Source organism: Stenella coeruleoalba (assembly GCF_951394435.1).
Source record: "Stenella coeruleoalba genome assembly, chromosome: 11".
Lineage (NCBI taxonomy): Eukaryota > Metazoa > Chordata > Mammalia > Artiodactyla > Delphinidae > Stenella > Stenella coeruleoalba.
In genome coordinates this window covers 92,049,340-92,121,255 of record NC_137157.1, presented here as the reverse complement: position 1 = coordinate 92,121,255, position 71,916 = coordinate 92,049,340, and the positions used below count along the sequence as shown (strand labels likewise).

The 71,916-nt window shown below is 45.3% G+C and overlaps 2 protein-coding genes across 2 annotated transcripts; both read right to left on the bottom strand.

The window, feature by feature from the left end:
* Positions 1–23,283: 23,283 nt before the first annotated feature.
* Positions 23,284–24,427, bottom strand: GPRC5D (G protein-coupled receptor class C group 5 member D; the record flags this gene model as incomplete). Its single annotated transcript, XM_079937522.1, is given in 7 exon segments — positions 23,284–23,376; positions 23,378–23,425; positions 23,429–23,482; positions 23,486–23,573; positions 23,575–24,142; positions 24,145–24,177; positions 24,180–24,427. Coding segments are annotated over 7 exon segments (963 nt in total). The 5' UTR covers positions 24,259–24,427.
* Positions 24,428–43,276: 18,849 nt separating this feature from the next.
* On the bottom strand, positions 43,277–71,623 carry HEBP1 (heme binding protein 1). Its single transcript, XM_079937443.1, has 4 exons — positions 71,484–71,623; positions 62,361–62,499; positions 60,431–60,611; positions 43,277–46,786 (listed from the first exon to the last, which is right to left on the bottom strand). Exons 1-4 carry the CDS (start codon positions 71,559–71,561, stop codon positions 46,609–46,611), a joined length of 576 nt encoding a protein of 191 aa, XP_079793569.1. The 5' UTR covers positions 71,562–71,623; the 3' UTR covers positions 43,277–46,608.
* Positions 71,624–71,916: the final 293 nt, after the last annotated feature.

Below are 71,916 nucleotides of genomic sequence, written 5' to 3'. Positions count from 1 at the left end.
AGCCCTCATTTTACAGAGGAGGGAATTCAGTCCTGAAGGACTTAATGCAACTGGGCTCAGAATTCTGGTACTGCGCTCCTTCTACTGTCAACACTTGTGTGGTCTGTTTTAGATACTTTTTTTCCCAAAGGGGGTGTTTGAGGAAAGAATCAGAAAAAATGACTGTGGTCAGCATATATTTTAAGCTCTCCTCTCATCTTCCTTTGCCTCCCCAGATGCCTTTCCTGACCCCCCCCCCCATTTCTCCTCCAGGCATCCCTCCCCCGGGGCATGGAAGCTGTGGGGAGAGGGTCCGGATGAGGACTGACATTTTCTGGGTCACCCCAGGTCACTCCTCTGCAACCTCCAAGCCACACGAGCCTCCTTCTGTCAAAGGAGGGGCTGCAAGGGAAGGCAAGAGTTCATCTTCCCAGTTGCTGTAATAATCCTTCCACTTCCTTGAGTCCCAGCCTGTGTCAAAAACCCATACCCAGCCCCTGTTCTTTTCCTTTGCCTGGAGCTATAGATCCCCTTGGCAATCTCTCACTCCCTATGCGATTTCTTTTTCTGTTTTTCAGATGGAAGTATAATTGACTTACAATATATTCGTCTCAGGCGTGCGACCTAGTGATTCCATATTTATATTCATTACAAAATGATCACTACCCTATGCGGTTTCTGATGGCAGATTTCAGAGGCAGTCCTTAGGAAAACTTTGCAAGGAGCTGTTGTATGTGTAGTGGATCTCAAGCACCAGATCCAACCACGATCTTCAGCAGAAAAGAAGATGAAACTTGAATGAAATTTGGTTACCAGCTGCTTTGAGTCAGATCCCCTTCCACAATATGATCTACCAAACCTGCTGGATTTTTATCAACTCAATTTAAAAAGCTCTGAGGAACCCATGTAGCTATGCCCTGAGCTCTGGGACATGGTGGTAGAAGTTCGCACCATACCCTGTGATTATGTAAAGCTACTTCCTTTCTCTTAAGGAGGAATAATTCCAGATCAACTGTTTTTTTACCCACAAGAAATTGAAATAGTAAAAGCATACATTGTTTTAGCAGGTATCTTTAAACATTTTTTTTTTAATTGGAGTATAGTTGATTTACAATGCTGTGTTAATTTCTGCTGCACAGCAACATGATTCAATTATACATCTATATATTCATCTTCATACTCTTTTCCATTATGGTTTACCACAGGATACTGAATGTGGTTCCCGGTGCTATACAGTAGGACCTTGTTGTTTATATATTATTCTATATATAATAGTTTGCGTCTAGCATGATATCTTTATGAACAAGCTATCTTCATGATCATGATCATAGGTCTAATGATCATAGAGTTAGGTTGAGTCATAAGTCAAACATCCAAGAAAAGGTCATTTATTAGCTTGAGGTCTCCAGTGGTGTCCCACAGGGCTCTGTTTTTGGGTCTGTTTGGGTAACATGTTTATTGACCCCTTGGATAAAAATAAAGCATATTTCTCAAATTGTGCACATGACACAACATTAGGAAAGACTGAATAATGAAACCAGAATACAAATGTATTGCAGTAGACTGGAATAAAGATCCCAGACCAAGCATTTAGTTTAATACATGTAAATGTATTCATGCCTCCGGAATAAATGACATAAGTATAGGTTGGAAAGGCTTGGTTCGACCGCAATTTTTATGAAAAAAGCCTGGTAGTTTTAGGTGTTTATAAGACTGATAAGGACGAAGCAGACAAAAAGGCAACTCAATCGAAGGCAGCCCTGATACCACCGTGAAATCTGGGTCAAGGCAGGTGCTCTTCCCACTGAACTCGGGGCAGGTTATACCACATCAGAATATTAAATCCATACCTGTGCATCTCACCGTAATGGAGGAGCTTCTAACGGAGGAGCTATTTTTAGAAAGACATGAGATACAGCCTGGTTGATGGTATTGGAGATATTTCATCTGGAAAGGAGAAGGCTTTGCAGGGTGTATGACCATCATCACAGCTAACATTCATCGTGTGCTTCCCCTATGCCAGGCTCCATTTAAGTGCTTTACTTGTTTCATATAATTTAATACTTATAAAAAACATACGAGTTATGAGGATCATCATCTCTCTTTATTGAACAGCTGCAGAAATGGAAGCATTAAGAGGTTAACTAGTGTCCAAGGTGACACGGTTGCCAAGTGGGAGGGCTGGGAGTCAAAGCTGGAGGGCCATCTCTGGATCTCCTATGCACAGCTCCAGCCCGCCTCACCTACCTGTAATCACGACAGCACAGCAGACAGCTCCAGGGTTAGAAATTCGAGGGAGATGGATCCCAGAAGAGCTGCCTGCAAAGGGGTGGGTTACCTCTTGCTGGAAGTGTTCAAGGTCAAGGGTGCTCTGCTGAGGGTGATGTGGGGAATTGTGTGTTAGGAATGAGGCCGGACTAGATAACCTCTTGTGACCCTCTGGGCTCTGGACTTTTACTTGCCGCGTTGTTGTTCCTGGTGCCCTCACCTTTTAGTAAGTGTTATTATTGGGTGTCTTAATCCATCTTACAGAACCCTTCTTCAGAGCCTTGCTTTAGAATGGAAGGTGCCTTGTGGATAGAGTCTGTGCTATGTTTAATTTTGCATTACTGTGGACGTGATGATGACGATGTAGAATCCTCTGCAACGATACCTGAACTTTATAAAAACCAGTGTGCCCCTACCCCTTGCCTCGGGTACATGCACTCCATGCCCGAAATATTGCCTGATTTAGTTCTTTACTCAAAAGCTACCATGTCTTAAGTTCAAAAACTACTAGTCCATATTGTTCTTCAAGGGGGATTCATGGCCTGAGAGCGCTATGATTCGTATTGCTCAGCAAAATCAAAGAGGCTCGTGGGTTGCGCCTGTACAGCATGAGCATAGTCCTCTGAGTCATGAGCCCATGAAGTCTGTGAACACTTGGGAACCAGGATGAGGGTCAGAGGGAGCATCTGATTGTACTCAGCTAGTCGAGACAGAGAGACGGAGACAGAGACGGAGACAGAGACAGAGAGACAGGGAGAGAGAGAAGAAGAAGAAGAAGAAGAAGGGGAAGGGGAAGGGGAAGGGGAAGGGGAAGGGCAAGGGGAAGGAGAAGGAGAAGGAGAAGGAGAAGGAGAAGAAGAAGAAGAAGAAGAAGAAGAAGAAGAAGAGGAAGGGGGAGGAGAGGGGAGGGGGAGGATCAGGGCTGTGTTGGGGAGAAAGTGTGGGAGTGGGGTGAGGAGATGGGGAGAGAGGGTTGAAAGGCAGGAGGAAGGGTTGTAACATCAACCAAATAATGGCAAAATAATGAAGAAAAAAGCATTGTAAGGTGAAAAATGAAAGTTAAGGGCTTAAGAATCAGAAATTCAGGAAAACATTAAGTTCCAGTTCCCAGAGTGTCATGAGCTGTCTGTGATATTGGGCAGATGGGTTTGACCTCATCACAGAACCGCCTATGAAGAATGGCTACTTTTCCCTCTAAGTTCCCAGAAGTTCCCTGAATCATGAAAGAGGGGGACGGTGTGAGGTGAAGCAGCCTCTGAAGGCACAGACCCCGGCATGTGGTTCTTCCGATTGCACTGACCCTCCCTCCCCCCTCCCCTCCGCACCCCCTTCAAAGGCACTGGCTGGGGCCTCTGTCCCCTCGTTTTCCTGACACACCACACCTGGAGGCAGTGACACACCAAACCGGAACCCGTTTATTTTCCCCAGGTCACTGGGGTGTGTGCATGCGTATGTGTGTGTGTGTTGCATTTAATTTTAGGAGAAAACAAGAGGATGGGGGAAAAAGTGTTCTTGGGAATACCCTGGCGGTCCAGTGGTTAGGATGGTTAGCACTTTCACCAAGGCCTGGGTTTGATCCCTGGTCGGGGAAATAAGATCCCGCAAGCCACACGGCACGACCAAAAAAAAAAAAAAATGGCCTTGGTTTAAAAAGAAAAAAAATTGTTCTTTATCAAGTCCACATAAGGGATAAATGGAAGAGTTTTCATGCTCTCCAAATATATTTTCCAGCAGCCTATGGGAGTCTCTGAAACCCCAGTACATGTGTGAGGTGTCCGCCTGCGTAAGCACATGTGCACACCACCCCCCAGCCCTCCCCCCGGCAATACACATATCTACCCTTGCCTATAGCCACAGATCAGACGGAACTGTAAGGTACGGAGAGCCGTGCTCACAAGTGTGACGAAACGATTATCCTTGATCCCAGTCGCTGCCTGTATGCATACATATTATCACGCCAAAGAAAACATATTTCCATTCAAATCAGTAGCAGATCAGAAGGTTGCTGAGTGCGTAGCTGAGAAGGGATGCATGCCAACCGCTGTCCCTTACTCAGGGTGCATGACCCATCCCTGTGACCTTGGTCTCCACAATCTCACGTACCCTAAGGATTGGGTCACAGCCAGACGGCATTACCCCACTTCCTCCAGCTTCCCAGACCCCTGCTTTTCTCAGAGTGTCCCATCAGCCGGAAATGCATTCCAGTCTGAAAAAACCTTTCCATAGACAGTGAAGCAATTTGAGCATATAACCTAAATACCTAGTCAAGGTTAATCCCAAGTAGGTTTTCACGAGATGGTTCGGTTTGGGCCTAAAGCCTTAATTAAGTAGGGCCTTCAAATCAGTTCACCTATTGGGACACTTAGAAGTGGTACAAATAATTTAAGGCTCACAGGGGTAAATGGACACTGCTATACACTGTCCCACATAGCCAGTCTGGGTCTCTGGTCTCCCCAAACCCTGCCTGCTGCCCCAGTGCCCAGGGAATCAACATTTTGCCACCCTTGTCATCCGTTCCACTCAATGCCTCTCTCCTATCTGGTTCTGACCCTTCCGGGTAGAGTTCTTAATGTTCCCCCACCCCCACCCCCGGCCGTGCCGCGCAGCATGCGGGATCTTAGTTCCCCAACCAGGGATCGAACCCGTGTACCCTGCAGTGGAAGCGTGGAGTCTTAACCACTGGACCGCCTGGGAAGTCCCCGAGTTCCTAACGTTTCAGTCACTCATTTCTGAGACAAGTTTCTCCATCAGTTCTTCCCTCGAGGGGGCCCAGCTCTACACGCCTCTCACTGGAGTCTCCCTGCCCCCACCGCTGCAGCTCCTCCCCTTCACATTTGCATCTCAGCTCAAATGTCCTTCCTTAGTGAGGCCTCCCACCTCCATTCTATTAAATGCTGGTCTCCCCTAGCAGCTGGTCTTCTGAGTCATCAGTCTGTTTGCTTCAGAACGCTTATAATTTGCAATTATATTTCTGTGTTTTTACTTGTGTTTCTCCCACTATTCTGAATGTTTTAGAAGGACAGAAAATTGTTTTGTTTCCTCATGTAGCCCCAGGGCCTAGCACAGTGCCTGCACACATAGGAGAATTTGTTGTAGGAACCAATAAATTTTGGGGGAGAAAGGTAATTTTTTTGTTTGTCACAGGCCTATTAGGATTATGACCCCTCCCTCAGAGAGCACCGCTGTCAGATTCCCTCTAGTTTGCTCTGGTGTCTTCGGTGTCATTTATCTTTAAATAATTGTGATGAATTTCAGCTGATCAACCAGCCGATTTTTTTGTTTGTTTCTGTACAAGAACACTTAACTCCAATGTGATAAAAGCTATTCACAAGCCTGAGGCTTGGAGGAAAGAAAGGAAATTCTTTACTTTTTGGGCTGAGTGCATTTCATCACGTCCAAGTTTTATTTCCCTGAGGCTTTTCTTTGTCAAGCTTGGGAAAGCTGTTTCCTAGGAGAACTACTAAGAACAAACTTCAAATATGAGAAAAGAGAAAAGCAGCCCCCGAGGCAAAAATCAAAGAAGCATTTTAGATTGATTCCCCCTCTCCAGCCCCGCCAGGATCGATGGCAACCGTTGTTTTTTCAAGTGCATTCCTTTTCTAAACTGACTTGAACCCAATGGATGAACAAGGACCTTTCAGACTGTATAGACCCAGCTGGAAATAGATGAGAGTGTCAGCAAAGAGGCTCCGAAGGGATTTGTCTTCTTAAATTTCAAGGGAGTAAGGTGCTTCTGGCAACATTTTCTCTTAGGAAAACTGGGTGAGTGTGTCCTGGGTGGGGACTGGATGGGAGTAGGCGAGGGTCAGCAGGGATGCAGCAGGCGTGGGGTCGGCGTGAGCTGAACATTACACGGGACAAGGGGAGAGAAGAAGGTGCAAACTGGAAGCTGAATGTTCCTAGGGACAGGACTGACTCATAAAATCTTTCCATTGATTATGCCATATCAGGCCAATCACTTTCTGCCTTCTCGGGCCAAACTGGAAAAGCCCAGGCAGTCTTTGCTCCAAACCAGAGCAAAGAGGAAGCCTTCTCTCGTCAACGGAGCAGCACTTCCCAAACTCATACTATCTTAAGAGTCCCATGGGAACTTGTTAAAAAGGCAGAGTCCCAGGGCCCTCTCTGGAGGTTCTGATTTAGTAGGTCCGGATCCAGGTATGAGAAGTTATATTTGTAACAAGTATCCCGGATGATTCTTCTGATTGGGCAGGTTTGGGGAAAGGCGTTGGAGAGTTAGCCACATTTGTCCTCATTTTCTAATTCACCAATCTTCCAGGCAAGCCCCAGCAGCTGCCTTCCCCACCTTTGAACTCAAACCCAGAGGAAGACTCTCAGTCTGCTCTCTTGTTTTGGAGCTATAGTGTGATTCTGCAAACAGGACTCCGGTTCCGTCTCTGGAGGGATCTTGGTGGAGACCTCCCAGTGTTAAAGGTGGAAGTGGCTATGAAAGCAACGGCATCAGGAGAGAATCCACTTAGGGATGGAGCAAGTTTCTCCACCACTAAGCATTCTGGGGCCCTTTCCTCATGCTCCCCATAAAAGCACATCTCCTCTCACAACACCAACCTCCACCTCTAAGCTCATTCCCGAAACTCTCTCTCTGTTTCTGGTGGAACTCCACGGCCTTGTATTCATCTGCGCATTTCCACTTCCAGCTCAGCTGGTTCAAAACAACACATCTGCTGTCCTCTCCGTTTCCAGATCTGTTTCTCCTCCTGGACCCTCCAGCTGGGGTCACCTCTTTTACAAAGTGGAAGCATCATCCTCCGAGTTACCCAGGTCAGGATCCTGGCACCTTCCTCTTCCTCATTCTGTACCTTGAAGCCTAAATATCTGTTTAACTGCAGTGGTTTGCAAGCCTGGCTGCAAAACAGAATCATCTGGAAAGATTTAAACACATACCCATGCCTGGGCTCCACTCCCAGAAATTCTGATTTAAATTGGTCTGTGGTGAGTTCAGGCCGTGGAGAGCTCTTAAAACTTCCTAAGTAATTCTAACATCAGCCAGGGTTCCCTCTCCAGCCGCCGTCCCACCCTTTCCCACCAGGCAGATCTGATCCATCGGCAGGGCTGGGGCCAGGGTGGGGAGAGCGAAGCTCTTGCCTCCGGCACAAAATTCAAGGGAGCGCCAAAACCCTCAGTCATCAAGATAAATTACAATATTCTGAAAAACCAAAATTAGTGCAAAAAGTCCATGATCAACAACACAGAGACATTTTATAAAAAACAGGCTGTCACGGTTTGTTTGTTTCACGACCCTGCGTTATTTCGCAACAGGAACAATTTTTTCCGATCAGGCTGTGGTTCCCGGGGTTGGTGTGCCTGTCAGGTCCCTCCCAGGGGTTTTTGAGGGTTGACAAAGGCGTGTAAACAGATTGTGCTATGAAGGGCTCTAGATTTTTTTTTGACTGGAGAGCTTTTGTTAACTTTTTCCATTAGGTTCAAAATGTGGGAGGATTTGTTGATAAGTGTGCTCAGGGGTACACATGCCTCGGCCCCAGCTTCCAGGCTGATCGGCCGCTCCTTTCACGTCCTTCACACCCACATCCAGATTCCTGCTTTCGGGATATAAGCCCGGTGTGAGCCGAGGAAACCCAGTTCTCCAGCCTCATCTCTTACTGCTTTCCACTTTGTGTGTTTCTGCTCTGGCAATAATGAATGCCTTGCAGTTCTCCAATACGCCTTGGTTTTCTTTGCAGCTACGCCTTTGCACTGGCATGTTTTCTGCCCTGCAAATCTGGGTCATTGCAGTCAGTTGCATAGTCGTTGCTGCTTTCTGCACTGCGCCAAGACACCTGGCTGAGATGGTGAGTGGGGTTGGAATTCAGCCTTGCTCCGCTTACCAAGCTCCGTGCCCCTAGCATAGGCTGCATCCCTGGGGGCTGCGGGCATGTTTTCTGACTCATCCACCCAGAGGGGGCATGTGTTTCTAACTTAAACAAAGACGCCCTGTTAGCGGCTGCTCCAACTATCATTCCCTACGTTATCTGCCCCATGAATTCCTGCCTACCTCCCATGTAAGACAGAGCTCAAGCTTTGACCTCTACTGGGAAGTCTTTCTTGCCCTCGGTCTCTGAGACAGAGTGACTCTAAGTTACCACCTCGCCCTCTGCGTGCTTTTATGACGGCAGCTGTCCCAGTGAAGTGTAATTATGTGAACAGCTGTAAAGCCACACGCCTGGCAGAGAGGTCCGGCATATATCAGTTAACTTCAGGATGGTTTTTCTTTAATCTAAGGATGCCTTTGTAGAACACTGGAAGAACAAGCGGTAAAGTAAAACATTCAGACAAGTACCTCCTTGTTTTACGTTAAGGTACCAGACAATTTGTTCAGTGGCTACGACAGTCAGTCAGGCTGGGCTGGGCAGGCGGAGGTAACAACCCCGAATCTGGGCAGCTTACAATAGGAAAGTTCTATTTCTTGCTCACACCGTTATGTTCATCATGGACCCCAGATGGGTGCAGCAGCCACTGTTTGAAGCTCTGCTTGCCACACGGTGGAGGAAAAAAGTTCTTGACCTTGTTGGACCAAAAATTAGTTGCTTCTGCCTGGAATCAGCTTTGGAAATGACATCATTTCTGCTCCGACTTATTGGCCAGAATCAATGCGTGGTCCCACCCAACCTCAAGAGGGACAGAAAGTGTCATCCTATCATGGGCCTGGACGGCAGGAGAGTTTGGAAACATTTGACAACCAGCACTGCTGACGCCCGGAATTGACAGTTTCCATAAAATTGACTGACTTTTCTTATTTCCTAAATAAGCCATTTCTACCAGTTGCTTTGGCCTTCAGAAAAATGCATTGTCAACAGCAGGACATGGCAATAACAGCTATAGCTAAAGCACAGTCTGTTTTGGAAACCTTTCAGGGACATCTCTGTCCATAAATAAGGATTCTTTGGACGTATGTGTCTATTTTATTTTATAGTTCAGATTGTCTTGTACAAAACAGCCGAGTGATGGTGGCCCAAGGGCAGTTTTAGATTCTTAGTATCTTAAGAATAAATCAATAAATAAATGGTTGAATCCATCCAGTAGATCACATGAGATAGACAGTGGATGTGAAAACCATTTGCAAATTGTAAGATGCTAAACACTAAGTTCTATTTAAAAATGCATGATTATTAGTCCACTGCACCAGGCAACCCAAATCTTTATGTTCTAAGATCTCCTCCTGCTATAGGTATCTTCTCATTTCTTTTCCATAGATTTTCCTTTGCTTTTAAAACAAACCCCTAATAAGAACAGAACCACAGAAAACATTCTTTCAGTCTGAATCAGCTATATATTCCAAACAAAAGTTGGAAAGCTCAGTTTTTCCAGAAACAAATTGCCCTGGGAATGAGGCCACTGAATTAGACAGTCAGGAATTTAAAAATGAGCTGAAGATGAAGTCTATACAAGTTTCTTCCGCGTGCAAATAAAGTCCAGGTGGAAACTACAGCCAAACGTTCCCTTTGTGGCATATATTTTAAAAAGCCCAGCCCCCCTCCTATACGCAGGTGGAAGACTTACAAAGCCTTCGACTCTTAATAACAAAAATTAAGGGGTGAATTTCAAAAAGGAATTTTAAAAGCGCAACGTGCTCCCTTAGTGCATTTATATCATATAAAGAACATGTTACAGTTAAGAAGCGTCAGTTCTACAAATTGAAATATATATGCAATGCCCTAATTTGTATCTTTTCTTTGTCTGTGTTTTACACCTTTTAAAATGGATAGCTTCTTCTCTATCTGCTTCACAGCATAGACTCCATTATCCTACAGTTAGTGGACAGTAATGGATGGCAACTGAAATTCCTACCAGTTTAGTTTATCTTGAATCCTGTGATGACACAGAACTTGTGGCTCCACAATTTGTGACAGTAATCATGTGAAAATCCTGTTGAAATGAAAAATTACGTTAATCTCCAATTAAAGAATTCATGTGTAAAAATGTGAATAAATCTCAGATCAAATATCAAACGTTTAGATGGGAATGGGTTTCTCTAAGAACATAGAAAAGTCAATATAATCCTCTAAATTTTCACATTAAAAAAAAGTCTGCCCAGAGGATTCTTTTCCAAACCCAGACTTGATTTAACCACATCCTAAATATGGTTCAAGTTCTAATAGCGCCACTATCTTTAGAAAAATCCAGGGACTTCCCTGGCGGTCCAGTGATTAAGACTCCACGCTCCCAGTGCAGGGGGCCCGGGTTTGATCCCTGGTTGAGGAACTAGATCCCACATGCTGCGTGGCGTGGCCAGAATTGGGTTCTTACTATCTAAAACCTTGGTCAAGTGGCTTAATCTCCTTGATCCTCAATTTCTTCATCTGCAAAATAACAACATGCCTTGCAAGTGTGTACCTTGCCTGCACATAAGGATTAAACAAAAAAATCCAGAAAGATAGCAGATGGTATTTCCAAAGTGTATTTGGTAGTTCTTTGAGTGATTGATGAGATCAGCAGTAGGAATTCATTCCTGAACTCACCTCTCTGATCTGACAGTTTGGCCATTCTAGCAACCCAATCCCTCTGATTTTAATGAGACATTCTTTTTTTTTTTTTAATGAATTTATTTATTTAGTATTTATTTATTGGCTGCGTTGGGTCTTCGTTGGTGCACGCCGGCTTTCTCTAGTTGTGGCGAGCGGGGGCTACTCTTCGTTGCGGTGCGCGGGCTTCTCACTGTGGTGGCTTCTCTTGTTGCGGAGCACGGGCTCTAGGCGCACGGGCTTCAGTAATTGTGACTCACGGGCTCAGTAGTTGTGGCTCACGGGCTCTGGAGTCCAGGCTCAGTAGTTGTGGCGCACCGGCTTAGTTGCTCCGCAGCATGTGGGATCTTCCCGGACCAGGGCTCGAACCCATGTCCCCTGCATTGGCAGGTGGATTCTTAATCACTGCGCCAGCAGGGAAGCCCCCTGAGACATTCTTGAAGGCTGTCCAGGAAAGGCATTCTAATAATGCTTTAAGTAATGGTGATCTTTATGCCTCCTGAGGTAGTCACTTTGAAGTCCTTTGAATAAATAAGTTCTGATATAGGTTAAAATGCAAACATAATTCTAACTAATCTATCTTTGAAGAGTAGCAAACATGATCTCTCACTGGAGACCAGCAGCTCAAAACTGGTCTGAGCCATTAAGACATTTTAAACAACTCCGGGGACTTCCCTGGTGGTCCAGTGGTTGAGAATCTGTCTTGCAATGCAGGGGACGCTGGTCTGATCTCTGGTTGGGAAACTAGGATCCCGCATGCCACGGGGCAACTAAGCCTGAGTGCCACAAGTTGAAGCTTCTGTATCACAACAACGTGAAGAGCCCTCGCGCCACAACGAAAGATCCCGCGTGCTGCAACTAAGACCCAACACAGCCAAAAAAAGTAAATAAATAAATATCTTTTAAAAAAAGACATTTTAAACAACTCCAAGAAAAAGTCTTTCTTTACTCAGGTGTCAAGCTTGACTTCTCAGAAGTTAAGGATGTTCACTCCCATTTAATGTTAACTGAGAAGCCCTTCTTTCAGATGCAAAATACAGAGGCTTTTGTACCAAGGAAGAAAAAACAAGATTTTCTAGTTTATTTCTCATGAATTGTGTACTTTTGAAATAGATGATTAGGCTTATTCAGAGAAAGATGCTACAGAAGTATCTTGTTTACCATCTGAGCTTGAAGAAAAAAAGAGACTTTTATTCTGCCATAAGTTAAGTAAGGCTTGGTGTGTGACAGCCCTGTGTCTCCATGTCATCAGAGAAAGTTTCTGGGAAAAGGTAGATTCGGAGCTGATTGTGGAAGGAGGAAAAGAATGATAAGAAGGCATGAATCTGGCCAATATGAAGTAGATATAATCCTAGGAAAAGGGAGCATTTGTTTAAAAGAAGAAAGAAGAAGGAATAATGGGTAGAGAGAATGAGGAAACTTTAACCTGACCAGACCACAGGTTGAAATAAGGCATAAGTAAAAGACGCTTTAAGCTTATGGAGAGATCATGAAATTTAATGTAGAGAGAAACAAATCTTTGATGCTCTGGATAAGGAAAAAATTCATCAAGATGAAGGATATATTAATTCTACCTGGGCAGGTATTTCATTAGCACCATGTTCTACTGAGCAAACCAGCCATGCTCTACCAGGAAGGTGTTTTATTTTATTTTATCTTATTTTATTTATTTATTGAATTTATTTATTTTGGCCACGCCGCGTGGCATGCAGGATCTTAGTTCCCTGACCAGAGATTGAACCCGGGCCCCCTGCAGTGGAAGCGTGGACTCCTAACTACTGGACCACCAGGGAATTCCCTCCAGCAGGAAGGTATTTTGTAATGAATTTTTTCATTGATACCCTTTCTTTTGGTAAATGAATAAAATCAGAAAGGTAAAATCGGAAGAGGATGATCTAAAATATTTAAGTGAATAAACAGCTTTTGCATTCAGTAAATGATAGATCTTCAGATACTCCATGTTGAATTGAGTAATTGAGTATAATATGCATATCATAAATAGTTTTTTAAAAATTTATTTATTTTATTTACTTATTTTTGGCTGCGTTTGGTCTTCACCGCTGTGCGCGGGCTCTCTCCAGTTGCGGCGAGCGGGGGCTACTCTCTGTTGCAGTGTGCAGGCTTCTCATTGCGGTGGCTTCTCTTGTTGCGAGCACGGGCCCCAGGCGCATGGGCTTCAGTAGTTGTGCCTCGCGGGCTCAGTAGTTGCGGCTTACGGGCTCCAGAGCGCAGGCTCAGCAGCCGTGGCACACGGGTTTAGTTGCTCCGTGGCATGTGGGATCTTCCCAGACCAGGGCTCGAACCAGTGCCCCCCGCATTGACAGGTGGATTAGCAACCACTGTGCCACCAGGGAAGCCCCATAACTAGTTTTATCTACTCTTTTAAGTGGTTCCTCATGGATCCCAACTTAGAAGACTATTGAGGTTTTTAGCTTTACGTGAATTGCTGCATAAACTCAAAAGAAATGAAATGGTATTTTCACTAAAATATTCTATAATTTCATAAAATTATATTTTCCTGGATTAATCTCTCCGGAGTAGGTCACTCATCGTGCATGCTATACCTTCCCTAGCTGCCCAGAGGATAATTCCCTGCCCACAGCATCTCACTGACGGAGCAGACATATACAATCAAGTCTGCACCACAAGACCAAGCCACACATAGCTGAATGGACCAATGGTGGGTACGGGATCCAAGGGCATCCAATCCACAGGCTGAATGTAAATGAAGAGGCTGGCCAAGGCAAAGGAGTACCCAATCAGAGACAATGATGATCAGCTGGCCCAAGCAGACTCCCTCTCAGGAATCTGAATTATGACATATGGGGAGAGAATAAGTCAGCGGCTAGTGGGTGGATGGACATGTGAAGATACCACAAAAGGAAATAGTGAGGAAAGTATCAAAGTGGCTGAGGGGGATTGTGGGGCTGGGGCAGGAGTCAACAGGGTCCACCCAACACCTGACAGTATTCCATCTCCATGAAGCCGGCGGCTGTAGTGGGTTCCCGGAGAGAGTTTTCGCTCCCTCCTCCCACATGTAACCTTACAACTCCATTCCTGAAACAGCCTGAAGGAGATACTTTGCAACCTTACAACCCCCCAAATCTAACTAATATTAATGCACCGTCCAAAATTTGATAAAATTGTGCTATAAACCTCGGAGGCAATTTGGTACAAAGAGGTTCAATTTTACCTTTACTGATTTTAGGGAAAACATTTTGGGAAACAATATTAGCCATCCTTTGTGACCTTAATAGGTTGATGGACATTTGTCAGCTGACTTAAACACCTCTCACCTACAAAACCAAACCAAACAAAATTATGTTGAAGGGGTCATTGTCATCATTTGGGGGATAAAATCTAGGAGGATCAGCGATGAGAGTTTTCCTCCAGAGCAGATGTAAGCTTGCACGGCTTGCTGTTCTGTCTCAAATTAGGTTTCTTATGTGGTTTGTTGAATAGTATGCCACCGGTCAGAGTCTTAATGTTTAGACGTTTTCTATTCTTTTATTACCAATAAGGGCAGAAGGTCAAACTCTTTGGTCGTTCACCTAGGTGCTGGCTTGTGCCGAGAACATTGCTCAGGGCACAGATTTTTAAAAGGAGCAGGTAATCTGAGTGCAGCAGAAAAATATATGAAATCGCTGGAACACTGTGTAGAGGGTGAGCCCTCGAACAGCAGCTGGGAACCTGGATTCTAGTCGGTTCTGCCCCTAGCAAGCCATATTATCCTGGGCAAGTCCCTTTCCTTTTCTGTAAAAGGAGGTGTCACAGAGGAAGAACAGAACTAACGCCATGTTGAAACTGCCTCTCTCATTCTTCAGCCTGTGTATTCCATCACTTTAGCCTCGCACATCAAGAGTTAAACATTAGAGAAATGTCGCTTGTACCCAAATAGTTCATTAAGCTCGTGAAGAAAGTTTCTATACCACGGACTGGATCTGAATTAATTATAGCTATTACTTATAGATAAGTTCTCTTTCAGCCTAGAAACCTTGCAACTAAGCAGAGGGAAGAACGGTAAAGTAAAAATAACGGCTAGCAACATGAAGTTTTGCAGAAGCCTCGTGATCCAGCCTACGTGAGCAAGCAGAACAAAGTTATGCTTCCCTTGAAGGCCAGGCGGCCCCAAGAAGCCCGCAATCCACCTTTATCCTTTAATCTTGAACCCTCCTGCTTCCCCTTTTCCCTCAGCATAAAAGAGGCCTGAATTCTATTCTGAGTTAAGATGGTCTTTAGGACATTAGCCCTCCATCTTCTCGGTGTTTTGACTTTCCGAATAAAGTTGCCGTTCTTTGCCCCAACACTTTGTCTCTGGACTGATTGGCCTGTTGTGCTGTGAGCAGTATGTGTTTGGACTTGATAACAGAGGAAGTGGTGCTCCTGAAATTCTCTGCATTGTGTTATCTTCCCCCACGAAAAACGTAAGCCCCATCAGAGCAGCGCTGTGTGCTTTGTCTGCCTAGGACTGAGTCCGAGAACAATTCCTGGTACCTTGCAGGTGCTCGGGAAATACTCATCCGTGCTGTGCACTGGTCATTAGAAGGGCTTTTTTTTCCCAATCTATGGAGTCTTAGTTTCTTTTCAAAGTGTTTTCACATAGCAGGCGCTCAACAGTCACTGGTCTGGAATATCACATTTGATTCTCAAGGGTGCACGCCTTCCTTGTTAATACAGAAATAAGGCATGGAGAAGCCTGTAGAGTGAGAGAGGAGTGGCCTGAGAGTCAGAAGACCTGGCCCAATACAAACTACCGCGTGACTTTGGACAAGTCATTCCATTTCTCCGAGGCTCTGTTTTCTCATCTGCGAGGTGGGAGGCTGAATTAGACTCTAAAAACCCTTAGGGCAACACGCCTCTGACTCTGGTTCTGTTATACCTGTTATAGCTAACAAATGGGTCTTAAGGATGTATATATCCACTGGGAAGGATGTGAAGCTGCATGAGGGATGAAGGAAAAGTAATTAGGGCAGAGGCATCGGTGCATTAGAAACATCAAGACAGGTGGACTCTCCTTTTCATGTACACCTGAAATCCTTTATGAGCCTCAACTCGGGTGGCTCTTCCTTTGCTGTTTTTAGTTCATCAAAGCAGGTCATTGACCTCAGTCACATCTGCTGCCGTACTCACTGTCATGAGGGCGCTAACATCATGGGAGAAACCTGCCAGATTGCAAGCCCATGAGATGCACAATTGTGGGGATCCTGAGGGTTCTGCTATAATTTTATTGCAAATTCTGGGTCCATCATATTTAGGGGCCCTTTATAAAAATGACTAGAGGGGCAATCCAGTACTAAGCTGCTACTGACATCTATAATTTGTCATATTAGCATGACCCTAATTTCATCAAACTGAGGTCTTTCGGTCCCATTAGTAAGAGGTGTCAATTTGTCCTAGCATTACTAGGGAAGGGAATCGTTCAGTTACATGAATGAAGAAAGAGGGACTCCCCTGGTGGTCCAGTGGTTAAGAATCCGCCTTCCAATGCAGGGGAGGCGGGTTCGATCCCTGGTCGGGGAACTAAGATCCCACATGCCGTGGGGCAACTAAGCCTGTGTGCCACAACTACTGAGCTCCAGCGCCGGAACAAAGATCCCGCGTGCAACGAGGACCCAACGCAGACAAAAAAGAAAAAAAAGAAAAAGAATGAAGAAAGAGACACATAGTCACGGTAGGGTGGCCAGCAAGATTGTAATTATGCTTGAAGGGGCAGTGTCCTGATGAAGGGTCCATATGGATGGAGAGGACTGTCTGGCAGGGAAGGAAGGATGAGCCGATGTTTCGCTGGCAGATGGGCTTCCCAGTGGCCCATCAGGGCTACGTTAGGATGATCTGCTGGGTTTTCACTACCCATGTTTCCTGTGGACTTTATAATTCTGCATCTTGCTGAGGGCTTACTTTAGCCCAAGGGATGAAATCCTCCTGTGTGGGATCAACAGTCTGCAAAAGAAGAAATGCCACCATCAGCTTTCTGAGGCAACATAGGGGATAATACTCTCCAAAACTATGCTTGAAATATTATCATTTCACCATCATTTAATCTTTTGATAATAAAAAAAGAAAAAAATGTTGAGCCTATCCATATCACAACTACTTTACCATCTTCCCTCTTAGCCACTAACAAGAATGTTTTTGCAGGATTACTGGAAACTGAAAATAATCCGAGAAATTCTTGGTGGGGATAGTAAAGATTTTCTCATCGTGTAAAGGCCCTCTGGAGGATTAATTACAGCAAATGATATAGCTATGTCCTGGTCTGTGTGTCATTCCAGGAAAAGGCAAATTCTCAGATAACAGACCAGAGGGTTTAACCTAGTTACAGTTGCCTAGCACAGTTCATTGAACAAACAGCCTGAGCATGGCTTTCCCTCTCGGATCTTAGTGACTTGTGATCCTTATAATAAAACAATTGTGTCCCAAAGTGGTATTTTTAGCTGTTTGGATTTGTGTGTCTTCAAGCCATCACGGCACAAATCCAAGTTACTTCCAGTCCTACTCAGCAGTGTCCCTCTGTTTTTGCAGGCAAGGATTAAAATTGGTACACCTGGGCTTCCCTGGTGGCGCAGTGGTTGAGAGTCCGGCTGCCGATGCAGGGGACGCGGGTTCGTGCCCCGGTCCGGGAGGATCCCACATGCCGCAGAGCGGCTGGGCCCGTGAGCCATGGCCGCTGAGCCTGCGTATCCGGAGCCTGTGCTCCGCAACGGGAGAGGCCACAGCAGTGAGAGGCCCACGTACCATAAAAAATAATAATAATAATTTAAAAAAATTGGTACACCCATCTGGGCGTCCAGATGATGCTGACAGACCCAGCCCAGTTCTCGGGGCAGCCTGGGCTGCTGGAGCTAGACAATGACTCCGAGAGACAGCCAACATGGCCCAGAGGATACATTTAGACAACTGATAATAAGAACAGATCTGACACTCATACATATTTATAATCCCCTGTCGTCCCCAAGGCAAAAAGCCGTGAGCTTGCATCTCTTCACCCTCACACAAACCCTTCAAGCTGCCTTTTCTTTCAGGGACATTCACCTGCATCAGAATATAGCGCCATGGGGGATTGGGAGGGCCTCCTGCAGAGGCAAAGGCATGATTTAGCTTTACTAAGAGACTCAATGGCTTGCAAAGAGGCTCCTGACCCTTTGAAAAGGAATTCTCCACTGAGGCTGTGTGTGTGTGTGTGTGTGTGTGTGTGTGTGTGTGTGTGTGTTTTAATCTGTGATTTTTTTTTTTTTTTTTTTTTGCGGTAAGCGGGCCTCTCACTGTTGTGGCCTCTCCCGTTGCGGAGCACAGGCTCCGGATGCGCACGGGCCCAGCCGCTCCGTGGCATGTGGGATCCTCCCGGACCCGGGCACGAACCCGTGTCCTCTGCATCGGCAGGCGGACTCTCAACCACTGCGCCACCAGGGAAGCCCGTAATCTGTGACTTTAAAAAGAGTGTTTTTAAAGCTTCTGAGGAAGGTTGCCTAGGGATCACATTTGTGTGCTCAGGAGAAGCACATCTGTGTTTAGTAACTGAAGAGGCTGAAGGCTCCTCATCACTTTCTACAGAAAGAGCATTAGCGCGGGCTCAGGGTCTTTGACCTTCATGACCTTGGGCATCTCACTGTCTTCAGCAGTAAAATAAAAGGCCTTCACTACATCGTCTCTAAAGTCCCTTTAGGCTTGATACTCTGCAAGCTTTGGTCCAATTTTAAAAACTGGACATAGGGAATTCCCTGACGGTCCAGTTGTTCGGGCTCTGCACTTCCACTGCAGGGGGCATGGTTTCGACCCTTGATCTGGGAATTAAGATCCCGCAGGCTGTGCCGTGTGGCCAAAAGAAAAGAAAAGAAAAAAACTGGACATAATTTTTAAAGACCATTTTATACTGTCGTAGAATAATCACACATGGTTGTTTAATATCTGTCTCCTCAACAAGCCTGTAAGCTCTGTGAAGACAGGAGCTGTGTCTGTCTCTTAGACCAGGTCCATGCTCGATACATGGTTGTCCTTTGATGGTCTGGGACGTAGCCGTGTCATTTTGTTCCTGCTTGGTGGCTGCAGCGCTGAGAGCATGGACTGTTCTGCCCTCTCACTTGTTAGCTGCGTTACCTGCGGTCAAGTTCCTTAATGTTTTGTTGCCTCTGTTTCCTGATGGGAGTTTCATGATGATCATAATAGTCAATCTATCTCATACGGTTGCTTTGAAGATTAAATCAATATCTATAAAGCCCTTGGAATAGGACATGAAGTATAGAAAGCACCATAGTGCTTCCCTTTGTATATTATTATTGGCGGTGGTGTTGGTGGTATAGTTATAATTGATGCTCCAACATCCTTCTCCTACTGGTGTTTTTTAGAGGGATTGAATCCTGTGAAAATAAAACATTCTTCTTTCAGCAGAAATGAGCTGAATCCTTGGTTTAACTTTGTTCCTTGCAGCATAACAAGACTCCTTCCCACTCAGCCCCTTGGTAACCCGTGTTCCTCCAATACTCTCATCAGACCAGATCATATATCAGAGAAGCCTAATTCTCCAACTTGAGTTATTGTTCATGAATTTACCAGAAAGTCGAGTGTTTCTCTCTGTTAATCCTGCCACCAGCTCCTGGTATGGATCGGAGTTGAGTAAGTAAGACCTTACATTGATACCTGGCGGGGGCAGGGACACTATGACCATCACTTCACTACGATCAGCCTAAGCTCCCAGAGGTTGGGGAGCTTGGTTGGGTCTCAACGTTGGTAAGAAGCAGAGCTGAGCCTCGAAGACAGGGCATGTAAGGACAGGGTCTGCACCCTTTCTGCTGTCACCCAAGCATAATGACAAGGAGAATGTCATTATCCTTGCCTGGTCTGTCCTCACACCAAGCAAATCTTGCCCAGACCACATCTTCTTCTGTACTTTACGCCAGTTCACTCTTTGTGACCTGTAGCTCTAGAGGGTGACAAAGAGAGGTTTTCAGGCTTGTCCCCCTGAAAGAACAAACAAAAATGACACTGCCTGGGACCATCCAAATTTGGTTTCTCCTAGTAAGGTGGGCACCTTGAAGCAAAAAATGTTGAGAATTGTCCAAAAAAAGGCTATGTTTGCCAGAACTTGGTATGCCTGGTACTTGCTGTAAGGAAAACAATCTGAAGGACCTCTGTTTGCAAGAACATTTTTCTCTCGTTTTACATCATTTGATATTTATTGACCCATTTTTACATTTCATAGCCTCATTATTTCTGTCTTAATACCTTCAAAAAATCATACTAGATTTGTCTGTAGATATTTAAACACAGGATAGAAAAAATGTCCACAATTATGTGATCCTTTAAAACATACAGGGGTCTTGCTTTTAGCAAACTTGATATAACAATATTCTAATTCATCTAAAACAGATAAAGCAGACAATAATTAGAACAGGAGTTTCCCTTCATAAACAAAGATTCATAGCTGATAGTCCATATTTAAGGTCCTTGCAAATTATATCACATTTAAAATTCTCAGTTAAAAGAGCATTTGATTTTAAAAGTTCAATCAGACTACAGTTTTTTTGTTTTTTTTGGTTTTTTTTTTGGCGGTACGCGGGCCTCTCACTGCTGTGGCCTCTCCCGTTGCGGAGCACAGGCTCCAGATGCGCAGGCTCAGCGGCCATGGCTCACGGGCCCAGCCGCTCCGCGGCATGTGGGATCTTCCCGGACCGGGGCACGAACCCGTGTCCCCTGCATCGGCAGGCAGATTCTCAACCATTGCGCCACCAGGGAAGCCCCAGTCTAGTTTTTAAGAAACACATTTATAACATGGGGCAAAGAATATTTATACCCATTTGTTTGGTGTTTTGTAGTAATATGCCTGATTTCATTTTCATTCTCCATCAAGATGTTTTTATATCTTCGAACTAAGTCCCTAAGCCACTTCCGAGAGATAAAGACTAATCTTTTGAAAGACTTCCAAGGAAATGAAGTCCTTAATCCGCTTTGCTCATCTATTTCAGTGTGTACCAACTCTTAGTTTCGTATTTAATCTAAATGCTTTGTGCTTCGATTTGAGTCTCTTTCCACCCTTTGTCTTTAGCTGGAGACAGAAAGCAGGACAGCAACCTCTTGGACAGAGGTATTCATACGTGTGAAATTCCCTGCTAATCCCCTCTTGTCTAACTCTTCTTTCAACTGAATAATTCTGGTCTCACAAACCAGTGGTAAATCAAATAATTATGTGACTGGAGTCATAGCTATAAATCAGAAGAGTCACATGACAGATGCACACCTCATGGACCGTTGTGTTTCAGTACAGAATTTAGAGAGAACCTGAATGTCCATGAGAAAGACACATAGAGCTTAAGAACTACCATCTCAGTATCACTGTCCTAACCTTTCCAGTAGGTCTGATGTTATAACTCCTTCATCATCTCTGTGGTTTTCCACCCAGCCTCTCCCACACTTCTCATCAGTGGATCTCAGTGCTGGAAAGGGTATTCTTGTCAGAGACTGACAGGTGCTGAGAACAATGGCCTGATTGTTCCAGCTGACCACTTGTCTGTTTACACAGCACTACGATTGTTTCTCGGGCAAACAAAAACAGACAGCCTTGAGCTGCGTTCCCACTGTCAGCTCACGACCTACAGCAACACTTAGGATTTTTTTTTGTTACGGTTATTATACTGTACTGGTCTGACTCTTATTTATTTTGTATCTCTTTGTATGTTTTTCCTAGCTAGGTGTCATCCTGTACTTTTTCTTGCGTTTTAATCTTTCTTCTAATTTTTGATATTTGTACTTTTTCTAGGTGACCTAAATTCTGATTTCCTTCTCTAAGCGTAAGTTTCTGGTTATTCTGCCTAGTTTTGGAGAGCAATCTATATGTTCTTTTCTACACTATCGATTTTTTTTCTGCCACAAAATATTGAGCTACGTTGACAATGACCATCACTGGCAGAAATGGATTTTCTAACCATGCTCCAGTAATAAGGATAGTTATAAGGAAACACTGTGCTTTTGAAAGCTCTTGCTTTTCCACTAAGACACTTCTTAGAACACTTTAAACACCTGCCTAGTCTTTTGGGCGTATGGAAAATTGATCATTACAAGTCCCAGTGTGTTTTGGGTATTATGAAACTCTAAGAACTTTCTCTCTCTCTCTCTGAATTTTGTTTCCTGGAAACATAACAGCAACAAAGCAAACAGAAGTTTTATCCTATTTTTCGGTGAGAACTATAAGAAGTAGTTTCAAGAAAGATAGACCCGGGCTTCCCTGGTGGCGCAGTGGTTGAGAGTCCGCCTGCCGATGCAGGGGACACGGGTTCGTGCCCCGGTCCGGGAAGATCCCACATGCCGCGGAGCGGCTGGGCCCTTGAGCCATGGCCGCTGAGCCTGTGCGTCCGGAGCCTGTGCTCCGCAACGAGAGAGACCATGGCAATGAAAGGCCTGTGTACCACAAAAAAAAAAAAAAAAAAAAAAGAAAGATAGACTCTGCAATTCTGCCCCACATCATCAAAAGCAATGAAAAACTCTTGAAAGAAGGATGTATAGTGTCAATTTCCAACTCGTGGTCAACTGAACTGAAAAGAATTCATGGATGCTTCCATCTGAACAGGATTGAATTTGAGGATGTAATTAGCCATAGATTACAGCTCAGAAAAGTGTCTGATTTAAAAGGAAACCTTCTATTCATGTTTTTGAGCCTGGTGAGCATCATGTGTGCTACACAATATATAAAATAACATCATCTTTGCACATTAGCAATACACTGTGAGAAATCAGATGCCTAGTAAGACACAAAATTTGATGTAAAACTGTGATGCTGGGTTATGAATAATAGGCCAGATATTTCAGAAAGGGATTAATGAGTTTTGACGTATTTCCAGATAACTGAAATTAGCCACTAATTCCCCCTGTTTGTTGGGGTCCAAGCCTCCTTGTTATCATGGATAATATATTTTATTCTTTAACAGTATATAGTCAGGTGGCTTGGTCTTATATAAGGATACAAATCCAACCCAGAAATTATTATGAAAATGCCACATAAGCAAGTTCTTTATTTCTATTAATGATGACACATCTGAGACTCTTGCTCAGAATTCTGACTTCATGGCTTCTCCTGTCACTTCGTGTAAACCTCGAAGGCTTTCAAGGAGTGAATGATTTACAGAGTAGGAATCCAGAAGTTGTTGGGCTTTGAGACTCTAATGAGGTGATGAGTCGTACAGATCAGTCTGTTATGATATCTGGGTGAGTCGTACAGATCAGTCTGTTATGATATCTGGGCAAGTCGGCTTTGAGACTTAAATTTGAAAAATGTCAGTCACTGGTGCCAGGGTTGCTCTTGCACTTGATGGCCAGAACATCTGCACTTAGCATGATGTGTCATGCAATGGCATGGCCCACGCCTAATCTGGGACTGGTGAACTCATTTTATAGTGGGTGCCTTTCTTTATCCAGCATGAATACTCAGAGCCACACCCTTTCTATTTAGGGCCTTTGAGTCATTTCTGTCTTGGCCTCTCCCCATTAATCTCTGTATCTCGGAGGAACTGATTATTCAGAAAAGTTTAACCTTGACTCTGAGTGTCCCTGTCTCCAGACTTGAGCTATGTCGTCACCCACCTAAATTCTGACCATTCCCTTTTCTTTCCTCTTGCCCTGTTTTTTCTCCTGCTTCTCTTACGGGAGAGCCTCCCCGAGCTCCCCAGGAAAGTACCTCTTGAGAGTTGCTGATTCTCCACTCTGAAGCTGCATTCCTAAGCTGGGAGTGGGCAGGTATTGCCTTGCAGAGGGCAATCCTGCTGACACGATCTCTAGAGAAAGCACAGCTCTGGTATGATGTACAGCAGCAGGAAAACCCACGCATGGGTGACCAGGGCGATGCAGAGGATAGGGTCGTCCCATTGGGTTGCCTCTCATGAGCATGGAGATCCACACCACCCAGATGATGACGGAGATGAGCGCGGTGAGGAACACGAGCCTTCCGCGCCGCTTCCAATCCTCACATGGCCCACAGAAGGTGGCTTTGGAGACGAAGAACGTGAGGGCCAGCAGGAAGAGAACGTAAACCAGGAGGACCGCGAAGTCCACGTTGAGTTGACAGGGTGTCATATCCATAAACATCGTACCTCTGGTCACGATGAGAGTCACATACTCAGTGGCGATGATCGTCTGCCACAGGCTGACACCAATAGCAGTGCACAGAATCGTCGTCCAAGAGGAGGACACTTGACCCCAGACCAGCTCCACCAGGTTGGAGGCATGAGTCAAGAGGCAAGAGAAACAGACAGCAAAGAGGACCCCAAAGAGAAAGTAGTGGAGGGGGGCAGTCTGCTGGTTGAGCTGGATGAGGAAGGCAAAAGCAAGGCTGAGGAGCCCCAGCCCACCCAGGAGGAAGAGGAACTGGGTGGGGAGGACATTCCACTGGCTGCGGTCTTGAACCCTTCTCGTGAGGAAGAGAAATGCCAGGGTGGCAAAACTGTAACTGCTAGGCCAATTGAGGCCAGGACTCCAGAACAATGCCCCATGCTCCCGCGGTGTCACAGAGGAAGTAACAGTCCCCAGTGGACTCTTCGCAGTCCTCATTCATGGGGACTTGTAGGTGGACCTCACGAGAATGGTCTTTTGTTCCCGTGCAAAAAAAAAAAAAAAAAAAGGAGCAAACATAACTTCATAACTTTACCTGCACCCTCAAGAACCCCTGTTGGGTAGTCTTGGGCAGGACACTATACTATCTCTGATTCCCACATGAAGACACCTGGACCTACTGAATGAAATAGCTCAAAACTATCAACCCCTCCAAACTAGCCCAGCTCTATCCTGCTGGGAAAGGAGAACCATCTTCGCTTAGGGGCTCCAGAAAACTCATGAATTTTCATGTCATAATTTCCACCAAGGCTTTTTGAGGGCTAAGGCAGGATCTTTTTCATAAAAATCGGGCATGTGACGACGTTCGCATGATGGTTAGGACTCCAGTTATAGCAGGCTGCAGAACAAGGGTTGTCAACATGAATGGACCATTTGATCATTCAAGACATGAGGCACTGCTCGAAGGAGACAGGCAGATGATTTTCCCCAGTCATTTTAATGACTCTTCCTTCTTTTAATTCAAGTCAATCCAAGACAGCGCATTACAGTTAAATACCCACTGTTGGTCTGTCGAAGAATTTTACAAAAAGGTCTCTGCCTTCGATTAACTTTTTGGAGAGTTTAGCAGCAAACTCTACGCCTTGCCTGGGGTTGTCTAGAAAAACATCACATATATTCATTTGGAAACAAGTACCTTGCAGCTGAATACCCCTAGCTCTACTCCCCTTCAGCTATTCCCAAGCCAGCTACCTGGAGTGACCCAGGCTGACAGCTGAGGGCATGGCCCCTTCAGTCCCACTTACCTCCTCTGTGTGCACGCTGGAGGCTGAGACTGTAGTGGCTGCGAGGTTGTAACTGCCAATGAGTAAGAAGAAGACAACCTCAGCATCTTTAATCTCTCCCCAAACGGGCAGAAGGATGGAGGCCCGCACTCGGGTTCCTGCAGGGCCTAAAAGGGGTGTGGCTTTAGGAAAGACCGCCCCCTCCCCACAGCCTCCAATGTGACCTGGAGGCTGCGAGAGGCCCCCTGTTGGGCTCACGTGAGGACACTTTGTTCTTCTTCTGACCTGCTCCCTAAAAAGCCATCTCCAGTCTTCCCCACATCTTGATCATAAGACCCGAAAAAGCATCCATCCCAGAGGAATAAGACGTTTACTGGGCCATAAAGAAGGGTTACACACATGAAAAGGGCCAGTGGTTGGCATCAGTGTGAATTAGGGGAAATTTGTCTTCTCTGCTCTGCCCGTTTCTTTTCCTCTCCTGTGGAGGTGCTTCCTCAGGCTTCGGCTGCCCATCAAGTGGGGTCCCTACCTGGACCAGCTCTTCCGGGATTGCCAAAGCCTTTGGTAGAATTTCCCGCTCTCCTTGCTCTCCTCACCCCCATCAGAACGTACTCTTTCTGGGTCTCATTCCACTGAGGCTTTCCCAGGGCCCAAGAGAGAAGAACTTGCAGTTAAAAGTTCCAGCTGATATTGGTATAACATATTCTTTTTCTCTGTGGTGACGTATAATAGAGCACGCAGTACAGGGTCCAGGCTATACTGACTGCAGGCCACCCCCCAAGCTCCCCTTCAAATTTACTTAACTCCTTGGTTCTTTTCCTGGATATTTGCCTTTTAAAAAAATGTTTGGAGGTTTTCCTTGCTTTCATTTTTTAAATGAACTATTATTTTAATTTTATTTTTTAAAATTTTTTATCGGGGTATAGTTGATTTACAATGTTGTGTTAGTTTGTGCCGTACGGCAAAGTGAATCAGTTATACATATACATATATCCACTCTTTTTTTAGATTCCTTTCCCGTATAGGCTATTACAGAGTATTGAGTAGAGTTCCCTGTGCTAGACATTAGGTCCCTATTAGTTATCCACAATTAATTTTTAAAAATTGAAGTATAGTTGATTTACAATGTTATGTTAGATTCTGGTATACAGCAAAGTGGTTCAGAGATATGTATATCTTTGCTGTTTATATATGTTCTTTTTCATGTTCTTTTCTGTTATGGTTTATTACAGGATATTGAATATATGTATATTTGCATTTGACAGAGGACTCCTGAAGACCCCAACCAGTGCTTGTTAGTGTGGTTTCAAGTGTCCCTGTGAACGGGCCCCTCCCTCCCCCATCCAACCGTATCTCCTTCAGGTCTGCTGACCCTGTGTTTTATTCAGGTTGGTTTTCTCTCTCCCATCTGCTTGCCTTCTCTTAGGGGTTGTCCCTGTCCTGAACTACCTTTTGCTTTCCTCCCACTTATCCTCTGTGCTCAATTCCCATTGATCCTGCTTCCTACCCAAATATACTTTCCCTACATCTGAGGTCTAGTTCATCTTACCTCCTCTGTGAGCTTCCCTGATCACTCTGGCCCTCACTGATCACTCCTGCCAGGAACTCTACAACATGTAGGGTCTGTGTTGTCCAAAATTATGGAAATAGTATTTTCTTCCCATTTTATTTGTATTAATCAATTTATTAATAACTATAAGCAATAAATGAATTTAAATAATACATCTATTAATTACTTTTATTTGTAGTGGTCTCATCCCCTTGATTAGACTTGTAGTTGCTTGGAGGTTAGGCTCCACATTTTATGTCCCCATAGCACCTGGCCCTGTGGGGAGCACCTCCTAGGTGATGGATGGGTTGATTAATTGAAGGATTCTAATGATAGAATTCCAGGCCATGTGAAGGTACTTTTTAGCAGTGTGGTTTTCCAACCAATGCTTTTAAATGGAAACCACCTGCAAGTAAATCAGAATCTTAAACCCTGGACAAAATCATTCTGCAGTGGTGTTCTATCATATAAAGGCTCTTTAACTTTATTTTTTATTTTTTAAAACTTATTTATTTATGACTGCATTAGGTCTTTGTTGCTGTGCGCAGGCTTTCTCTAGTTGAGGTGAGCGGGGGCTACTCTTCTTTGTGGTGCGCGGGCTTCTCATTGCGGTGGCTTCTCTTGTTGTGGAGCACGGGCTCTAGGCACGCGGGCTTCAGTAGTTGTGGCACCTGGGCTCAGCAGTTGTGGCTTGAGGGCTCTAGAGCGCAGGCTCAGTAGTTGTGGCGCACGGGCTTAGTTGCTCCACAGCATGTGGGATCTTCCCAGACCAGGGCTCTAACCCATGTCCCCTGCATTGGCAGGCGGATTCTTAACCACTGCGCCACCAGGGAAGTCCCAAGATTCCCTAACTTTAAAAAGCTTTTTTTTTCCTCTGAGAGAAGATGATTCGAGGGAGAAGAGTCCTCCCCTTTACTTGCTTTGGGCATAATCACGGTCTGTCTGAAGCTGTAAAAGCTAATCTAAAGTTAAGCGTAAAGGAATTTTCCAGATGCTAAAATGTGACATCCAGGAGGATTCACCCAAAAGACCCCGTGAGCTGTGAAATTGCTGTTAGGAGAGCAACAGGAAGATTTCCCATTTAATTCTTCCAAGAGGACTATTTTGGTGACCCTGTCTCTCCTCCCACCCAGTTCTGACTGGCCTTTAGTCATGGCATTCCTCACTGTTGTGAGGTTTGAGTTACTGGTGTGCTAGTCTTGCTGAGATTCCTCCTGACCCCCTGATGGCTTGAGGCAGGTGAATTAATGGGTTAAAGACAACAAAGCCCTATGAGCACCTTAGATAAAAGAACTGTCACAGGTACTAATTATTGTTATTTTAAAATCTGGAGTCACAGAATTAGCCTATCTGCTCTGGGCCCTAAGGAAATGAGAGCTTCCTTTGCCTACACACATCCAAATTACTCACACCTCCTTACTTTTGTCTTTTATGTGGTGACAACACTACACCAAACAGCTCAGATATGGCTTTGATAAATCAAATTATACTGATTACAACCAGTCCACTGAAAAGGGAGATAAAACAGTCAAGAGGCCAAACGCCTTTTGCCAAACATCTATTTGCATTGTTTCCTTCTCCCAGAAACAGAGCTGGAGGCAATGTTAGAGGTGACCTAGTCTAACCCTTTCATTAATAATAATAATAAGGAAGCCACCATTATAACATGAGGAATTTAGCAATAGGAAGCAGAGGCCCAGAGTGATGAAGGGACGCGCCCACGGTGTGGAAGGTTAGAGGGAGACAACCGGCGTTGTCTGACTCCTGGTCCCATTCTTGCTGCTGTACCAGGTTGCTTTCCTGACACTTCTCACCTCGTGAGGACAGGCCCTAAGAGAGATAAGCCCTTAGATGTGATAAGTTGGTCATGACATGAAAGAAAAAAAAAAGATTAGGAGAGGGCATCACATACCCTTCATCCCCAAACAGCTGTCATGGCAACCATGTGAGGACCAGCTAGCTGTGTGAGATGGGGTGAGTTAGCTGGGAACATCATTCACTCTTTTGCTCACTGGCCTCTCCAGGGCTGGCTTCATGGGGGTGCCACCAGTGCCACTGTTCAGGGCCCAACACACAGAAGTGTCCTGTACTTGGAATCTAATGCTTTGCTGTCACTGTTTTGAAATTCTTATTAATTTAATCTTTGAATTTGTGTTGTATCAGTGAAGTCAGATGGGACAATGAAGCAGGCACTGGGGGCTTGGAGCCTCGGCTCACACATGACCTGCCTGCCACGGTGTCTATGTCTCATCGCCTCCCTGCCTCTCTGGGACAGGTTCTCAGCCACCCCTCCACGCCACCCCAGGTGCACTGGGTCACCTGGTTTCCCCATTTCTGCCCCTGTCTCTCGACTGCTGCCACATTCCACTGGGCGTACCTGTCTGACGTGGGTTGGGGTGATGGGCCTTTGGAAATGGGGGATTGACTTATGTCCAAGCAGGGTCCTACATTTTCATTGTGCACTGGGCCCTGCAAATTATGTAGCTGGCCCTGGGCATCTCCTTCAGTTTTCTGGTATATGATGGCTAACTTGATCAATTTCCTATCAGGACGTTAATGTTGTACAGTTTAATTGTATATTATAATGTGCAGTTAGTTGTGAAGAACCGCAGTGTTTTATTTGGGTCAGGAAATTGTGAAGACTCTCGACTGAGTATTATTTAATTAGTATTCAGAGTATTTTGGGGGAAGAAAGTTATCTGACATTTTTTCCCCAGTTGGTGGCTATTATAACTTTTTTTTTTTTTTTTTTGGCTACATTGGGTCTTCGTTGCTGCGCGCGGGCTTTCTCTAGTTGCGGCGAGCAGGGGCTACTCTTCATTGTGGTGCACAGGCTTCTCATTGCGGCGGCTTCTCTTGTTGTGAAGCACGGGCTCTAGGCACATGGGCTCAGTAGTTGTGGCTTGCAGACTCTAGAGCGGAGGCTCGGTAGTTGTGGCTCATGGGCTTAGTTGCTCCGCAGCATGTGGGACCTTCCCAGACCAGGGACCAAACCCGTGTCTCCAGCATAGGCAGGCAAATTCTTAACCACTGCACCACCATGGAAGTCCCTATTATAACATTTTAATTGAACTAGTATACATCGCTCTTATACTGGGTTGTTTTATCATTATTAGTAGAAGGAAGATGATGGGAAAAATGTAGAGGTATGTTCAAGTTCAACTTCTCGATCTGGAAGTGTAAACATGACAATATTGAGAAAAATACTAACCAATAAAAATTTTTATCTTATTTGAGCTGCATTCTGAAAAGGACGAAGTAGATGCAAAGTCTTATAATGAACATTATTTAAGTGTGATTTAATAAAATATGCAAAGCTTAACAAAAATGAGAGACAACATATAATTTGTGATGAAATTTTTACAAACGAAAACTTAAAATCTTCAAAATTAAAAACACACCCGAGAAAATAACATGGTAACCTGTCAATAAGTCCCTCATGTTTCCGAAGGGAAAATACATAAATTTATCAATGATTTCTAAGTTGTCATCTGCTATGAATGAAAGAGACTTCTAATAATCTATTTAACAACACATTAAGTGGCAAAAAGGAAAACGGGTCACACAACTGCTAACAATTATTCTTCCAGTATGTATGGAATAGGACATATGACTTTTGAGGGTAAAATGATACATCAGCTGACAAGTTGAAAATTAAACCTCTTAGTATCTCAGAATATCTCACCAAATCCGTACTACTGCAGAACATAGGGAAGCAACGCTTTAATGCAGTTATAGTCTGATACAGAGTTTGTGATTCAGCTTGATAGAAACACTGATATAAATTTCCAACACTTTCAATTAGATCGGATATGAGTGGCAAAAGGATTTTTTTCTTTTTTAAAAAATATATTTATTGGAGTATAATTGCTTTACCATGTTGTGTTAGTTTCTGCTGTACAACAAAGTGAATCAGCTATACATATATATATATCCCCATATCCCCTCCCTCTTGAGCCTCCCTCCCACCCTCCCTATCCCACCCGTCTAGGTGGTCACAAAGCACCGAGCTGATCTCCCTGTGCTATGCGGCTGCTTCCCACTAGCTATCTATTTTACACTTGGTAGTGTACATATGTCAGCGCTACTCTCTCACTTCGTCCCAGCTTACCCTTCCTTCTCCCCGTGTCCTCAAGTCCGTTCTCTACGTCTGAGTATTTCTGCCTTGCCACTAGGTTCATCAGTACCGTTTTTTTTTAGATTCCATATATGCGCTTTAGCATATGGTATTTGTTTTTCTCTTTCTGACTTACTTCACTCCGTATGACAGACTCTAGGTCCATCCACCTCATTACAAATAACACAATTTTGTTCCTACAAAAGGATTTTTTTTGTGGTGTTTAATTTCACTCGCAACTGGATTAGATATGATCTCTGAGTTGGAAAATATATATATATATATATATTTAAAATAAATAAATTTATTTATTTATTTATGGCTGCGTTGGGTCTTCATTGCTGTGTGCGGGCTTTCTCTAGCTGCAGCGAGTGGGGGCTACTCTTTGTTGCAGTGCGCGGGCTTCTCATTGTGGTGGCTTCTCTTATTGCGGAGCATGGGCTCTAGGTGCGCGGGCTTCAGTAGTTGCGGCTCGCAGGCTCAGTAGTTGTGGCTCACGGGCTTCAGTAATTGTGGCACGCGGGCTCTAGAGCGCAGGCTCGGTAGTTGTGGAGCACGGGCTTAGTTGCTCTGTGGCATGTGGGATCTTGCCGGACCAGGGATCGAACCCGTGTCCCCAGCATTGGCAGGCAGATTCTTAACCACTGAGCCACCAGGGAAGCCTGAAAATATATTGTTAATTCAGCTGTCTAAACTGGAAAACTGTAGAAGAATTACAAGCTTAGACAACAAATATGACCACAAAAAAGGACTAACAACCATGGTTTATTCATCATGAAGCTTTGGCACCTAAAGAAATTTTACTTGAACCTCACAAATTTATTGAAATCAAATGAAATGCCAGTGAGCAAAACCTTTAGACATATTTTGTTCAGATGTTGGAGCTGGCTATATCCACTTACGTACACGGTGGAATTCCTGGTTGCCAGAAGGTAAAATACTAAGCTAAGCATAATACATACACTCAGAAATAAGATGTAGATTTCTTGGATTGAAAAACTGTCTCATTTGGCAGATATATTTGGACATGGTATTCGGATAATAAAAGTGCATGTTTAACTGATTTTGGGACATTCTTAAGTACAATTTTGGAGGAAAATCATGATATATTTTAACATGTCAAACACATTCAAGGATTCCAAAAGACGTGGTGGTTTTAAAAGATGGCTGTAATTCATCAAGAGATGGGGTTGAATTCCCCTCCACTTGAAGCCCTGGCTGGCCTTAGTGATTCTCTTGTAACCAATAAAATGGGGTGGAGGTGATGATGTGCAAATTCTACCAAGGCTGGGTCAAAAATGCCTTGCAGCTTCAGTTTTGGTCCCTTGGAATGCTTGGTCTCTGGCTGCTTTCTCCTGAGACACAGTTGCTTTGTTCTTAGAATCCCAAGCCACACAAGAGACCACATGTAGGTTCTGTGGTCAACGGCACCAGCTGAGTCCAGTCTTCCAGCCATCGTGGCCAAAGCACCAGGCATGGGAATGGAAAAGCCAGTTGGGAAATGGATCCTCTGGTTCCAGCGGTTCAGTTAAACCTTCGCTGAACAGGATTTATGTACATGTCAAATGCAAGACTTACTTGCATTGCTATGAGTTTTCTACAAGTTAAAGTTTATTTCTATAGAGTTCTAAAATAGCCTAGTCGAAGCCAAAGGCACACATCTTTATAGGATCAGATAATCTCAGAGGCACCAGCATTCCATCAAAAGGATGTTCATTCCAAAGTCTTTAAATTTTTCTTATAAAGAAGGTAATTCTAGCTGCTGTATGTTCCCAACATAATTGTAACACATAGAATGGAAGGTTATAAAGTTAGAGATATGCATTGTTGTTACATTTTGCTTTTCTCTCAAGGTCACAATCATTACTTTTTCGAGGAAAATATGAAGCTTGAAAGAAAAATGTTTGAATAAAAGATCCATTTGAGGGACTTCCCTGGGTGCAGTGGTTAAGACTCCACACTCCCAATGCAGGGGGCCCAGGTTCGATCCCTGGCCAGGGAACTAGATCGCACATGCATGTCGCAACTAAGAGTTCGCAATGCACAACTAAGGAGCCTGAATGCTGCAACTAAGGCCCGGCACAACCAAATAAATAAATAAATATTTTAAAAAAAGATACATTTGCTTTTCAAAACTGTGATCAATAATTGAATTAAACTTGAACAATGAAGAGAATAAATGATTGCATTTAATTCTTATACTGAAGAATGATAAAAAGACATTATGTTTATCATGAGGATTAAGATTAAAGAAAAATTTCCAGTGCTAACTAGGGAGTATTACTATATTACTAATCATAACAACCTATCTGGGTGCATTTTTAGGGTTTTCAATTTTGGTTGGATTTAAAAAGGGAAAGAACCAGGTCCAATAGTGTACCAGATGTACACACTGCTTTCTCCTCTGGTAGTCCATAGAATGAATTTACAAGCAGGTAAGCACGTCTGTTCACTAAATAAAAATCATGTCTAAATTTTTATTTCTGTGTTGTTATTTAAAGTTTTTATATTCTATATAAGTAAAATACTATGCAATGTTGTCTCTGCTATGCTTTTTAAAATGACTTTTATTTATTTATTTATTTATTTTGGCCATGCTGCACAGCGTGTGGGATCTTAATTCCTCCACCAGGGATTGAACCCACGCCTCCTGCAGTGGAAGCACGGAGTCTCAACCACAGGACCACCAGAGAAGTCCCTAACAGACTTTTTAGAAAAAGCAGTTTTAGGGCTGGGCTTCCCTGGTGGCGCAGTGGTTGAGGGTCCGCCTGCCGATTCAGGGGACACGGGTTCGTGCCCCGGTCCGGGAAGATCCCACATGCCGCGGAGCGGCTGGGCCCGTGAGCCATGGCCGCTGAGCCTGCGCGTCCGGAGCCTGTGCTTCGCAACGGGAGAGGCCACGGCAGTGAGAGGCCCGCGTACCGCAAAAATAAAATAAAATAAAAGCAGTTTTAGGTTTACAGAAAAATGGAGTGTAAAATCCAGAGTTCCCATTCTCCCCCTTCCCCGCCTCCTACTCCAGTTTCCCCTGTTATTAACACCTTGAAATAGTATATGGTACGTTTGTTGCTATTGCTGAAGTAATATCGATACATTATTATTACCTGAAGTCTATTGTTTCTGACGTTTACATTTGTTCTTTGTGTTGTAAATTCTATGGATTTTGACAAATGTATCCATCATCACAGGATCATATGTATCGTTTCACTGCTCGAAAAATCCCCTGTGCTCCACCTCTTCATCCCCCCCTCTCTCCCCTACTCTGCTTTCACTTTACCATTGGTAGCAATGGGAAATACCTTTTCATAAAACGTGTGTTACGTGTGTGTGTGAGCGCTCGTTCTGGATTGAAAGGTAAAATGTATTTCTGATGCTGGGTTGGGATGAAAAAGAAGCTTGAAAAATACTAGTCTCATCAAATGAGCACTTGCTCACCCTCTGACTTGAGTTGGATGTTCGCTATGATCTTGGGCAAGTGTCTTGATCTCTTTAAGCTTAATAAATGTTTCCTCTTCCCTGTGGGTATATTTACATAACGGAAAAACTGATTTTTGTGATCATTTGGTCTGGGCTGAGTTAAAGAGTTTTGAAAGCAACATGATCGTATAAACCACACCAAAAGTTAAGTAAGACTGCTTAGACTAAGAGTACTATGAATTTTAAAGGACTTTTATACCTTAATTATCAGCGTGCAAAGCATTATGTTAAATTCGAATGTTAGGTCTTACACATTAAAGTAGCCCATTTATTTACTCCTAGAACCTTTCCCTAGAAATATGTTGTTGGCATTAACTCACTCATGGGCTTGTTCATTCTTCTAATGACTTTTTAAAAAATTTTATTTATTTATTTTTGGCTGCGTTGAGTCTTCGTTGCTGCACGCGGGCTTTCTCTAGTTGTGTTGACCGGGGGCTACTCTTCATTGTGGGCTCAGTAGTTGCAGCTCGTGGGCTCTAGAGTGCAGGCTCAGTAGTTGTGGTGCACAGGCTTAGTTGCTCCGTGGCATGTGGGATCTTCCCGGACCAGGGCTCGAACCCACGTCCTCTGTATTGGCAGGCGCCACCAGGGAAGTCCTTTCTAATGACTTTTTATGAGCATCTATTTTGTGCCAGCCACCGTGCCTGTGCTTGAGCTATTGTTACCAGGTCCAAGCTCATACTGCTCGCCGCATGACAGGCCAATAAATTGAGAGACGAGATGTTGGGGCAAGTAATAGCGACTTTATCTGGAAACCAGCAGACCAAGAAGATGGCGGACAAGTGTCCCAAAGAACCATCTTCCCTGAGTTAGAATTCAGGCTTTATACAAAAAGGGTGGAGGTAAAGTCCTGGTGCCTGCCAGACTCTTCCTGCAGCCGTTCAGATGTGGGCCTGGTTAGTATGTTTCTTGCAAGCTAAACAAAGGTATCTTAGCTTAAAGTTCATTACCTGGGAGGCAGGGTTCCAAGAGATGGGCTATTTTATGTAATTTAAGCTTATAGGCAACATCCCTTTAGTGATCAACTTGTAATAGAACATAAAGGTTCTTCCCTATTACAATATCACATCACATGAGGCTTAGGGCCCATCACCTGTATTCAAGTTGCTTACAGACTGGGGGTGAGTAGAGGGTAAGCAGGTAATGAAAACAGCAAATATTCTGTGTGTACACCAGTGAGGGGGTCAGAGAAGACGTTTCAAGAGGGACAGATGTCTAAGCTGAGGGAAGCTATGTGAAATGAGGGGTAAGAGAGCTCCAGACAGAGGAAACAGCCCCCATCATGACCAACGTGAGCCATGGCGAGTGGGTGAGTGTGGAGGAAGCACCAATGGGTGAGAGAGAAGGAGACAGAGGGTCCCAGGCCTTGTAGTTTAAGGAGTATAGATGCTATTCGGAGAGTAATTTTATGTATTGTGTTTAAGCTTTATATTGCATTGCATTTAATATATTTATTTATATATATATTTATTTACACATCACTGTGGAGCATCTCTATTTCTTTTGCCGACCTGTGGCTATAGTGATGAACAAAAGAGACATGTTTCTCGTGCTCAATGAGCTTACAGTTTGGTGGGAGAGCAGCCAATAAAACAGCAAAAAAAAAAAAAAGTATATGTATATATATATTTATATATAAATATTTACTGATTGTGGAAAGTACTATAAAAGATGCTGTGATGGGGAACTATGGACTGGGGTGCCTCTGTTAGGGTGGGTTGGGGGGGCCTCTCTGAGAAGCAGAGACCTGGAGGATGGGGAAGAACCAGCCATGCCCATGCAGAGTGGGAGAAAGAGCATTCCAGGCAGAGGTCAAGATGGGCAGGAGCCTGGAGGTGCCAAAGAGCGTGGAAATTTGAGAAATTGCGAGAAGCCCATTGTCTGCATCACGGAGGGTTTAGCAAAGGAGGAGAGTGGAGATGGAAGTGGGCATCAGATGGTACAGGCACTTGCGACCCAGGGAATGGAGTCTGATGTCACAGGAAACCACTAAAGGGCATTAAGTAGGGAAGATGAATTGTACTGTGAAAAAAATCACTCTGGCTGCAGACTGTGTAACCTCATAAGAAACACGAGGCATTTGAGAATGGATCGGGGATCAGGATAGGAGGCAGGAGGCTGTCTCAAGAGTCCAGGTGAGCTGTGATGGTGGCTGTGAGTTTCCTAGGGTTGCGTGGGGGTGATAGAGCCAGTAAGATTCAAGAGACACTTTGGAAGTGGACTCTCTGTCTGGCTGGTGGTTGGGAGACGGAGAATGAAGGAAAACTGGGCTCCTGATACCCATAAACCTGTTCCACCAGCAGCCTTCCAGCGTTTATCGTAAACCCATCCTTCCAGTGGCTCAAATCAGAAGTCTTGGACTCATGTTGACTTTTCTCTTTCATGCCACATGTATAGATCCTGTTGGTTCTATCTTGAAAATACATACAGACTCTGATCACTTTTCACCACTTTGATGTCACCAGCCGGGCCTGAGTCACTGCCATCTCTTGTCTGATGGCTGCAGTGGCCTCCTAACTGGCCGTCTGCTTCCACTTTTGTCTCCCAACTGCAACCCTGACCCTAGACCTCTTCCAGTGTATAATCAATACAGCAGCAAGTTGAGTTTGATTATGTCAGCCCTCTGCTTAAAATCTGGTAGCAGGCTTCTCTATTTTATAAGAGGAAAAGCCAGTCTTTTAAGTGGCCTTCAAGGGAGTTCTCTGGCGGGCCCGGTGGTCAGGATTCGGCGCTCTCATTGCCATGGGCCTGGGTTCAATCCCTGGTCTGGGAACAACTTTTTTGGCACGGTGCAGCCAAAAAAAAAAAAAAAAAAAACAGAAGAAGAAGAAGTAGCCTTTTAAGGCCTTAAATGACCAGGCCCTTCTCATTACCTTTCTGACCTTAGCCTTTGCTTATGCCGTTTCAGCCTCTCTGACCTGTTCCATAATCACACAGGCTCGCCTTTCTTAGGGTCTTTGCACTGGCTGTTTCCTCTGCCTAGAATGTACTTCCTTCCCCCACAGGGCTGCCTTCAAGGCTTTGTTCCCTACGAGGCCTCCCCTGACCACACCCGTCAAAGTTTCACACCACCATCTCCATCCTGTACTCTCTAACGCTGCCCAATTTCTTACCCCGCTCTTTTTTTTTTTAATTTTTTAAATTTATTTTTATATTTATTTTTGGTTGTGCTGGGTCTTCGTTTCTGTGCGAGGGCTTTCTCTAGTTGCGGCAAGCGGGGGCCACTCTTCAGCGCGGTGCGCGGGCCTCTCACTATCGCGGCCTCTCGTTGCAAAGCACAGGCTCCAGACGCGCAGGCTCAGTAGCTGTGGCTCACGGGCCCAGTTGCTCCGCGGCATGCGGGATCTTCCCGGAGCGGGGCACGAACCCGTGTCCCCTGCATTAGCAGGCAGATTCTCAACCACTGCGCCACCAGGGAAGCCCCTCGCTCTACTTTTTAATTTTCCACAGCCTTTATTGCTTTCTAAAATATAACGTAACAGAGAATTGTTCACTCTCTCTATTCCCTACCCTACAACGGCAAGGGTCTTTGTTTTGTTCACTGATAAATCTAATTGCCCAGAACAGTGCTTGGCCTATGGCAGGGGCTCGGGAAATACCTGTGAAATGAATGAATAATGAGAAGGAATTCAGAAGGTGTTTAGCCAGAGGGTGGAGCCAAATATCACAAACAATAAGCACAGGCTAAAGCAGGGCGAAGGGGGAGGACTTAGAGGCGGAGTCAGCAAAAGGCGTGCGCGCGTGCGCTCTCCCAGAGGCCCACTCCTGACCGGGCACGGCTGGAGGCACGGAGGCTGGCTTCGTGCTGCAGGAGAGGGTCCCCACTCCTCCACACCCGCCCCTCCATCTCCTGGAAGAGACGCTGGGAGGCCAAGACATCAAGGTGAAATGGGGGCTTTCCCGGGGAGGAGGGCGGGGAATGGCCCTGTTGGCAGGAGGAATGTTCTGACCTCAGATGATAGCTGCGTGGGGAGGGGAAACTGCCTGAGGACCGTCCAGGAAATAAGGAAGATTTGTCTCTTAGGATGAGTTCCTGTTTTTGTTTTTTTTGTTTTTTTGCGGTACGCGGGCCTCTCACCGTTGCGGCCTCTCCCGTTGTGGAGCACAAGCTCCGGACGCGCAGGCTCAGCGGCCATGGCTCACGGGCCCAGCCGCTCCGCGGCATGTGGGATCTGCCCGCACCGGGGCACGAACCCGTGTCCCCTGCATTGGCTGGCAGACTCTCAACCACTGCGCCACCAGGGAAGCCCCGGTTTTTTTTATTTTTATTTTTTTACTTATTTTTTTTGGCTGTGTTGAGTCTTCGTTGCTGCGCGTGGGCTTTTCTCTAGTTGCAGCGAGCGGGGGCTACTCTTCGTTGCGGTGCTCGGGCTTCTCATTGCGGTGGCTTCTCTTGTTGTGGAGAACGGGCTCTAGGTGCGTGGGCTTCAGTAGTTGTGGCATGTGGGCTCAGTAGTTGTGGCTCGTGGGCCCTAGAGCACGGGCTCAGTAGTTGTGGCGCATGGGCTTAGTTGCTCCGTGGCATGTGGGATCTTCCTGGACCAGGGCTCGAACCCATGTCCCCTGCATTGGCAGGCGGATTCTTAACCACTGTGCCACCAGGGAAGCCCTGATTTCTGGTTTTTTGACTTGAGCAAGTTCATGAATGGTGGTGCTATTTAGAGAGTTGAGGAAGATGGAGGGAGGAAAAGGTTTGGGGGGATGGAAGAGTCTGAACCGAGACTTTCTGTTCTGGGCATGTTGAGTCTGAGAAATCTGTGAATTACTTGTGTGGATACATCAAGCAGTTCGTTGGATCTGTGCGTCTGGAGCTTATAGATTTATTTCTGCCTTTCTGTACTTTTTTTATGTCCAACTTCCTGTTGGCATCGTCGATATACACCAAGCTGGATAGCACACAGGTGGACCGCCTATCCCTCTCCATCCTCATTTCCCAGCTTGCTTTCAGCAGTTGCAAGAATTGGGAAATACAGTCATTCATGTATCCATCCCACAATCATGCACTGAGCTTTCACTGGGAGCTGAGAGAACAAAAATGAATACTACTAAGTATCAGCTCTCAGGAAAATCACATTGAGTTGGTGAGACTTGCTGACAAATACTTGAGATTTATGTACTCTGAGATGTGCGTAACTTAAAGAATAAATTAATACTTCCACCTCCTGCCAGAAAGAGACCCTCAAAAGAGAATGGATCTTAGCGGTGCCTTATGAGACCTTACAAGTGGTTATTTCAAAGTTTTTATGCTTTTTGTCACAAAACATGCAGGACAAAACTTGAGGGACAGTTCAGAGTATGTCTGAGCAATGAACCCATTTCTTATTTCTGCATGCCTGAGGGTCACATTTTGAAAGGAGATGGGATGCATTTAAAAAATCAAGTCAGGAAAAGAGATGGGCTGGAAATGAACGCTTGGGAGTCACCGGGACATGGATGGTCAGAGAACCAGTGGGTGTGATCTGCATCGTCACAGATGGGCTCATCTTGGGAGAGTGTGCAGAGTGATGTGATGCGGTAATAAGAGGACAGAGTATGTCATCCTCCCTTCCCCCACCTTGGAGAACGCCAACATTTAAGGGCTGGGCGGGAGACAGAAGCCAATGAGGGAAGTAAGGAAGTGGTCAGAGGTGGGTGCACCTGGAGATTGACAGGTTACAGGTGCCAAAGGAGGAACTCAAGGGGGAAGGAGAGGTGTCAGTGTCAGCTGGTACAGAGGAGCATTCAACCCAGTGGGGACCAAAATGTGCCTGCTGGACTTTGTGGATGCAGATCAGTTTCAGAGGAAGTACCTGTCTATGAATGGAGCGAAGGAGAAGAACATTCTGTGCGTGGAGTGACTTGTTAGGCAATTTGTGGGGGAAATGAGAGCCCTGACATGGTGCCTGGAAAGCCAGATGGGACTGAGGCAAGGTTTTCGTCTGTTCACATTGGAGCGTGCGAGTGAGCATGATTATGTGGTAGGAGGAAAGCGCCACGGAAGAGGGAGAGACTGAAGTCATAAGGACAGAGTAAAACAGACGGGAATTCCGAGGGAAGGGAGAGACCTGGCTCCCAGCACAAGTGACAGGATTCGCCTTGGCTGGCAGGTGGGACACCTCATCCTCGAGAGAGGCAAGGAGCAAGGAAGGTGTACTCCACCGGGTACCAAGCTGCTTCTCCTAAGAATGAAACCGACTCCCCAAACCCTCCTTCCTCCACGGAGCCCTTGCAGATGCGTCCAAGTGCTGAAGGATCCTCCGGATTCTTAGAGTGGCTGAGGCTCTGCTGGGCTCTGCCTCTGGTTTAGGAGACCCCGTTCCTTTGTGGGTCTGCTCACACGGCAAATACCCTGCGTGAGTCCACAGCGTGGCAGCTCGGAGGAAAGGACTCTGGGAGTGGAGACAACATGATTACATACACGCTTTATATGTTCAGAGGCACATATGCCGTGGGGTGGGGGGAGAGGGAATTGGATGAAGGTGGTCAAAAGGTAGAAACTTCCAGTTATAAGTAAGTCCTGGGGATGTCATGCACAACAGGATAAATATAATTCTCACTGATGTCTGTCACACAGGAGAGATGTTAAGAGAGTAAACCTGAAGTTTTCTCATCACAAGGAAAAAATATATTTTTTTATTTCTTCAACGTTGGTTCTTTTTTTTTTTGGCCGTGCCACACGGCTTGTGGGATGTTCCCCGACCAGGGATTGAACCTGGGCCCCGGAGGTGAAAGCCCAGAGTCCTAACCACTAGTCCACCAGGGAGCTCCCATTTAACGTTGTTTCTATATAAGATGATGGATGTTCGCTAAACTTATTGTAATAATCATTTCATGATGTATGGAAGTCATTATGCTGTACACTTTAAAGTTCTACAGGGCTGTATATTAATTATATCTCACTGAAACCTGAAGAAAAAAGAGTCCATATTTTGTAGACATTATTTAAGGTGGGACAATGGTCCTGTGTTAGTACACCAGAACTTCTTTTAGCTCACTTTTTTTTTTTTTCGGTACGCGGGGCTCTCACTGCTGTGGCCTCTCCCGTTGCAGAGAACAGGCTCCGGACACGCAGGCTCAGCGGCCATGGCTCACGGGCCCAGCCGCTCCGCGGCATGTGGGATCTCCCCGGACCGGGGCACGAACCCGTGTCCCCTGCATCGGCAGGCGGACTCTCAACCAGTGCGCCACCAGGGAAGCCCTCACTTTTAATCTATAGAGGGAGAGAAGACAGACAGGGCTGCTGCTGTGACAGGGAGCAAATAGGTTGCTGCTGGGTCTCCGTGCTGTTTCTGGAGTTGTAAGTTCTTGGAGTTTGTTTATCTACATTCCAGGCGGCGGCATATGCCCAGGGACATAGGGATTCTATCACTGCCCCTGCGGCTGAACCTCAGAATAAATGATACAGGGGAGAGGGAGCACCCACCCAGTGCACTCACTTGTAGAGTCGCATTCTGCCTCATTTCCTGTCTTGCCAGACAAGGAAAACAGACATTGAACTGAGTGTTTAGTAGTGTTTGCTCTGGGAGTTCAACTGCCTGTGTTCCAGTTCTGGCTCAGTTGGGTACCATCTGTGTAGCCTGGAGCGTGTTAATGAACCTCTCTGAGCTGCTCCAGTTCATCTGTAAATGGGGAGAGATGACAGTGCCCGTGACTGCCTCATAGGACGGTGGTGTCTAGTAAATAAGGTAATTCGTGTAATGAGTTTGCACAGTGAATGCGTAATAAATGTGAGCTATCAATAACTCTTATTTTTAAAAATTCAAATGGATCTACATTAAGAAGACTGAGCGTCTACTGTACACATAGCCTTATGCTGGGGGTGACGTGGGGACTCTAAATCACTAGGAAGAGGGGTGTAAATGGAGGGATCGGGGAAGAATTCAAAGACTCTTGAGCTGGGACTCGAGGGATGGGTAGAGGATGGATAGGGAGACGTGGGGGGGGATTCTAGGTGTGGGAACAGAGCGAGTAAAGGCGAGTCAAGTGGGGGACAGTGCAGGGGAACCAGCATTTATTCTCATTCTGCTGGAGGGTAAGGAACCCAAGAGAGAGGAAGAGGCATGGTATGAGAAGCGGCTGTGTGGGGCAGCCCATAAACTGACTTTTTGATGAGGGTCTGATTAATTCATTGCCAGGGAAAAGGTAATTCAAGTTTTACCTGATGCTCGATCACGCGATAGCTCTACACAGCCCACGCCAACTCCTGCCACACCTTCAGTCGACTCTGGCCATTTTCACCTTACATGGATTGGTTCTTTTTTCTTTTTAAGATATTTTTGATGTGGACCATTTTTAAAGTCTTTACTGAATTTGTTACAATACTGCTTCTGTTTTATGTTTTGGTTTTCTGGCCACGAGGCAGGTGGGATCTTAGCTTCCCGATCAGGGATCGAACCCGCACCCCCTACATTGGAAGGTGAAGTCTTAACCACTGGACCACCAGGAAAGTCCCCATGGATTGGTTCTTTTTTTTTTTTTTTTTTTTTTGCGGTACTCGGGCCTCTCACTGTTGTGGCCTCTCCCGTTGCGGAGCACAGGCTCCGGACGCGCAGGCTCAGCGGCCATGGCTCACGGGCCTAGCTGTTCCGCGGCATCTGGGATCTTCCCGGACCGGGGCACGAACCCGTGTCCCCTGCATCGGCAGGCGGACTCCCATCCACTGTACCACCAGGGAAGGCCCCGTGGATTGGTTCTTGCTTCTGCATTTGTAGATACTGCTTGAGACTATCCCCTAATTCCTAGAGAATGCTGGTTGTTATAGAAACCAAATACTTTAAAGGAAAAACCTAGAGTTTGTCAAGGATATAAATTCAAAGGCAAAACCCATGGCACTCGACCAAATCAATACCCATCCGCGTGGCATGCTATGAAGCTCTAATTACTGTGCTCAAGATCAATGTAACATTACTCAAGAGTGGAGAAGCCAAATGTAAATGAAGGAGGTCTTTCTTAAACAGGTGATGACCAACTCCCTGAGCTCAGCTAAGAGTCCCACGGTATTTATACACAATCACCTGACGGCCTGTAAGCGCTCACGTAAGCAGGAAAGTGTAGAATTGTGTTGTGGTACATGCAGGACAAAATTTATGAGGTGGTGCTCACAGAACATACAAGGGACATTTAAAAAAATTTTTTAATTTTATCAACATTTTAAAAATTGAAGTATAGTTGATTTACAGTGTTGTGTTAATTTCTGCTGTACAGCAAAGTGATTCAGTTATACATATATGTATTCTTTTTTTAATATTCTTTTCCATTATAGTTTATCATAGGATATTGAATATAGTTCCCTGTGCTATACAGTAGGACCTTGTTGTTTATCCATCCTATATATAATCGCTTACATCTGCTAACTCCAGCCTCCCACTCCATTCCTCCCCCAAACCCCGTCCCCCTTGGCAACCACCAGTCTGTTCTCCATGTCAGTGATTCTGTTTCCGTTTTGTAGAAAGGTTCATTTGTGTCATATTTTAGATTCCACGTATAAGTGATATCATATGACATTTGCCTTTCTCTTTCTGACTTACTTCACTTCGTATGATAATCTCTAGTCGCATCCATGTTGCTGCAAATGGCATTATTTCGTTCTTTTTTACGGCTGAGTAGTATTCCATTGTATACACGTACACAATGAGTTGCATACAAGAATACTAATGGCACAGGAAGATGGCCTGTGGCGGAAGGCAGAGCATCCTTATACGTGCAGCTCCAGGGAGGCTGCTGCCTTGAGGCTGTGATTCCGAGCATTACACCTAGAGCACAGTTTGAATATTTGCTAATATCTCTACTGTTTACTGTTTTCAAACTTAATTATACAACAATCTAAAATACCGGCCATAAGTTCTACTCCTCTAGGGAGAGGAGGAAAGGGATGGGGCCATAGGGTCTTTTCATTGACCTCTATTTTAGGAAAGATACAGACAAGAAAGTGGGTTGGAGTTGGGAAAAAAGATTGCTTTAGGGACTTCCCTGGCGGTTCAGCGGTTGAAGACTTTGCCTTCCAACGCAGGGGGTGTGGGTTCAATCCCTTGTCAGGGAGCTAAGATCCCACATACCTTGGGGCCAAAACACCAAAGCATAAAACAGAAGCAGTATTGTAACAAATTCATAAAAAGACTTTGAAAATGGTCCACATCAAAAAAAAAATCTTTAAAAAAAAAATAGATTGCTTCATTAGTCCATAGATCGGCAACTAGCAACCCTGGTCTCTGTTGTTCTATTTTTCATTATTTAATCCAGAATGAGGATAAACAACTTATTTCCTTGGCTCCTGTCTCTCTCTTTTCTTAATTCACTGTTTGATGCCATCCCGTCAGTCACCTGTGTCCTCACTGTGGGGCAGGAGCCTGAAAGCCCTCCCTTTTCCACCCGATGATGCTCCACTGTTTGGGGTTTTTAGGGATAGACGAGAGCGAAGGAGCAGGAGACACTGGAAGAGAGGCAGCAAAGTGCTCCCGAGCCATTTGCATGGGCTCAGAAGTGAAAATGCAGAATTAAAACCTTTAAGATCCTCTGCAACCTGGCTTCAACCCATCTCTCCAGCTGTCTCTCACTTCTCACCTTCCCTAACTCTTGATTCCAGATGTACACACCTAGTCATCATCCCTTTGCAGAAAACCCTGGAGATTAGCTACCCCAAAGCCATTCTGAAAATCATTCTCTTCTGCTGCTCCCCACCATAGAGGCTGGAAAGCCAAACACACACACTTTCCCCATCTCCGTGGCAGGTGTGGGTGGCTCCAAGTGCCAGTTCTGGTCCATTAGATGTAGGTGGAAATCTGCTAGGGCAACTTCTGGGAAAGCTTTTGTTTCCTCATAAAATGGGACAGATGCAGCTAATACAGCCTTTCCTTCGCTCCCCTTTTCCAACCTGGAACATGGATGAGATGGCAGGAGCTTGCAGCCATCTTGTAATCATGAGGGAAAGAGCAAGGCGAGTACAGAGACGTAAGCACTGAGCCACTGACCTATCTCTAGATGTCCTGCTCCATGAGAAAATAGAATTTTATTAGCTTAAGCTACTGCTGGTTTAGTTTTCTGTTACTTACAGCTTAATTCATTCTTAAACGATGGATGACCCTGAACTGAGTGCTGGGGATATAATGGAGAACAAAGCAGGTGCGGACCTCTTTCCTATCAAACATATTATCAAGTGTGAGAGATGGAAAAAAAGGAAATGAGTAAGTCCAAACATTACAAATGTTGGGACTCTCAGCTCCTCATGTGCATGGGGGTCATGACAGCACCTCCCTCATAAAGTGTGCATGGAAGGCACCCAGCATGGCCTCTGACAGCAGTCAAGGCCGGTAGCCACTGTGATTTCCCAATGATCTTCAGAAAGGGGGAAGCCCATCCCCTAGAAGAGACCACTGTTTTGAAAGGCGGCCAGGAAAGGTGAAGACATAGCTCTCATTCCTCTTTAGCAAACCCCATGGAGAGCTGTTGACAGGGCTGGCCCTGTGCACCCTGGGAGGATGGCACGCCCTCCCAGTGCCGTGACCCACTGGCTCTCATCCTTACTGGCTCCCCCAGGCACTTGGTTCCAGCTTAGCTACTTTCCCCACCGCCCCTCACAGCCTCGAGTCCCCTTTCCTTCTCTTCTGGCCAAGATGCACATTGATTCTTTCACTTCTATCCTCTTCAGTTAATGAAACTGGACCCCAGCTTTTCTGACCTCATCTCATCATCCTGCATAAACCCTCTGGGCAGGTCTTCCCGTCTCCACGGTTATGCATCTGGGGTAGTGAGTTTTCTTCTTGGTCTATCTTTGTGGTCCCTGGAACCCTTTGTGGCCCACAGCTGCAAACAGTTTCCTCAACTTCAGAGCATGGAATCGCTGTGACACGGTCACGGTAAGTGTCTGTGGTTTAGCATGGGGTGCGTGTCCTCCTTCCCTGGGATCTTTGGGCTTCTATTCTGAAGGACTTTGGAACTGTAAACACAGGATTCCTGCGACAGTAAACACCATCAGTAGTATCTATACACCTGTGGAATCTTGGAAAATAACTACACTTAGGATTCGTCTCAGCTGTTTAAGTCAAAGATCTTTATTTCCAGTTTCTTTTTAAAGAAAGCTCTTATAAGAATCAGAGATGAAAGATCACACGTAAATCACACTTCTTCCTCAATAACAAAAATACGGTTTCCATAATTTTTAAAAATCAGTTTTTAGGGATCCAGAGAGCTGGGAAAATGCTGCTGGGTTTTTCTGGTCTCCCACGGAATTTTCTAAGTCATTTAGAAGGACGCATATGTATCGTGGGTGCCTTATTTCCCTCCACGAGAACAAGAGCCTCAGGATCTGGAACGTGCTTATTTCAGGAAATTGGCAGTGACTGATTGGCTCCGAAGGAAAGTCGGCCCTACTGGAGCTGCACAGGGAGCTTCATTTCCTCCTGGAGGAAGTGGGCACAGACGCAAGCATCCAGGGAGCTCTAGTTCAGCCAATTATTCATTGCTCTTCACCAGCCAGACCTCGTTGCGACGTCCGTAGGGCTTCATGGGAGGGTCATACCCAGTGCAGAAGTAGAAGTCACTCCGGCAGGTGGCTGTACCCTCCAGGGTGGTGCGCAGCTCGGCGGCATGAGCTACGTAGTCAGTTGCCTTGGCATAACCGCCAAACTGCCTGAGGACACAAAGCAAGTCACTGGTTCAGAAAGGACAGGGTCTCAGAGAGAGGGGGGGGACGTCAAAAGAGTCACTCACTACTCTTATTACGACAAGCATGCTCTAGTTGTTAAGACTTCAGATCTGCCCCTTCCTACAGGGGTGGAACGAATCTCACCGAGCGTGAGCCTCGTTTGTAAAACAGGGATATGTTTCCTTTTTCTTCCAATAGGTTATGAGCATTAACTACAATCACGGATGTAAAAAACTCTAACGCAGGGCCTGAACCACACTACATTCGGCCCTCGGCATCGGGGGGTTCTGTACCCGCAGATTCAACCAACTGCAGATTGAAAATATTTGGGGGAAAAAAAAACGTTCCAGAAAGTTCCAAAAAGCCAAACTTTAAATTTGCCACGTGCCATCAACTATTTACGTAGCATTTACAGTAATAGGTATTATAAGTCATCTAGAGATGATTCAAAGTAGGTGGAAGGACGTATGTAGATTATATGCGAATACGACACCACTTTAGATAAGGGACTCCGGCATCCTTGGATTTTGGTATCTGTGAGGGTCCTGGAACCAGTCTGGAACCAGTACTGTAGTTGGTACAATAGGCGAGCTTCCCTTCCCTTTCTGAAATTTCCTGAACAGATGGGAGGCTGACTTTTCCCAAAGCCATGTCTTTACCCTTTTCTCTAGCTTCCTCTGCTGCCCCAGTCGCCTCTCTTCCCTGCCTCTCTGTCGCCAGCTGGCGGGGAGGAGAACCGAGGGAGTTAGGGTGGAGCTGGAGCTCATGTTTCTCCCACTGCAGAGCAGTTCTAAGGACAAGTAGCAGCTTTGTTAAAAAACAGAGCTACCTTGTGACCACCTAGAGGGGTGGGGTAGGGAGGGTGGGAGGGAGACTCAAGAGGGAGGAGATATGGGGATATATGTATATGTATAGGTGATTCACTTTGTTATACAGCAGAAACTAACACACCATTGTAAAGCAATTATACTCCAATAAAGATGTTAAAAAACAAACAAACAAAAGAAAACAGAGCTACCAAAGGCAGGGCCCCTAGGCAAGCTTTAAGCATGCCTGCCCCAAATAAGGAAATCACTTCAGGGCTTCCCTGGTGGCGCAGTGGTTGAGAGTCCGCCTGCCGATGCAGGGGACACGGGTCCGGGAAGATCCCGCATGCCGCGGAGCGGCTGGGCCCGTGAGCCGTGGCCGCTGAGCCTGTGCGTCTGAAGCCTGTGCTCCGCAATGGGAGAGACCACAGCAGTGAGAGGCCCGCGTACCGCAAAAGAGAAATCACTTCTAATAGATCCCTTCTCCTGCTCAAATCAGGAAAGCCTTCTTTTTCTAGTAAGTAAAGATGATTTTTCCAAATCAGGCTTTTCTCTTGATGGCAGAAGGTGGAGATAGAGAAGCAATAAAGTTTGTCTTTTCACGACCGTTATTCTCTCCTTACGTCACCTGCCTTCGCTCCAAAATTCGTCCTGTGACCTACCCTAAATACACCACTCTAAATCTGGGGCTGCATTACAATCTTTACTAGTGTCAAACACATCCCCATTTCTAACGAGCTTGATGACTCAAAGGTCTGAATCTGCGCCCAGCCAAGATTGGGCCAAATGCATTATTCTGGGTGGGGTTCTCTGACTCACGCTTTGCTCTTTTATAACTCGCTAAGCATTCAGCACATTGATTACAGGGTTACTGCTTTGAAAATACCCAGGAGTTCATCTCTAAGGAGTTGGTTGTTCTAATGTCTAGACAATAGCTACAGCACATGGACAGGGCTGAGACCAATTTGGGAGACAGGGGGCTTGGTCCTTCAAGTCTACTGAAGAAAGATTATAAGGCAGATGGAGAAAGGTGAGTTCTAGCTTCATTGAGGCTCAAATGAGATAAAACTGGATTAGGAGGCAGAGGATGAATATTAATTAAGGAAGGATTGTTCTGACAATGAAAGCCTGTAAGACACTGGGCTTATTTTTGAAGAATGTCTATAGATTGAGGACCGCCCGTCTGAAACGAATCAGATGCTGGATGGGGGTGGGGTGATCAGGTGTTAAATGCCTCTGCAGCCCCCTCTCAAGATGTGATACTAAGCTGTTTTCTGTGTAAATCGATGATGTTGGCTCTTTAAGCTACTGGTTTCTACAAACATCCAAAGGAGTGGTCCTCAAATACCTTCATTCATCAGTTGAGAGGCAAAATGGCTAGTTGTGTGCTCACATCCTACCTCTGCCACCGTCTAGCTCATGGTCTTGGGCAAATGCTTGCATTTCTCTAACCTTCAGGTCCTTCATCTGTTCAGTAGGAATGGGGGCATCAATTTCAGAAGGCTGTTGTAAAGATCAAAAAAGAGAAAACAAGGGCAAACTCCTCACTCAGCCTCCTGCCCATCACGTGGGAAACGCACAGCAAACAGTAGCTATTGTTGTTACTTTGCAATTTGCTCAGAACAGTCTCCAGTTCCCTGATGCCCGAGGTGAGAGACATAATGGTGATGTAAAGTAACTAGCAAGAGAGCTTAATGATGAAGAACTGTTGTTAACTCAGTTAACAACCTCATCTTCTCAAAGAGGCCTCCCCTAAAAATGCTTTCGATCTTGTAACCCCACTCCCCTTCCCCATTCCTCCTTTCCCCTCCCTTCTTTCTTTCCTCCCTCCCTCCCTTCCTCCCTTCCTTCCTTCCTTCTTTCCTCCCTCCCTCCCTTTCTTCCTTCTTTCCTCCCTTCCTCCCTCCCTTCTTTCTTTCCTCCCTCCCTTCCTTCCTTCTTTCCTCCCTCCGTCCTTTCCTATCCTTTTCTTTCTTCAGAACTTCTCACCTTCTAACATACTATATAAAAGTTATTCTTTGTTTATGGTCTGAGGCCCCTGGTAGAATACAGGCCCCATGAGGGCAGGGATCTTTGTCACTCTTTGGCCACTGGTGTATTCTGAGCACCTAACACACATATTAGACCTCTTGGCTAAATGAACCGTCTGGGAGAAATGATGGAAGTCGCTGTCTTCAGGTTGATAGGCCTACAGATGAGGGCAAAGTCTGTTGGCCTCCATCTTCACTCACTCATAGAATAAAATCTGAAGCACCTACTAAGGGCACAGTGGTGGGGATTCAAACAAAGTGGATAGACTGGGGCCGTGTTGGAAAGGGCCTTGAAGGGCACACTAAGGACTCTGAGCCTGACCTTAGATGCAAAGATGGACTCGGGAAGGGGTTTTAAAGTTAAGGGACTGCCGTGATCGGACTGTAGTTTGGAGAGACCCCTCTGGGGTGGGGGGGTGGAGAGATGAGGGGAAGGGAGTCACCGGAGGCCAGGAACAGCTGACAGAGAGATGACGAAGGCCTGGACAAAGGCAAATGTGGGAGGTGAGCGTGGGGCGGGGAGAGGCCAGGGCGGGGGTGGGGTGGAGGGAGTCAAGGATTCTCCAGGGCTTCCAGTTAAGTCTCTGAGTGGAAACCGACACCACCAACCAGAAGAGGGAATCGGGGCGGGTGGGTTTTTCATCTGGTTTGGGGCATATTGCTGTGAGGGTGCCTCGATGAAACGAATTCGTGCAACAATTATTGAGCCCCTAAGTGTGTGCTGGGCACTGAAATCTCCCTAGACTTGGGCAGGAACTGGAGTCAGAGATACGACCGGGGAAAGAGACGGGTCTAGCGACAGAAACTTGGGCGTCACCTGTGAGTAGGTGCTGGCTCTGGTCAGAGCGAAGAGGGCGATGGGGCCCAGGTGGTAAGCGTACAGAAAGTCAGCAGGCTGTTCTCAGAGATCCTAGTCCCCCGCTGCTGGGAGGAGGATGAAGACTCAGCAAAGGCCGCTGAGAAGGACCCACCTGAGTCCAAGGAGACCCGGCAGAGAGTGATGCGGAGAACGTCATCGTTCAGGGATTCTTAAATCCATTACCAGAAAAAAGAAAAAAAAACCGTGACTTTTTCTATTTTTTCCCAGGCTGACTAAGATGCTTATAACGAGGATGAAAATTTCCCTATTGCTTCATCAAGGAAGCATTCTACTGGGAAACGAGCAAAGCTGGATGAGCTGGGGAACAGATCCGCGTGTGCTCCCCGCTGCCAGTCTAACCAGCTGACCCGAACCCCCATCACAGAACCGCACAAACGAGCCAGAAAGCCAAACCCTCCCAGGCGCAGAGCCCTAAGATGTGAAGGAGGCCCGGCTCCGGCTGCCTCGTTCCCCAGGGCTCAGCTTCCACGCAGCACTCGGAGGATAACCACGCTGTACCCCCAGCTCTCCAAGTCCACGGGCACATCTGAGTGTGAGTTAAGGAGTGCTTGTGAAGCGCTCTGAGCTTCTCAAAGGAAAGAAACAGGAAGCGAGCCTGTTAACCAGTGTCCAAGTCTCCCTCTTCAAAGCCGCTCACCACCAGGGCTCTGTAGTCAGAGCTCAGTATTCCCAAGAATTTGGTTACCATGGGAACCAAGGAAGGACACACATGCCCTGGATTCCAGAAATACAAAAGGAACTGTCTATGTCATGAAGAACCTAGGGGTAAGACAGGAATAAAGAGACAGACCTACTAGAGAATGGACTTGAGGATATGGGCAGGGGGAAGGCTAAGCTGGGACAAAGTGAGAGAGTGGCATGGACATATATACACTACCAAACGTAAAATAGATAGCTAGTGGGAAGCAGCCGCATAGCACAGGGAGATCAGCTCGGTGCTTTGTGACCGCCTAGAGGGGTGAGATAGGGAGGGTGGGAGGGAGACGCAAGAGGGAGGAGATATGGGGACATATGTATATGTATAACTGATTCACTTTGTTATAAAGCAGAAACTAACACACCATTGTAAAGCAATTATACTCCAATAAAGATGAAAAAAAAAAGGAACTGTCTAAACAGGTCTGGAAGAGTTGGGGTGTGGGGGGGATGATGCAGGTGTCATTGAGGCGGGTGAACAGACGGAGACTTTGGTCCCAGGTCTGAAAAATCAGAACGTGTTATCTTTCAGGGAGTGCTTGGAGCAGGCAGGCAGCGAGGAAGAGGAGAGGTGGAATGGCTCTGAGCCTGACCATCCGACGTGGCCTGGAACTTTCACAGTCAACAGGTCAGCACGGATCTGTGGAGAGTCTGCCACGCACACAGCCCTGTGCTAAGCAGGAGAAGCGTAAGCCGAAGAGCTGATAATTCCACATCAACAGGAAAGAAGCTTAACACCGTGTGGCATTTCATTCAGTCAGATTGAACCAGGCTTATCGAGTTGAGCATCGCTCAAGCGGGAAGCACACGCTCTCGAGAGCACAGAGCCGTAAAGACGACGGGAAAGACTTTCTACCCAGGCGAGGTCTCACTGTAGTGGCCAGGACAGAGACACACATAAAGATTAGGCAGGGCAGGAGAAAACACCAGAACGGAGGTACACACAACGCTCTGGGGGCAGGGAACAGGGACGGATTGGTTCTGACTTAGAACATGAAGGGGAGGATGCTACGGACGTGATATCAAGCTGTTATCTATCTCTTGAGCGTCTCTTCTGATGGCGGCAATGAACAACATGACAAAAATTCCTGCCCTCACAGAGCTTGCAATGAGCAGAGGTTGGGGAAGGGCTGAGAGGAACTGGGCGAGTGAGTGAAGGTCTGGGAGTGGATATCGCATGTGTGTGTGTTTGAGGCGGGGCTTGGGAGGTGTGGGTGGGATGCTCTGAGGCTAGGCGGACCCCTGGAGTGGGGCTGTGTTGTGGAGGACAGTACACGCCACAACAAGGCATTTTACTAGGCTTCACTGCCCGGCCAAACATTTGGGGACCCAACCCAAAGTCCACCCATCCCCCTTCGTATTTTATTACTAGCTTGGCCTTGGTCCCAAACCTCGGATGTGCCTCGGGCAGAGCCCAACAGCAGGGGGCAGTAGTGCGATCGGTCCTGTGCTTTAGGGCTGGCGGAGACAAAAGGACCTCTCAGCAGAGGCAGAGCTGGAGGGACGAGAAACGCTAAGGAGGCCTCGGCAACGGTTCAGGCAAGAGGTGATGAGGGCCGTGGCCGTGCGGATCGAGGGGAAGGCACAGCCAGGAGGTGGCCAGGACTCGGCCAACACTGACGCTGAAGATGAAGGAGTCAGGATGGATGTGAACGGGATGCGTAGGATGGAGGGGCCTCTGGGAAGACAGAACACCGGGGGTCAGATGTGGGAAGGAATGTGAGTTCCATTCGGACATGCTGATTTGGGAGCCGCCGAGGAGGTTTACACGGCGATGCTGCCCAGGGAGCTTGTGATAAAAGGCAGAAGCACTACCGTGTTGATCTGGGTTCACTCACCTGGAAATAGTGACTGAAGCCCCTTCCAAGTACTAGACTAAAGGGACAACTGAGCAGCTGTGGGGGGAGTGAGCGGTGATGGATTAGGTTTTAGTTACAGAATCTTATCCCTGGCGGGGCGCTCAGAGGGGAAGGGGCTTAAATAGCAGAGGTACGCGATAAACGTTTGTCAAATGCAGCCAAACTTGCCACTTGGGACAAACGTTGCGTGCGTAATTGTCGCACATCCGTTCAGATGGTACCTGAATTCCTCCAGGGCTAGGGCTTCAGCGCCTCATCATCTGTCCATTTTACTCTGAGACAGATTATGCCAGAAGGTATGTATACATGTATTTACTTATTTATTTTATTCTACTTTTTGTTTTGGTTGTGCCGCATGGCATGTGGGATCTTAGTTCCCCGACCAGGGATCAAACCTGAGCCCTCTGCATGGGAAGTGTGGAGTCTTAACCACTGGACTGCCAGGGAAGTCCCGAATGTATTTATTTACTTATTTTAATTTTTTTTTTTAGATGTTGGGGGTAGGAGTTTATTAATTAATTAATTTTTGCTGTGTTGGGTCTTCATTTCTGTGCGAGGGCTTTCTCTAGTTGTGGCAAGCGGGGACCACTCTTCATCGCGGTGCGCGGGCCTCTCACTATCGCGGCCTCTCTTGTTGCGGAGCACGGGCTCCAGATGCGCAGGCTCAGTAGTTGTGGCTCACGGGCCTAGTTGCTCCGCGGCATGTGGGATCCTCCCAGACCAGGGCTCGAACCCGTGTCCCCTGCATTAGCAGGCAGATTCTCAACCACTGCGCCACCAGGGAAGCCCCCGAATGTATTTATTTTTGAGTAGAAATAGGCTTCCCTATAATTTCAGTTCAGATACCACTTCTTATCTCTGGAACGACGCTGTCCTGAAATATCTCGAGGCATTTGCTTTTTGTCTGTTTTCTGCACTATAATGTTTCTCCCACCTCAAGGGGCAGACGCTTTGCTCGTTCCCTGCTATATTTCCAGCACCTAAAACGCTTCCTGGCACAGAGTAAGTGAATGATGAAGATGTGATTTTTTTTGAATGAATGAATGAATGAATGCGTAAGTGGCCTCGCCTTTGTCTTCACAGTGAGTCTGAGGAATGGTAAGACGTTTAAGGGAGCTGGATGGAGGTCAGGCAGGAGACTTACTGATGGAAGGGTGGCAGCTGCAGCTGAAGCTATCGGGAGGGGCCGAGATCTTGAGGGAGGAGAGCAGGAGGCAAGGTCCAAGACTTTCATTCATTTACTTATTCACCAACTTTTCTGTTTTTAATTAAAAAAAATTTTTTAAAGAGCCCTCAAATCCCCCTTTTTGTTTTGTTTTATTTTAGTTTTACTTTTTTTGGCCGCATGGCTTGTGGAATCTTAGTTCCCAGACGAGGGATTGAACCTGTGCCCTCGGCAGTGAAAGCGCAGAGTCCCAATCCCTGGCTCGCCAGGGAATTCATTCCCTTATTTACCAACTTTTTTGTTTTGGGGTTTTTTTTTTGCGGTATGCGGGCCTCTCACCGCTGCGGCCTCCCCCGTTGCAGAGCACAGGCTCCGGACGCGCAGGCTTAGCGGCCATGGCTCACGGGCCCAGCCGCTACTCTTACCCCCATCTCACGGATAAGGACACTGAGTCACACAGAGGCTCGGTGAGATGCCAAAGGTCCTCTGGCCATTAAGCGGTAGACCTGACCTTGGAGCACAGGTCACCCCGACAACGAGCTCCTTGTTTCCAACTCTTTCCTTTATACCCAGACATTTCATTAAGATCATGAAAGTCTTGTTAACACCATCGAACCTCTCCTGCTGTTGGTCTCTGTTGAACTGCATTGAGGAGGCTGAGCTCTAACCTAAGTGGCCTTTATAGAGCACAGAGGGAGGACAGTAGTCTGGAATGAGGCCACTCATCGAAGCGTGAGGACAACTCTGTTGCCTCTTGTGAATACTGAAAAAACTCTGATCACGTTAATTTTTCATAGCCTTCTATTCATTTAAACAGTATTGGTAATACATACTGCTAGTCAATGGACATCCCTTCACAAGGTCATAAAAAAGGAAGACTGAGTTAAGGATGCGCTGTGTATTTGAAACAGTATTTGTGCCTTCTATTATGTCATCAACTCTGCCTTCCACAGAAAGGTACTTTTAAATGCACACTTGACTGTGCAGTGACACCTAGTGGCTAGTTGAGGAATGAACAGATGCTAACAGGATCAGATGCTAACAGGTTAAAAAAAATTCATTGAGCCATGCTAGATGCCGTCTTTGTCACTCTCCTCTCTGTATAGGTTGCAGTAAAGGAAACTTCGACAGACCTGGCTTGAATAGTAGCTTTTAAAGAGATTCCCTTTCCCACCATAAGGAACCAGCGTTCCTTGGAGAAATGGCTAATTCCAGCTCTAGAGCAAGAAATGTCAGGATGCGCTTGAGATATCCTGTCCTACCAGAAACCAAGGAAGTTACTGAAGATTACGAGGGTCATGTCAAAAGGACCAAGAAAGCAACTTGAAGAGGTTCCCACTGGCCAAAGATGGGACAGTTTGAGCATCAGTGAGAATAATAACCGCAAAGAAGTGAAACACATCAATTATGTTTGAATTCATATGTTTATATCGGTACTCAAACACCAGAGATCAACACTGCCTCCCCTTTGGAGGATGTTAAGAAATGAAATCATTATTCTGAAAACTGATAAAGAGAAGGTATCAAGCTAAAGAGAAGGTATCTGGCCTTTTTTCTACAACTTTATCTCAGGGAAACCACATAGTAGATGAAAGGAAGTTTCTCTTTACCAAAGTACTCCGGCTAATAAATGAAGAAGGAAAAACAGAGAATATTATCATTTGACAACCTCTAAGGAAACATGGCATCTGGGAAATGGTGATCTAAGGTCACTAATATCACAAAACCAGAGGCAAGCATGAGCCCCTGATGGAGATACACAACACCATCTTTGAAATAGCCTTGCCCCGAACTCAAACTTGAATCTGATTATGCCTCTAGTTCTGACTACTAATTTCAGGCAGTACAGGGACAGAGAAACATGTTAAAATGCCACAGTAAGGAAACCAGCAAAATTCAGACTGTGGGAAACACTAGAATAAATGATCCATAAACGGCAAGGAAAAATGAAAACGTGTGGTGGTGAGAAAATCAACATAAATAAAAGCTTCAAAGATGTACCAACCCATTGCAATGGATGCATCTTATTTGGAGCCAGATTCAAACAAATTGTAGGAACAAATTATGAGCTAGTAGGAGAAAACTGAACACTGGATATTTAAAATTATTATAACAGTAATGAATTGTTAAAATTTTAGGAATAATAAGATATTATTTTTCTATTTTTAAAAAGTCTTCAGTAGTCACAATAAAATATTCATGAATGAAATAATATAATGCCTGGAATTTGCCTAAAAATAATTTAGGGTCGGGACCAGGTTGAAGTTGTGAGGATACACATGACACAAAATTGGCCTTGAGTTAATTATCATTTAAGATGAATGATGGGTACCTAGGGTTTCATTTTCTTATTCTATCTTTCTATAGGTTTGAAGATTTCCCTACTAAAAAGTTAAAGGCAAAAGAAAAAAATGGGACCAAGTTATTATCCTGGGTTTGGAAAGAGAAATGATTAGAAACTAGTCCGTTCTGCTTGAAGTCTTATGTGACCTGATTTAATCATGTCAACCTCATTTCTTATGAAATAAGAAGGGGCAAAGAGAAAGAATTACTGAAACCTACTACAGGTCATAAACATTAAGCAGTTTATAAATAGCATCTCAGTAAATACTGAAAGATAGTCTCTAACAATAATACTATGAGGTAGATTATATTATCAGCACTTACAAGATGGGAGAACCAAGTCTTATAGAGGCTGAGTAACTTCCCAAGCATCATCCAGGATTCAAACTAAAATATACTTGTTCATCATATTACACCAGGCTGCCTCCCAAGACGCAGGAAAGAGGATGGAGAGGATAGAGTGGGAACTAGGAGAGGACAGAGTGGGAACTAGGATGAGACAGCTGAGATGCCTGGGGCTCAAGATTTAAGGAGGTACTCACTCTCAGGGCCAACCCTACATACACTTGGACAACTGTGAGACTGAGTGTCTCCTTAAACTTTGCACAACAGGTGCACCTGCTTCCTCACCCTAGTCCCAGCCCTGGGAAAAGATAGTCTAGGTATTCTTTAAATAGAGTTTGCTTTCTCTGCAGCCTCTGCAGTGAAGGCTGGAAAGTCTGAATGAGGGCTGGAGCAGAAGAGGTGGAGGCTCCTGTCACACAGGAGGATTTTAACAACTGGGGAGTCACTGATTATCTAGAAGAGACCTGGCTTCTGAAGGGAGGTTGAGACCTAAAGAATAAAATCATGCAACCACTTGTACCTGCTTTTCTCTAAAGTCAAGGGAACTGGACCCCAAGTAAAGCCCTGGAAACAGGACTAGAATAATAGGAGGCACACGTGCTCTGCTGAAAGGCCCACAGACCATGAATAACTAAGACAGTAGCAGTCTGGCTCTGGCAAATGCTCCCTGCCCTTCTGGCATTCAAGGGGACTGTGGGGTAAAAACGAAGTATCTCTAGCCCTTTATGCTCCCCAGATATTCATGACCCCAAACTACAGACTGACTTAGATATTCCCTGAATCTCCCAGAACCCTGCTGTGGCTAATGTAGATGTTCAGCTTAAGCTGAGGGGATATTCTCTATATCCAAATCAGTTTGGCAACTGGCAAAGGTGTTTACTTAGATACAGTGCAAATGTTTGTGTGCTGTAGGCTGAAGAAATTTAAGAAGAAAGTCAGTACTCAGTATTTCTTAATTCATCAATAATATGAATTTAGAAAGAGAAATTAAGAAATAATCCCGGGCTTTCCTGGTGGTGCAGTGGGACACGGGTTCGTGTTGCGGTCTGGGAAGATCCCACATGCCGCAGAGCGGCTGGGCCCGTGAGCCATGGCCGCTGAGCCTGCGCGTCCGGAGCCTGTGCTCCGCAGCGGGAGAGGCCACAACAATGAGAGGCCTGCGTACAGCATAAAAAAAAAAAAAAAAAAGAAAGAATCCCATTTACAATTGCATCATAAAGAACAAAATACCTAGGAATAAATTTAACCAAGGAGGTGAAAGATCTTCACACTGAAAACTATGAAGACATTAATGGAAAATCTGGAGAAGACACAAATAAATGGAAAGATATTCCACGCTCATGGATTAGAAGAATTAATATTGTTCAAATGTTCATATTACCCAAAGCAATCTGTAGATTTAATGCAACCCTTATTAAAATTTCAATGGAATTTTTTACAGAAATAGAAAAACAATGTTAAAATTTGTATGGAACCACAAAAGACCCTGAATAGCCAAAGAAATCTGGAGAAAGAAGAACAAAGCTGAAGGCGTCACATTTCCTGATTTCAAACTATATTACAAAGCTATCATAATCAAAACAATATGGTATTGGCATAAAAACAGATACAAAGATCAATGGAACAGAACAGAGAGTCCAGAAATAAACCCAGGCATACATGGTCAACTAATTTACAACAAAGCAGCCAAGAATGTACCATAGGGAAAGGACAGTCTCTTCAGTAGATGGTGTTGGGAAAACTGGATAGCCACATGCAAAAGATTGAAACTGGACTACTATCTTACACCATACACAAAAATCAACTCAAAATGGATGAAAAACTTGAACATAAGACCTGAAACTGTAAAATTCCTAGAAGAAACCATAGAGGGTAACCTCCCTGACATTGGTCTTGGCAATGATTTTTTTTGTATTTGACTCTGAAAACACAGGCAACAGAAGCAAAAATAAACAAGTGGGACTACATAAAGCTAAAAACCATCTGCACAGAAAAAGGAAACCATCCACAAAATAAAAAGGCAACATATTAAATGAGAGAAATTATTTGCACATCGTATATATGTAATGGGTTAATATCCAAAATATATAAAAAAATAATATAATTCGAGAGTAAAAATACCCAAACAATCAGATTAAAAAGTGGGCAGAGGATCTGAATAGAGATTTTTCCAAAAAAGATATACAAATGGCCAAGAGGTACATGAAAAGGTGCTCAACACCACTAATCAGCAGGGAAATGAAAATCGAAGCCACATGAGATGTCACCTCACACTTGTTAGAATGGCTATTATGAAAAAGACAAGAAATGACAAGTGCTGGCAAGGATGAGGAGAAAACGGAATCCTTATGCACTGCTGGCGGGAATGTATATTGGTGCAGCCACTATGCAAAACAGTATGGAAGTTCCTCACAAAATTAAAAATAGAACTACCATATGATCTAGCAATTCCACTTATGAGTATATATCTGAAGGAAATGAAATCACTAGCTTGAAGAGGTATCAGCACCCGTATGTTCACTGCAGCATTATTTACCATAGCCAAGGTGTAGAAATGACGTAAGGGTCCATAGACAGATGAATGGATAAAGAAGATGTGGTACATACATACAATGGAATATCACTTAGCCATAAAAAGAAGGAAATCTTGCCATTCGCAGCAACATGGCTGGACTGTGAAAGCACCATGTTAAATGGAATAAGTCAGAGAAAGGGAAATACTGTATAATCTCACTCATATGTGGAATTAAAAAAAACAACAACTGAACTCACAGATACAGAGAACAGATGGGTGATTGCCGGAGGGTGGGGAGGTGGAGGGTGGGAGATCTAGCTAAAGGTGGTCAAAAGGTAGAAACATCCAGCTATAAGATAAATTAGTTCTGGGGATGTAATGTACAGCAGTGACCACAGTTAACAATATTGTACATTGTATCATATATTTGAAAGTTACTAAGAGAGTGGATCTTAACATTTCTCATGGGGATTTCCCTGGTAGCGCAGTGGTTAAGAATCCACCTGCCAATGCAGGGGACACGGGTTCGAGCCCTGGTCAGGGAAGATCCCACACGTCGGGGAGCAACTAAGCCCATGCGCCACAACTACTGAGCCTGTGCTCTAGAGCCCATGCTCTGCAACAAGAGAAGCCACCGCAGTGAGAAGCCTGCGCATCGCAATGAAGAGTAGCCCCTGCTCGTCGCAACTAGAGAAAGCCTGCGTGCAGCAACGAAGACCTAATGCAGCCAAATAAATAAATAAATTTGTAAAAAAAAAAAAAAATTTCTCATCTCAGGAAAAAAATTTGTAACTTTGTTTAAGGAACGATGTTAACTAAATGGTGGTAATCATTTCATAAGATAAACATATATCAAAGCATTATGTTGTATTTTACACTAATGCAATATTATATGTCAATTCCATCTCAAAACTGGAAAAAGAAAATGCAAATGCTCACTGCAGATGATTCAAGTGCTACCCGTGTATGCCTAAAGAATAGTTTCCTTACGTGGAATAGACAGTGATGCCTTCCCTGTCTTCGATCTTAATGCTGTCATCGCTGGGAGCTGGTGGGTCGCTTTGAAACTCATTTGGAATCCGGAACCAGACTTTTAATTTCTTCTGTAGGGACCCATCGGCACTGGGGAATACGGCAAAGGAAATAGGAACTGTCATCCCCATCCCGATTCCTGAAAACACAAAACCCCACAGGTGGATGTGGGTGTTAGAGACAGAACCTGCTCAGGCCCATGGACCATCTGCTGGTCTCATTCTTCTTCCAAGACAATATTTGTTGTTCTTGAAATTCATAATAAGTATTTCAGGCATTAAAACATATCATCAGACACGGACAAAACGCCTCTTATTTGTATATATTGGAGGTAAGAGCATAGTGATTCAACTCGTCTGGAAAAAATTATTTGGTAATATATATTTAAGACTGTAAATATATCAGTATCTAATTACTTCCTATGTAATTGTTGATTTTAATGAAATAATCCAAGATACGGAAAAGGCTATAGGTAATAGGATTTTCCTTGCAGCAGAATTTATAATTGTGAAAAATTGGGATTCACATAAATGTTCAAAATAGGAATATGTCTAAGTAAGTGATAGGCACATGATGCAATTTGATTTATCTATTAATAGTTATGCTTAGGACTATTTAGCTACAGTGTAAAATAATTATGAAATAAGTGACAGAAGCAGGATGTATTGCACAAACACTATGATTACATTTTAAAAACCTATTAAAAAGCCCTAAAAAATACATTTGAAGACGACAATGATTATATTAGAAAAGATGGATTAGGGGTGCTGTTTTGTTATTTTCAAAATTTTTTAATGAGTTTATAATTTTTAGACATATTTTCTTCTAAAGAAAATGTTATGACAGTGCTAAGAAGGAAAAGATTTCTTCTTGACCTCCTACTGGTCAACTTATGTCCAAAGCCTGATTACTTTGGTTCTAGTAAGTGTTACTAAGGTTAATACTAGTTTCTAACTTTCTCAATTATCAACTTGAGATATATCCTAAAAATTCAACACATTGTCTCTTTTTTCACCTTGTGTTTTGACCCATTTTGGGTTTGCACTGATTCCAAAGTGCAGGACAAATTAGAGACCTAAAGAGTTCAATTCGTATTTAAATATGGTTTACATACTAATAGGCACACTGAAACTTCAGGCCTCTCATTTTAAAAACAGGGAGGCAGCCAGCACAGACTGCCAAGTCTTTTTATTTATTTATTTGTTTGTTTGTTTTTATTATTTTTAGGCCATGCCACACGGCTTGTAGGATCTTAGTTCCCCGACCAGGGATCGAACCTGGGCCCCCGGCAGTGAGAGTGCTGAGTCCTAACCACTGGACCGTCAGGGAATTCCCCTGGACTGCCAAGACTTTAAGAGGGGAGCAGCCTAAGAATTCTCAGGCTCTTTATTTGCCGGAACAGAGCCAGGGACCCTCCATAATCATCACTCACTGGCCCTCGGTATCCCCACACAATCTGAGCTACCAGGGGGCTGACTCTGGAGATTTCCAGCGTGGGGGCAGAGGTCTCATGTCAGAAGCTGGCCTTGTTCTGTGGCCTGGCTTATCGTGGGCACACCTTACCCAGTCCACTAACCCAAAGACATGATAAGCACTGTAGGGTTAAAAAATAACAAAGAAACAAACAATCAGCGTTGTGTCTCCACACCTGGAAGAGAAGCATGAACTCAGTGCTACTGAGCGGGGATCCCACAAAGTCGGGGGAGACTGGCATGAAGTCAGTGGGTCTCCCCAGAGCCTCCCTGCCCACGGAGCACAGCAAGTTCACGTGCCACTGAAACAGGTAGTGACAGGTGCCTTGTGGTCCCTCCCTGTGTTTTCCATTGATGACGTGAGACTATGCAGCCCTGGCCTATGAGACCAGAGCCAATCCTTCAGGGATACTCACCCTTGTCATTGGAGCCTCCCACATACTTCACGACTTTGGGCATTGCTTCCCGTAGAGCCTCATCCACAGGCTTATCAGTCACTTCCACTGTGGCAAACTTCCCACCTTCACAGGCCCTCTCCTCATAGGAGACCTCTCCCTAGAGGCAGAGAATATGCAGCACTTAAGAGATAGAAAGTAGCAACCTGTGATGACTCTAGAAACAGTGAAAGTCCAGTTACCAGAGGCACACACTGCTAAGGAACCTTCCATAAAGAGCCCAACGATGGTGACAGGGAAGAGACAGGCCAGAGAATGAAGGGCCACGACAAACAGATTCTGAGATTTCTTACAGATGTAGAGACAGCAGAAAAAACTTCATATAATCAATATTCACAGAGAAATAATAGAAGATATTACAACCCAAACCACCGAGAACATCCCCAGTATGCTATAAAAATAGACTGTTCTGAGATCAAAGAGCTCTGGGAAATTAAAAATATAACAGGAAAAATTCAGTGGAAAGGCTGGAAGAGAAAATTGAAGGAAATATTCTAGAAAGTCAAGTAAAAAGGCAAAGAAGTAGAAAATAGAAAAGAAAATCAAAGGATCAAGCCAAGAGATCCAACCTCTAAATAATAGGAGACCCAGGAAAAGAGAAGAGAAAATTGCGAAGGAGGAAACAAAGAAATACAGCAACCATCCCACAAAACTCTATGGCCCCAAGATTAGCCTCAATCTAGTAGAAGGGCTGCAATTCAAGAAGAATCAGAGTAGTTCTTTTCACACTGTACTCCCAGATGCAATTCCTCTTCCCAATCTGCCCCTCAATGACCAGCTGCACTGTCACTTCCCCCCCAAACCCTTCCTCCTTGGCAGTGATCCCCTCTCTGTGTTGAGTCTCTGCCCTAAGGTCATTACCCTTTCCCTATAGACCCACACAGCTCTCTTTCACCCCTCTTCCTCTTCTTCACCATTTGATGTCTCATATGAAAAAATTTTGTATTCCTGAACATACTGTAAGGCAGCACTTTCAAACTTTAAAAAAAAACCACAATCCATAACAAGAAATACATTTTTACACCACACCCTATCATGAACATACACGTTTGAAGCAAAGTTTCACAAAATAACACTTTACCTGTATGGACCGGATGCATGATTATACATGTCTTTTCTTTTAAATTGAAGTATAGTTGATTTACAATGTTGTGTTAGTACAACAAAGTGGTTCATATATATATATATATATATATATATATATATATATATATTCTTTTTCAGATTCTGTTCCCTTATAAGTTATTACAAAATATTGGGTATAGTTCCCTGTGCTATATAGTAGGTCCTTGTTGGTTATCTATTTAATACATATAGTAGTGTGTATATGTTAATCCCAAACTCCTAATTTATCCCTCCCCCCACCTTACCCTTTGGTAATCATAAGTTTGTTTTCCATGCCCATGGATCTATTTCTGTTTCGTATATAAGTTCATGTGTATCATTTTTTTAAAGATTCCACATATAAGCGATATCATATGATGTATATCTTTGTCTGACTTACTTCACTTAGTATGATAATCTCTAGGTCCATTCACGTTGCTGCAAATGGCATTGTTTCATTCTTTTTTATGGCTGAGTAATGTTCCATTGTGTATAGACACTACACCTCATTTATCCATTCAGCTGTCGATGGACATTTAGGTTGCTTCCATGTCTCGGCTATTGTAAATAGTGCTGCAGTGAACATTGGGGTGCATGTATCTTTTCGAATTATGTTTTTTTCTGGATATATGCCCAGCAGTAGGATTTCAGGATCACATAGTAGCTCTATCTTTAGTTTTTAAAGGAACCTCCATACTGTTCTCCATAGCGACATGCCTTTTCTTTCTATCCTGTTTATTTCTATTCTGCTCCACTCAAGTGAATTTTAGTCTAGTCCACTAAAAGAAAAAAAACCTTGATCTATATTAATTTTACTATCTGGTAACGGAACACCAGTACAGTTTGAAAAATCTGCTAGGTCTTTGTGGACAGAAACTATATCCCAGAGCTTTACATGTTAGATGCTCAAAAGATATTTATTGATTGATTAAGGAGGTGCCTCTCTTACTAATGATTGTAAAAAATAGACACATGATAGAGGACCTGGCTGCCCTGGGCTGGTCAAACAGGCCTTCCTACAACATCTTAGACTGAAGATTCAACTTCCAAGGGGATATAATGAATCCCTAGAGGAGGGTAGGACTGTGAGTGGCCTATACTGTCTGAAAAAGTACACTTAATATTATAATCTTATACCTAGAATGCAAAAACACCTATTGTTTTCGTAATGCAAAATTGAAGGCGAGTAGTGAGAAAGGGTCAGGGAAATCTGAACATAAACGCTGAGTGCCAATTTCATATACTTCCCTCCACATGGGGCAGGGGAAATTGCACCAGACCAAGAATCAAGAGGCCACAAGTTGGCCTCGACTTTGGGGCACTGTGCCTACTAATTCTGAGGACTGCTATGAGGCCCTCCCCTTAGTGAGTCTGCACTTCCAAAGAGCCTTCGGTAGCAAACTGTGTTATGTAAACTCGGGGTATTTTGCTCTTCCTGGCTCCTTCTGTCATAGCAGAGACCAGACCCAGCCTTCTTTGGAGGTCCCACTAAGTCTTGCCACTTAAAATGTTTTAAATTCCAGAAATGTCACTCTGTGAGTCACAGAATTTCAGTCTGAAAGAGGTTTCAAGGTTCACCCAATCAAACTCATTTTACCAAAGAGGAAATGAAGAACCAGAGAGACTGAGTTGCCCAAGACCACACAGCTGCTGAGTGGTGAAGCTGGAACCAGAATTCAAATCCCCAAACTCTGGTCTAATGCTTGCCACAAGGCTCTATGCTCCACAGGGGATGAATTGGGTATTTTTTAACCTCTTTCTGTAGCTACTGAGGTAGTTATTTCTGACAGACATTTGTAGGTTCGCATCACACTCAGAACAGGGCCATCAAAAGTGCAGCTCCTTCTCTTACAAATGAAGAAACCAATGACCAATTCTCAAGGGAGAAAGAGCTGGCTGGCTCTCTCCTTTGTTTTCTTTCCTTCCTTTATTCATTCAACCAACAACTAAAGAGATGAAAGACATGGTCCCTGACATCAGGAGGCATGGTCTAATAGAAGTAGCCAGGAAAACAGGTTATAACCTGACGATATGTTTAAGGGGAGAGGCGCTCCAGGGCAGTGTGGGAGCATGGGAGAGGACCACCTAGGTTAGTTTGGGGGACATGGGTGTCTGTTTACAAGTTTGGGGAGGCCAAGCTGAATCTGAGGTGCTTACAGAGCATCCAACTGGACATTCAGTCACCGATGCATTGATTCATCGAATAAACATCTACTGAAAACCTCTGCCAGGTGCTACAGAGTTGGAGATTAATATGATACGGGCAGTCTCGTTGGATGGTGAGAAGCATTACATAATTACTATATGATGTAGTAAGTGCTCTGATAGTTTAGGGAGGGCAATTTCAGGTAGCGGGCACCCTAGGGGTAAAAGCAAAGAGCTGAAGAACTTTATGATGACGGTGAAAAATACAAGTAATTCACTGCCACTGGAGCAAGAACGGCCCAGCAGGGCATGGCAAGAAAGGAGGCCAGAGACTCTGGCAGGACCCGGATTTCCGAACGTCTGAAGGCTCTCACAGGGAGTTGGATTTTGGAACCATTAGTCCAATGATGGTGATCTGACAGCAAGTTCGTTTCATCTACCCCAAATTAGTTCAACCCACTTTTGTAATCTAAATATAGGGTTTTGCAGGTGTGTCTGAGTCTTGAGTGAGCATGTTCTCAGCTTGTTCCCCGAGGCAGAAAAGTCCACGGCCAGAAAGGAACGGCTGCAGAGAAAGGAATCCAGTTTGATTCGGGGAGCCCAGCCCCCATGATAAGTCTACCATCCTTTAAGGCTGAGCTTAACTCTACCTCTTCTTCCTGAATGATCTTGCCTTCCCATGAACTTCAAAGACAGGTGACACTAGAGCTGGAAGGGCGCTTACAAATCCACTGGTTTATCTGTCTCCTGTTACAGATGAGCAAACTGTCCATTGTACAGTTGGACACATGGGTCTGGACTCAGCAGGGGCCTGGCTCAGTTAGGATGCATCGGCATAAAGGGCAACCAAAGCTGTGAATGAGGCTGTGTTGCCCAGGGAACATACACAGAGCATTCTATATAAATTAATCACGTTAATTAATCCCCCGCCTAAACGCTGTCATTCACCAAGTTCTTAACTTATCTGTGATGGTCCAGGCACCACTGAGCTTCTTCCTACTTTGCCGGCCATACCCAGAGCACCTCCTCACTGGCCTTCTGCTATTTGCTTCAATGCCACGGTCATTCCTGCCTCAGGGCCTCCGTACCTGCCTCCTCCTCTGCCTGGGGGATTCCTTTCCTGTCTCTGCCCAATGAATCCCCACTCACCCAACAGGTCGCAACCTAAAAGTCACTTCCTCAGAGAGGATCCCAGTTTAAAACAGGTTCCCCGTGATATTTTTATAGGCCCTTGTATTTTCACAACATAGTGTATTGTAATTATAATTACAATGGAATTATAGTGGAATATAATTACAATGGAAATTGTAATGGAATAATAGTGTGTTTAGTCTCCAACTGCAATCGTAAGCCCCATGGGGTCATGGCCTGTCTGTACTGTGTACCGCTGTATCTCCCAGCATCTAAGACCACGTCTTACACATATATATAGTAGGCCCTTTATAAGGATTTGTGGGAAAGGAGGCCGTGGAGTGAAGCCTGGCTTTACTCTAATGAAAAGGAATATGGTAGCCATAGCTGGCTGGAGAGATGAGAACCTAGCCTAACTATATATATCCATCCTGGAGGAAGGTTGTGCCACATTGTCTGAAGGTGGTTCTCCAACAGGTACTGCCTGTTTTCACAGCATCTATGTCTGTAACTTCTCATTTGAACCACTGCATCACTATGAAAATTTAGCTTAGAGATGGATATTATCCAACTATTCTGATTTTCCAGGGAGCTGAATTTAAATAGAGCTCTATTTCTGCAGAAAACAAAGCGCCTAAGTTAACACTGTTAGCACATGTGATTCTTCAAATTTAACATCTTGAGTGCATTTCCTTGTTACGTGTAACAAAATAATGGCATAATGGCCTTCCCTCACCCCACGTTCAGCTAGCTTGTGCTCCCACGTCAGTAACTAGATGAGGATTTCAGCCAGTGGCCACAAATAGAAGTTTTCAACATTCAGTTGGAACCCTGGTCAAGTTCAAGTCCCAGACAGAGATGTTGCAAGAATGTCTCGCAAGGTCCTCTGCGAGGGTGTTTTTTTTCTCTTGCCACCTGCTGTGGTTGGTATACATGCTGATTTTGGAAGCCAGCTTTCTCACTATAAGAAAACAACAATAATTATTATAATAATGATCAACCTAACTGAGTACTTTCTATGTGTCACGTATTATTTTAAACAACCCTGTGAAGAAGTAAGTGTTTTTATCTTCATTTTCGGATGAAAACAAGAGGTTAAGTAACGTGCCCCAGATACGGTGGCAAGAGGTGGGGTAAGGATTCCAAGCCAGGCAGTGGGGTCCTAATCAATGTGCACAGGCTGGAAACAAATCCCATAAAGATGTCCACTACTACTATCAGTCCTGCTCTCAGTACCCACAAGACCCACCCAACCCCACACAGAGAGCTGTGCATCTTCCTCCCTCCCCAAGAAATGCAGAAGGACCTGATAAGGTCTGCAGCAGCCTGGGCCTCCCCACCAGGTGCCTGGAATCAGCCCTGAACATCTGGTTGAGTCTGACTTTGAGCTACGTGGGGCACCCTGTGTAATATATTCATTCACCCAGGAAAGTGAACAATGGTTTCTGACCCAGGCTCTTTCCAGGAAGAGACAGATCATTTCAGAAAGAGGCTCTCTTCACAATAACAACACCCTGAATTTGTATATTTTTTAAAAAAAAGATTACAAGAATCTTCGACTGTTTAATTGTCACATAAGGCACTGTCATTCTCATCTAACAGCTGAGGAATTTCAGGGTTCAGAGTGGTTGAGAGGTTAAGTAACTTAACCCAAATTACCTGGAAAACTAAGGGCAAGTTAACAATCAAGTGCTAGGTATTTTGTTGAATAATTTGTAATTGGTTTTCTCCTTTAAATTTCAAAACAATGTTATGAGATGTGGATTATTATTTTCTCTCATGATTAGCATCAGAGAGGTTAAGTGAGCTGTGACCACGAAGCTAGTAAGAGTGGAGCTGAAATGAGTTCCAACATAACGATATTACTACATGTGTAGGGTGTATTAGCTTACACATCATTTTCATGTTTCTTAAACAATTTAATATTTCTAGCAACTCTGGGAGTGGATGGGGAAGATATTTTGATACCCTTTCTACAGGTGCAGGAACTGAGGTTCATTCAGGTTAAATGATCTGCTTCAGCCTGGCAACAATATCCCGTATGGTTCCATATTCTTATCAGATGTTGAGGGAAGATGCTGATCGGGGAGCTGCATTTATCCCTGGAGACGCCAAATCAGTGGCAGGTGACACTGTACTATAAGGGGCTAACAGAAAACCAAATGACTGGAGTATTCTGAACAGAGGCACCTTGATTCAGAGAACTGATTTCACAGATCATAAAAGAGCTGAGATGCCCAGCAGGGACAGTGAAGCAACCCTGAGGTTAGTAAGCGCCCTACAGAGGTAGAGGGACGGTCATCTTTTACCTGAGTTCAGATACCTGGATCACTTGGTGAGAACCAAAACCATGGTGGCCTGGCTAGCAAGAACTGGAGCCCCGGAGAAGCTCCTGCTTCCAGAGACCTGACAGGGAGGAGAAGGCGAGGGAGAAATACCCTGGCCTCTCCCTTCTTCCAGCCCTCCTATCTCCCCCTAGTGCCTCCCACTGGGAGCCCAGACCCTCAGCCTGCACTGCAAATAACTGTTAACACCAAAGACAAAGTGAGCCCAATTCTACTACAGAAAGGAAAGTTCTCTGCAAGCTGTGGGTAACACGTGGATTCCTCAAGTGCAAAGGCCAACGAGGACCCTGGAGATCCTCGGGCCGTGTCCACAGACTGGTATGCACACAGGCGACATCCCACCATAGACAGATCCTACTGCCTACCTGACCCGCAGGGTTTACAAACATTTGTAACAGTTAAAACTGACACAGGGCTTCCCTTGTGGCGCAGTGGTTGAGGGTCCGCCTGCCGATGCAGGGGACACGGGTTCGTGCCCCGGTCCAGGAAGATCCCACATGCCACGGAGCAGCTGGGCCCGTGAGCCATGGCCGCTGAGCCTGCGCCTCCGGAGCCTGTGCTCCGCAGCGGGAGAGGCCACGGCAGTGAGAGGCCTGTGTACCACAAAAAAAAAAAACAAAAAAAAAACACCTGACACAGTTGTCCTACTTAAAACCGTAGCCTCACCCCTAACACTCTCTAGTCCCTCCTCCCCTTCCCTGCTTTATTTATTTTATTTTTTAATTTTTAAAATTTTTATTTATTTATTTATTTTTGCGGTACGCGGGCCTCTCACCATTGTGGCCTCTTCCCTTGCGGAGCACAGGCTCCGGACGCGCAGGCTCAGTGGCCATGGCTCAAGGGCCCAGCCGCTCCGCGGCATGTGGGATCTTCCCGGACTGGGGCACGAACCCGTGTCCCCTGCATCGGCAAGCGGACTCTCAACCACTGCGCCACCAGGGAAGCCCCCCTGCTTTATTTTTGATCACAGCACTGATCACCACCTGATACATGAAATATTTGACTTACTTGTTCACTAGTCACTAAAAGAGAAGTTCCATGAGGACAGGGATTTTTGCCAGTTTTGTCCACTGCTTTATCCCCATTGCTTATAAGAGTACCTGACCCACTCAACAGTTATTTGTTGAATGAATAAATTTTAAATTTAGAGATTTCACATGAAGAGTCTGGATTGCTGGTTTTCCTTAAAAACCCAGCAACCCTGGTTCACATCATTGCATGACAACTGCCTGGAATTACCCTTTGCAGATGGGGACTTGAGTTCTCTGTCTCCAACTTGCCTCAGTTCGCACCCTGCCTTATAGTTTGTCACTCATTTTCATTATGTGCCTGGCTGCTTGTAGGCACCTGAATAGGTCACCTTTGATCAGGGCTAAAGTGCTTATTCTACGTAAGGCTAAGGAAACAGATATAGACAGATGAAGTAACAGGCCTCTGGCTATAGCTGCTTGAAGAGTCCAGACTCTAGTTGAGGGCTTTTGTGTGATGATCAATGTAATGGGTACCTGACTTTGGCCCCCCAGACAACACGGTCCTTTAACAGACGAAGCACTGGGCAGGGAGCTGAGTATACAGTCGCGAGGTGCGCAAAGTACCTGTCCACAGGAGATTATCATCTAGTGGCAGATTTGTTTTCAGGGGGCAGTCCAATTTGCCTGGGTGAGCACTAATGTTAATTTGGGGGAAAACTGCAATGATGCCCTCCTCACTCATCCTGTATTCTAGGAGTCCAACTCCCATAGGCCAACAAGCCATTTGACAGCTCTGGGCCTTTGCACGGGCTCTTCTTGTTTCTGTGCATTCCTGCACATCCCGGAGGCCTAGCTGACGGCACCTTCTCTGCGCAGGCCCCACTATCACCCGTTGGCTGAACGGACTGCTCCTTCGCCTGCGCTCCCGGACTTGAACAGTTACCTCCTTCGCAGAGCAGATCTTGTTCTTTTATATTCAGTTCTCCACCAAGGACAGTTTGGGAGTTTCTCAAGGACAAGCACTTTTCCAGTCTTTCCTGCAACCGAAGGCCTCTCAGCGAACAAATATTCATAAAGTTTGGAATGTTTAAATGGACGAATGCACTCAAGAGGCGCAGTCCATCTCGGTAAGCTGGGGTTCTCCCCTCAAACCCATCCTGCCTCACTGTCTCCCCTCTTCCCAGCAGAGCCCTTCGCCCCGCTGCACCCGACCTCCTACTCCCCTCCTTCCCAGTCCAAGCGCTGGGCATCGGAGGGCCGTGGCCACGGCAGACACCAGAACGCACAATCCCGGGCACGTTCCTGCCCCACCTGTCCACGCTCCAGCCGCGAACAGGGTGCGGTGGGCGCGGCCGCCCTTCGGGTCCCCGGCAGCCCTGTGGGCCTACCTTGCCCCCTTTGCTCAGGATCTGCCAAGGCCAAGTCTCTACGCTCCCAAACAGCGAGTTCTTGATCATGCCCAACATGGTGTCGCCGCGGCGCTCTGGATGCACGGGTAGAAGCTGGGTGGCTGCTGCGGCTGGCGTCAGCTGGTCTACCCGGAGTGGGTGGGGGGGAGGGCGGGGCGTGACGGATGGGCGTGGCGATCGGGGAGGGTGTAGCGTGTCGAATGGGCGAGGCGAGCGCGGGGTGCGTGGGCGGGGCGCCTCGGGCTCCGCCCCTCGGAACGCGCTCGGGGAGGTGGGACTCGGCGGGAGGGGCGGAGCATGGGCCGCGCTCTGCCTCCTCGCGGCCGCCCTCCGGGGGCGCGGATCGGTGGGAAAGCCGGTCGACCTCTGCTCGCCCTGCCTCCCGTACTGACTCTGACCTCTTCCCTGGCGG

Excerpts from the sequence above, each read along its gene's own strand:
- HEBP1 (XM_079937443.1), bottom strand. The coding sequence starts at position 71,561 with ATGTTGGGCATGATCAAGAACTCGCTGTTTGGGAGCGTAGAGACTTGG. Across the intron at positions 62,500-71,483 it reads TCCTGAGCAAAGGGGGCAAG|GGAGAGGTCTCCTATGAGGA; the intron begins GTAGGCCCACAG and ends CTCTGCCTCTAG. Across the intron at positions 60,612-62,360 it reads GGGAGGCTCCAATGACAAGG|GAATCGGGATGGGGATGACA; the intron begins GTGAGTATCCCT and ends TTGTGTTTTCAG.